General features: G+C 44.0%; 3 pseudogenes; 2 read left to right on the top strand and 1 right to left on the bottom strand.

Moving 5' to 3' along the window:
* Positions 1-1,713: 1,713 nt before the first annotated feature.
* LOC140596508 (dnaJ homolog subfamily A member 1 pseudogene) lies at positions 1,714-15,054 on the top strand (annotated as a pseudogene).
* A 989-nt stretch (positions 15,055-16,043) lies between these two features.
* LOC140596515 (microtubule-associated protein RP/EB family member 1 pseudogene) lies at positions 16,044-17,079 on the top strand (annotated as a pseudogene).
* Positions 17,080-27,866: 10,787 nt separating this feature from the next.
* LOC140596507 (transmembrane protein 19 pseudogene) lies at positions 27,867-59,966 on the bottom strand (annotated as a pseudogene).
* Positions 59,967-72,089: the final 12,123 nt, after the last annotated feature.

Here is a 72,089-nt window from a genome sequence, read left to right as displayed (position 1 = left end):
AGCATCAGGAATTTTATACTTTGTTTTACTGGAAGCATCTTGCCTTTTTCAGTCCCTGGAAAAATCTGTCCAATATGGGTTTATTTGAATCAAGTGATACACTGAAGCTTTACATAGAGCTCTACTAGTTAATGAAGAGAGCATCTCTACCCATCACCGTTTAATCCTCAGAGACCACAAGAACTATTGATTTAACATTCTAGGACAGAGCCTGGCTCTCTATGGGCACTGCAAGGGCAGCTATTTTCCCCTCACTTTGAGGAGGAAATAGAGTTGCTAATTAAAGACCATACTGTATTTCCCCATTTAGGGATCCACAGGACTGCTCATAATCAATGGAGAACTACACAAGGCTCGGCTGTCTAACAATTGCCAGGTTAAAGTAGAAATTAGGGAGTTCAACAAGGAGTATGAAGAGTTTCACTGCTTGGCTCTCCCACATGTGCACAAGGCTCCACCCCTCCAGTATTTAGCAGCCCTCCACTGCTTCCCCAAGCTCCCTACCAGGCACTGGTTTCCATGGTGAGGTCAAATCCCTCTGTCCCTCTGCTGCTGCTCTTCCTTGCCCTATCTTTTTTAATCTGTAACCCAATTCTCTCCCTGGCTTCCTGAATTGGAGATACTCCATTCTCAAGATCCCTTTCTGAAGGACATAGGAAGCTTCCAGAAGAAAATAAGGCTCTTCAAAGGGGCAAAGCTCTGGCAGGCCCCTTATTTAGTCTCCGGATCCCCTGAGAGGCTCGCATTCCAGCAGCCCTGCCTGTCATCCCCTTAGGATGAGCAAGTAGCAGCAGTAAGGGCAGGAGAGCTGTTAGGGAGACAGCCAGAGAGCTTGGAGGACCAGTTTCCTAAGAAAACAGCCCTTGCTTTTGTGCCCTGCCCTGTATTGTTGCTCAACATTAGAAACATGACAAATATAAGGCAATTAAGTGGAATATAGGTAAGACTATGTAGAATTAAGTGTTGGAAGGAGGTAAGCTTAAAAAGGAGGATTAAGTTAGAATGCTGCTGTAGTGAACAGGGAGAAAGAGATGAAGACTAATTCAAACCAATCTTTCACCTGTTGCTTAAATCCAAACTCTAGAGGATTAGAATCCAGACTCGGATTAGATTTAGGTGCATGGCTAGGTAGAGAGACGAATCCAGCAGTGTGGTTCCGACCTGGCCATCTAGGTGCAGAATGCTATCAGAAAGGGAAGATAGGTTTGGAGAGAATGCACACAAGATCCATTTTGTGATGGGAGAGATCATGAAACAGGTAGATGAATATACCTGGGTCTGAAGCTCTGTTCAGGCTGGTCATTTGCAAGGTGGAAAAGAGATCTAGAGGTATTAGGTCACCGGGGCTTTCGTTTGTCATCCTGGAGAGAATTCTCAGGATAAACAGTTTAGAGTCCCATGGAACAGAACTGTTAAGGAGAACATGGTAGAAAAAGGAGCCAGCAAAGGAGATGAAGCAGCAGCACAGAGGGTGAGGGTACAGATCAGGGGAGTGTATCTAAAGGAGAGCAGAACCCGGGCAAGGAAGAAGCAGGAGGATCAGACTCAAACTTGAAGTACAGGAAAACAAGTGGCACCTCAGCCCTTCGTGGAGAAGTCCACGATGACCTGGTAGGAACTTGGATATTCCACAACCCACAGAAGGTTCTCCTTGAAGTCCTGTGGTGCTCTGGCCTCCGGATTTAAGAGGAGTCAAAAGACTCACCTAGAGCCATGAGGAACAGAAGTTCCAACCCAGGGGTTGTCAAGAAAACTGACAAGAACATTAAGGTGAAAGACCAGGAGAGTCTATATTCTAAAAACATCCAGAAGCATTGGTGAGGGGATAGCCCCCGAAAGACTTTTCTGGAATGCTGTATTCGACATAGAATTCAATGTGCCTTCTAGTTTTAAAAAGCAAGCCTGCCTGGGCTCTGTCCTACAGGTGATGGATATTAAGAGACCTGGCTGGGGCTGCATGAAAATTCAGCCATGCACCCAACCAACCTCAGCAAAGAAACTCAATGTGGGCTTGACCCACAGTGCTAAGCCTGGAGCCAACACACCGAATTACACCATTGTTATAGTCCCAAGCCAAGGATTCCTCCCCAGTACCTGGTCTTGAATTAGGTTTCTTAGCAGTCAAGAAACCAATTGTTTCCAATAATACTCCCAGCGGAGCCCTGAGAACAGGTGTGGAGTCTCATCTAGGTCTTCCGGCTTTCTGAACCACCACTAGACTGGGCCCCAACTAGCTATTCACTGTGGCTCCCTGTCAGTTATACTGGAAGCTGGACCACCTCACTCCACAGCCCAACCCTGGAGTCCTGTGACATTTCCCCCCCCACCCCTTACATGATTGGGAAGGAAGTCATGGCATGCTAGGTAAAGATGCCCAGCCTAACTTCCTACAGAGGATCTCAAAATGTACAGTTCCACTTCTCTAGGGCCCAATAAAGTCTGAAAGCCTTTCTCCATGTTCCTGGGAAGTCACACCTCTTAAGGTCTGCTCTCTTCCTCCTGAGAGGGGAGGAATTTGAACTGAGAGGGTTTTGAGGTAGGAGGAGACATCCTCAAGCTTTGCCTTCCTGCCCCTCAAGCTTTGTTGGGAACTGGGGAGATGACAAGGGGTGAAGTGAAGTGCCAATGATGCAGTAGGAAGCAAGATCTATCCTTTGGCTGGGCACTCCGTGCTTCCAGACTGGTCCATATTCTGGTAGCTCATGGAGCACTGAGCACTGGGAACATCTTAATATATTCAGGTTCTGTTTTTATTAGTAGCATTGTATACTGGAAATAGGAGTTATAGCCTATAATATACAGTTGCATCAGAAACTTCAGACACATTAAGAAAACATTGATTTTGAGTAAATGAGAGATCACTTAGTCTTTTGTTACAAAGGATAAGCTCCTCTCCTACATCTCCATCAGCACAAAGGAACCCATCAGAAACTGAAAGCAGGTGGGATGGTTTGAAGAAAAACCATTAGTCACAAAAGACTGAATCATTTTCTTCAACTCCTATCAAACATGGTTAGTGTCAAATCCAGGGCCTCTAGAAGAGCGGGCCAGGCTCACAAAGGGTCAGAAACATCCTGGGGTCCCCTTCTTACTGGTTATGTAAGGCAGAAAAGGGAGAGGGGGGCCTCACAGCACAACTGGGTCAAGCCTGTACCTCAGGAGCCTAAGTGTCCAGTTTCAAATGTGTGTGGGGGAACCTTTCCCCTCCAGACAGGTTGCCCCTCTACTTCACCCTCACAGCAGTGGTCAGATTCAAGGTACTTCAAGCAATCCCAGAGCTCTAGTGCTGGTGAGGACTGCAGAGGAGCATCAGTTAAGGATACTGCCCCTGTGCAGGGAGCAGCTCTCAGAAGAGCCCCATCAGGTTTCATCCTTGGCAGCATTTTTCCATTACTTCAAGACCTAGAAGCATTTGTTCCACCAGATGGTTTACTTCATTTGAGATAGGGCCCTTTGCACCATTTGATTTGGAGGGGGATATGGTCTATAAGTTCAAGCAGCAGTTAGAGGCTGTGGCCAAGACGCACTGGTAGAGAAGTCAGTTTGGGAAGCTATCAGAACCATTCCCAGGATAGTCCTTCTCATCCTGGAACCAGTACTCCTGGGCTTTTAATTCTTCATGCACATGAACTTGCCCCTATCCATGGCAGCTTTAGTCACCAGTGTGGCCTGGTAGCCTTTCCCTCATGACCTCCTTACTATCAACCAGGTTAGTATTGCTATATCCTATGAAGGAATCTCTCGCCCAGGCTTAGTTGGAAGTAGAGGAGCTACTTCTAGCCTCCTAGAACCATCTTGTGATTACAAGACCAAGGACTTTCAGAGCTGATGACACCATCAGGCCCCTCTCCTACTGTTCCCAAATCAGATGCCCATCAACATAACAATTGGATCCGTCCAAATCAGAATCCACTGGGGACATCATGTAAAAAAAAAAAAAAAAAAAAAAAAAAAAAAAAAAAAAAAAAAAAAAAACAGCCTGGGAACACAACACCCTTTGGGATCTAAGATAATTTCCTTTGGCCTGCAGTACAAAGGTCTTTCATTCAAAGCTCTAAAAACTTGTGCTTTCCCATCCCTCGATGTTACTTGGCAATGGGAAGATGTGTCACTATTTTTATAAAAAAAATCAAATCAAGGGTCAAGGACAGACAAGGACATTTTGTCCTTGAAGGATACCCAAAGTTGGCCAAGGTCATACTCACTTGGATATATTTGCAGAGTAGGTCTGCAGCTGAGCAAGGAGCTAGCTGTGAACCTTTGGGATTTTTGTCACAGGACATGGGGGAAAAGTACCTCTTGCTTAAGAGCCACCAAACACAGATTGGAGCATGTGGTGGGGGCAGAGGTGAGGGTATATGTGGCAAGACCTCGGGTTCAGGCTAACAGAGGCCAAACAAGGAGTTCTGGTGACAACATGGTGACATGTCAGAGACCCTGATACCAGGAGAGACGGTGGGATTCAGGACCACCAATGATAGAGCTCTACCACTTTCTAGCAGTCTTCAGGTTCTCCAGTCCAAGAAGCTGTGCCATGGCCTTTCTGGAATCCATTTATAACTCAGCCCTAGGACACTGGACACAGTTAACAAAAGTTAGAAGGGACCACGGCCTGGCAGAATGGTTCCTTAGAAAAAGGGTCACTATCTTATGCACAATATTGAGATATTGTGAGCTACCTTGGGGGGTTGGCTCTAAGGTTTCCTCTCTGGTGGAAGATGCTGAGGAGACAATCCTGGAATCTAGTGGCTGAAGCTTATGCTAGGCCTTTCAGGGGGTGCTGGTCTGATAGAGCATTGGAACAGCTTCCTGAAGACATAGCTATAGCACTAGCTCAGAGGCAACCCTCTGCAAGGACAGGTATCCTCCTGGATGCATGCAAACAGAGGTCTCTAAGGGGCTAGGTCCCTAGGGGAAGGGACACATGGGTATAGAAACCAAGAGGTTGAAATAGCAGAGCACCTCCCCCCTTTGCCATAACTGACTCGCTGGGGACTTCGTGCTTCCTGTCCCTGCAACTCTTGCTTCTTCTATAATAGATTCTGTTCAAGAATAGCACACTCTTGCCATAGGATCCTGTTGACCTTCCAATCTTAACTGTTACTGGGGATCTTGGGTTCCTTGTGTCCGAAACCAGCAGACAAAAAGGGCCACTATTCTGGTAGGAGCATTGGCCCTGATCATCAAAATGCAATAGGGCTTCTTTGATATCAGGCAGCAGGAGGGGATCTAGGGCATGGAGTAGTCCTCTTGGACATGTTGTCCCACTTGAGTGAAAGAATGACTAGTACAGCAACACCAGCCTGAGAAGGGAGGAGTATCAGGCACTCAGACCCCTCAGGAATGAGAGTTTGAGTCATATCATCAAGTTAGTCACTGAGACCAGGGAAGGTGTGGGTTGGTAAAGAGAATTTAGGATGGATAGTGGAGGAGTAAAAGTGAGTGCCAGTAGCCCCCGGAGACTGCCTGCAGTGATGGGCACTAGTTCTTTCTTCCAGTCTCCCACTTCTAAGTTTGCCCACTAGGGACTGGGAAGCTGTTCCTCTACACATGTGAGGTGGACTTCAGTAGGACAGGTGAGGGCTAGGGCAGCTATGAAGTATAGGCCTTGCATCCTTAAGGTTTACCTTAAAGGGGAATACTTGTCTGACAGGCTCCAGTGGTCAGTGATTTCAGGAGTCATCCCACCATTTGATTGGACGGTGTATTCTTCATAGGCAGCCCTTGCCAGTGATTTTGCAGCTCTACCCCACACTGGACCTCCAGTGGCCGTGCCCTGGAAGTCCCCCATTTGGTTGAAGTGGCCAGATCTGTACTGTGACTGGGCCCTGCTAGGGGGAGGAAGTGGAGGAGGAAATGAAGTGATGGGAGGCCATACACTCCTCTGGCTATCTGGTCAGGAACTACAAGCTGACCTAGGTGATGCTTAGCAGGTCTGTTCACTGGGACCAGAAGTGTTACAAAGATTATACTTTTAGTCCATTGAACAGAGACCTGTTCCGCCTGTGTCTCTGCCTTTCTCTCGTGAATAGAAATATTAAAAAATATTTTATTCATGAGAGAGATACAGGCAGAGGGAGAAGTAGGCTCCATGTAGGGAACCTGATGCGGGACTCGATCCTGGGTCTCCAGGATTCCACCTCGGGCCAAAGGTGGCACTAAATGGCCGAGCCACAGGGGCTGCCCAAATAAAATCTTAAAAAAAAAAAAAAAAGGAAAAAAGGAGAACCCAAATACTACACCACATGTCATAGGGTTTCAACTAGCTGTGAAAGTAGGTCAACCTTCAACTGGCCAGCTTGGGGGTGGGGGGGTGGGAGGAACTTAACAGGCCAGCTTGGCACTTGAGGGCCAAAAAAAATTCTGAAGTGTGTACAAGATTATCACCAACACACTCTGTATCCTTAGAATAAGCTGTTCCATTAAAGTAGAAGTGTTCACACTGGGAATTGCCCATGAAACAGCTTTCTTTTCGAAAGGGAGTTAACCCTGCTTCCTAAAGTGAGCAACTGATGTGCTGGCAGTACACTCACAGACATGGGTCTAGCTTTGGAAGACTTGACACTCCCTGGCATGGGATTCTGGAGAACTTAGGGGGTGGTCATGAAAGATGCCATGTGGAGACTTGAACTGCAAGGAGAGATGCCCCAGTCAGAGGTAGTGGGAGTGAGACAGGGCCCTGGATCCAAAGAGGAATGTGGGATTTCAAGACCTAGAACAAAACAGAGGAAGGTAGAGATTTTTCCATATACCTCCTGCCCCACAGGTGCATAGGTACCTCCATTATCAGCATCCTCCAATAGGGCTGTAATATCCACATCCAATAAAGTTGTAATATCTTATTTACAATATTGTAATATCTGGGGATGTTTTAGGTTCATTAAGAGTTCATAGTTTACTTCAGGGGTCTACTCTTGGTGGAATAGCATTTTTAGGGTAGTGAAGACCCTCTATGACCTAAGTACATGCTGTTGTGTATTTGACACATAGGATGTACAATGTCAAGTCTCCATTTTAATTTCCTTCAAGAAGCCTCCTGCCAACATCCTAGTATTAACTTCCACTGGTCCTTTTCTCTCTGAAGGGCTTGGACCCTGAGAATCACTTGTTCCCAATGATCTTGATATATGGATTATTTTAGGACAAGGAGATCTGGCAATGCAAGTGTCGGGAAATTCCACCCTCCACTAGAGGCAGGGGAGTTCTTGAACACCTGCTCCCACGAAGTGTCTAATGATCAGAGGGGACATTCCTCTCCCATTGTAAGGGCTACCCATATTGAGGCATGTGCTATTTTCTTTGGGCTCATGTTTAATACCAGTAAAAATTCAGGTAAGAAAGGATTTAGGAGGTTTTCCTTGGACTACGGTCCTGAGAAAGAACAAGTCTACTTACAAGTCTACTTACTGGTAGCTTCCATAATTGATTCCTATTATGGCTGTGCCTGTGATCAGATGCACAGATGCCACAGGAAAACAGCTTTTCAAGTTCTGGGATGTCTGAGAAAAGCAACTCTAAGTCTGGTAAGCTGACCTATTTGACTTTTGCTTTGAGTATACAATCCTTCAAAATTCCAATCTACTTCATTTCCAAGGCCACTGAATCATCTTTCAGCGCAAGCACCTCTGAGCCTCTCCAAGAAACATTGGCCTACATCCTACTAAATACTGTGTTAAGACTCCATTTGTGAGCAGGTTGGCATGTTTTCTGTGATCAGGCGGGGGATAGACCCCTTGCTGTGAGGGGAGTTAGAGCCTCCAGGTTTTTTTTTTTTTTAATATTTATTAATGAGAGAGAGATACAGAGGGAAAGGGAGAAGCAGGCTCCATGCAGGGAGCCTGAGGTGGGACTCGATTCCAGGTCTCCATGATCAGGCCCTGGGCTGAAGGCGTCGCTAAACCGCTGAGCCACCCGGGCTGCCCTGAGCTTCCAGATTTCTTAGAGTGGATCAATGCCCTTCCAAGGAAGAAAGGAGCATTTCTGGAGAACTTGCGGACGGTCAGGAATTGGAGTCACGTTGGCCATTGTCTGAAACCTATCAAGCAGAGGGCAGAGTGACACCTCTTTGGTCTGAGTTTTGGGGGAACAGCTCTTCCTAGGCCCTGGTAGGCCCCTTCTTCCTGAGCTCAGGAAAGGGAGGAAAGGGCTAGCAATATGATGCATAGCCAGTGTCACTGCATTTGGTCCCAGGACCTTGTCTTCTCCCATCTCCAAAGATTCCCCTGACCCTCAGTCACCACCTTTGCTACCCTCACTGGTTTAGGGGAGAATTAATCCTCATTCCTGAGGAGGAGTCCCCAGTAGACTTCTTCTTCTCAGGTTGGGTTGCAAAACTTGTCCATTCATAGTCACACCTGGGAAAGGGAATACAGTTGTCCAAGTAGATCACTGGGCTACCATACTTTGCCCATTGCCCTCCTCGTATACTGGCAGCTCCACACCTTCACCTGATCAGCCAGAGTCAGCCACCCCTGCTGCAGTCATGACTTTTCCTGCCTGTGGGTCCTGGATACCAGGAATCCAAGTTGTCTGGGCTGCAGTCATATCCTAGGATTCAATGGGACCCTTGCTGTGTCCCCTGGCAAGAATGAGCCCTCCCTCCTATCCTTTCCCCCAAGCTCTTCTCTTGGAACTAGGCCTCTAACCCTGCAGAGCCAAGTTTGAGATAGTAAACACAAAGTCCCCCATGGGTCAGTGGCAATGGTAGTATTATCACCACACCTACTTCTACACTTTGGTTTCTAGACCCATGTTCTCTTTATTGGGATAGACCACCACAGAAGAGTTCTGTTCAGGGTTCTCAATCCTCAAGGATGGCACCCATCCTCACAGATCATTGCTAAACTATTGCTTCAACTGCTTAAACAGCAGGCTAATGTTTTGCTTCATTAGGACCATTCTCTGTGGGGCTATATGCACATGGCATACCTTTAGGTAGGATCTTGGGAACCCACAATCTGATTTTCTCTGGACGGTGTGCTATGAGTGCCACTGTGCACCTTTTTCCTCATCGAGCTCTCTACCAGCCCTGAGGTTTGCTGGATTATGCAGCTCAAGTTTCATGTCAAGGCCATTTGCTCCACAGCCTGGACGTGTTGTAGAGCCCTTTTCAGCTCTCAACCGCAAACAAAGCTGACAGCTTCTTCCAGGTCATTGAGTATGTGGGTTAGAACAGTACATGCCTAGATCTAGAGTATAGCCTCTAGAACCCTCATGGCACCTGTCAGGCACTGGGATTCTTTGCAGTTGTAGATGCAAGATGCCACAATTTCTTTTCCTACAAAGGGATGCCCCAGTGTACCTTAAGCTCTTGAATTCTACAAGATTTTGGGAACTTATTTCCAGAAGAATTGGAGTTTGTCTCCTACCCTCTGAGATACATGTGTTTTACCAAGGCCTCCTATATACTAGCCTCTTCTTACTCCGCATGGTCAACATGACACTGAACTGGCTGGGCATCCTGAAGGGAAAAAAAAAACAATTATGTTGACAGTCCTTCTGTAGTATGGACAGAACAAGTTTAGACAGTCTTGGAAAACTGAATGCATATGGTGATCAGGCTCAGGAGTTAGGCTTGAGTATTATGTCCCTTACCCTTTAATCTTTTGATCCTAATATTCAGCCAAACGTGCTGCTTAATATCGGACATGTTCTCAATCATTTCTACAGTTCTTTGAAAGTCATGGTTCCTTGACTACAATAGTCAACTGCTCTGACCACTTTGCTTGGGTCACTATAAGGGTGTGGAATAATCCCCATTGCTAATTAGGGAGCCAAATTCCATGAACACTTCCCCTGCCTTTAACCTAGTCCTGTAGGAAGTGAACTTAGGGTTGCCATGTCCCACTCACTAGTGGGTCCCCAATAGCCTTCACAAGTGCAGGATCTCCCATTCAATTTCTGGACTCCTGTAATAGATTCTCCCCAGCATGCCCACTTCACTGGGCCCCATCGCCCCTTTCTGTGCTGCCAAGGTAACTCCAGTATTTCATTTAGAACCTCTAGGAAATTTGTGGAGTAAGGTTCTGCCTGGTGAGTTTCTACTGTCCTGGAGGTCTTAGAGTATATTCCAAGAAAGGGACTCCACGTTGACAAGCTCCTTCATTCCATCTTAATTTAAGCCCCTTTAGATCAAGCAGCTTCACTATCCGGTCCTATGTGAACTATCCTGGCTCCTAGAGCCACATGTTTAGACGGCTAGCTGTTTTTGGTAGAGACCAGTTCTGGTTCCCCTGCTTTATCTTCTCCTGGACCATACCATAGAAACCTGATAACTCTTATGAGAAGAGTGGCCCAGTTTCTCGGCTGTGAAGGCACCACCAAGGAAGCCAAGATGGTCCCACCCAAGGAATCTGGGACAGGTGAGATTCAGTACTATGCTCCAGGAAAGCCTGCTGCAACTTCTACAGGAGATGCTGCCTTTGAGCTCAGCTGCACATCAAGGCCAGAGGATTCCCAGGAGTAGGAATTAAGGATCCTGGGGCCTGCTCCACCACGGAGAATTCGAACTCCTGGGAGGAGCCCAGTTTTTATGATGTTTGGTGCTTCATAACCATGTGGCGGGCTTCCTTGCCAGGATGAGGCACTTGGGTTTTGGTAACCATAGGTAGAGGTGCTTCATGTGGACATAGAGCCTCAGGAATGGTGTTCCTGCAGCCAGACTGGCCATTCACATGTTCCTTCTCCCTCCCTGTCCCAGGGGCTAACACTGCCTAATCAGTGCAAGGTTTAGGCTCAGTCTAATCCTGGCTGTGTCAGGAGCCTCTTAGACCCTAGCCTGAGAGCAAGAGCCAGGCTTTGGGGGGGGGAGGGTAGTTGAATATTTAGCCCCTGAATATTTCATTGAACCAGAGAATGCCTAGATCTTCTGTTTCTCAGCCTCAAGCCCTAGCAGGACTATGGAGGATGTACAGGCATTTCAGAAGCCCTAGAAATATCACCATTTATTTAGGAATGAACATGAATTATGGAGATGAACACTCAGGTCTCCTACTGGCTCTGAGGTTTTCTCATATTGGAGACTTCTTGGAGGTTTCTCCAAGCTGTGAGGAAACCAGGACCCCCAGGTTCATCCAGAACCACACATGAAGGGTCTATTTTTATATGTGAACTGATTTCTTTCAACACTAGTCAGAACTCAGGCAAAAAGCCTCCAAGATACAGGAGACCCAGTTAACGTTAGAAAGATAGGAGCATCATGGTAGACCACCACCTCAGCCATGCTGGTGGAGCCCTTATTTTGGGCCCTGTACCCAAGGGCCTGCCTGGCCGCATACCCCCACTAGCCCACTCACCCCTGATTTTTTACTTCCGGTCTCTTTAGCATTCTCCAGCATTTCTCTTTCGGCAATCTGGACTTTCAGTTCACCGTTTCACAATACCAAATTCTACCGGGACATATACGAGTCAGTTATTTTGTTTAGCACTATACCAAGTTTTCCTTTTTGCTACAAATTAGCAGCATAATCACATCTGAGAGGTTTACAGAAAAAAAAAAAAAGCCAGAACATAGAATTATAGGAACTTTCTGCATCCTGGGCATAATGAGCCTATGATAGTTCTGTTTCATGATGTTATACTAAATTTGGAATTTTGAGTTTCTGAAGAGTATTATGATCAGTTGAGAGGCTCTGAGAAAACACTTTAGAAGTTTGGGGGGAAAAAATGATCTGTTCCCAAGACAAAGTTATACTTAAGTCCAGATCAACTAAGTGAATCCTACAGATGGATTTTCAGTTGGAGTGGTTAGTCTTAATTTAGGTTTAATTTGAGACTTAACCTACAATGTCCATGTGAGTAAGGTGCTGTTTGGGAGTAACTGCCTATAGGTCTGAGAGTTGAGACACAAGGTCTTAAAGTACTTACCAAATGGCTCTTTTATCTAGAAGTTCCTATGATGATTGAGGATTAGGGTTTTCTTGTACACAAATGAATTCCCTGTTTTCAGTAGGATAGCAAAGTATGGCTTAATACAATCAGTTGGAAAAGAACTATGGGATGGCCCGTGAGATCTTGTTTTTCTGTAAGTGAATAAACGCTAATGTGTGAGGAGTTAAGCTATCAGCTTTTGACTTTCAGGCTTCCAGGTACGTTTTTACCTACTCCCCTACCCCACATTAGGAAAAAACTTAAGCGTATTGAAAAGTTGAAGTTTTATAGTGCTGCACCACTTAGTCACTACAGTTACCATTTTGGTATTTGCTTTGTTTTTGATGTATTTGTTACAGGCGTCAGCTGCGTTTGCCCTAAGTACATAGAGTAGTTAATATGCATGTTCTAGTTCGATATTGGTTTACAGCTTCTTCCCTTTGAAAGAAAAGGCACTTAAGATCTGTGCATCTCATCACAAGGGTGCCATTTAAGCCATGTTGGAAGTGCCTGTGCCAATAACCCAAATCCTGATCACAAAGTCCTCACTACCCCAGAGATCTCCCTTCAAGTCTGCTCTCTTCCCTTTTCTGTCCTGTGTACAGCTCAGGACATTGAAGACCAAGAGTAGAATTTACATTCTTTCTGGATCATTTATTATTTCATACAACCTCTCGCTTTCATTTTGACTAAATCTATTGGCAGAAGGGTCTTGACCTTCACCAATATTTCTATCCCTTTAACCTTGTAAATTTAACAGGAGCTATTACTCCAAGGCCTGGCCATTCCTGAGGGTGTCTGGGTCTAACAGAGGACCTGCACCTCGGACCTTCCCTGGTCTCGGCCCATCATACTACTTCAGCATGTCCTAATGTATCTTACTAGTTCAGCTAAGTCCTCTTGTACAAATTTAATCTTGAGACCATAAACTGAGACAACACAAAATAAAGCTGGGTATTTGGGTTGGCTGGTTTTGGAGAAAGATGGAGTAGGTATCGCCAGTCATCCTGGATTTTCTCAAGCTAAAAACTCCTAAGAATCTGTTCCCTAGCCAGTACAGACTGGTCAGCTCCATGAACTCAAGTATCACCATGGATATAGAGGTCCTTTTACATAGCCTCATTTGCTACAGGTGAGCAGCAAGACCCTAAGTCATTTCAGCTACCAGCTCTTGCAGAATTTGCTTCATTTGAGCCACTTTCCCCCCACAATCCTCCCTTTAGTATTCAACAGTCAGTGGCCAAACAGATGCGAGTGTAGAATACCTGCATGCTTTGACCTAAGGCATTTTTGGGCTTGGATCCAAGTTCGATGGCTCTTTTGCCCTCGTCTTAGGCTTAATACCCATCCATCCTGTCCGACTATTTCTCAATATCTTCTGGAAAAATTGAAACAGGAGAGAACTACAAGATTCAGGGGGAAAATCATGCTGCTTACTGATACTCGGTCATTGGAAGTTTATCTGCATGTAGGCAACAGAGATCTTAGTGCCCTCATTCCATCGTTGTGGGGTGACAAGTTTGCCGGTATTCAATAGAACTGCTAGGAAGACCGGCACTATAAGTCTTCTTTCCATCCCTGTCCCCCTTGTTGGCCTCTTGGTCAACGGAAGAAATAAGACCATCCAGATCTTAACTATTGTAGCAATTCCAATTAGAGAGCTTTCCTGGGAATGTAGCCTGTAGTTAGACTGAAGTCACTCCTACTCCTTAATTGCCAAAGATGTAGAATCATCTGACTTAACAGATGTACAGTTGAATCCTAACCAGAATCTTTAAAGCATCATCCAACTCTAATACAAAGTTATTGGAAACAGAGCTTGTTAGTTCTTAGAGACCTAGTAGCCAGGGACCTAGGTTACTAAGTGCTATTCATGTTGAATACTGGTCCAAAAATACAGCTGGGTCAGTTCTAGAAAGCCAGGTGGTTTTTGTTTTTGACCTATTGACTTGTTCTTGACCATATTCTAGTTCCAGCAAGAAGCATTTGTACTAGCTCCAATTCCTCTTTACCCAACTAAGAACTAAGTATAATTGCTCAACTATAGCTAGTGAATTTATATTTTTGGGCCTCTAGACAAGAGCAGGTGTCACAAGTAGCTTTTTTTTTTTTGGAGGAGAGGAGTTACTGACCACCTTCCATTTGTATTATTCTTATCATGGGAATCCACGCTTGTGTATCATGCAGGAGGGAAGTATCGGTCTTAGAAGTTTTCCAGTAGCCCGTACTTGCCTTAATTTGGGGGCTTCTGGATATCCTTAGGGAAGGACAGTCTACTGGAGGGGAGAGCATTTTAAATATCTGGAAGTCTAACAATCAGCCCCAATAGAGGATTAGTAGGGAGCAGGGGGGCAGGCAGATTTAAGCCTGGTATCTGCATAGCAGTAGTACCCGATTTGGATACATCCTGTTTTGAGAGTACAAGTATTGTTTATCACAGACTTAGCCTCAATCTTGACCTCTGCTTCCATGGTGAGGGAGACCAAGAACCAGGACTTGAACCAGGAGATATTATCATTGTTTTAGATCAGAAGGACCATGCTGTTTTTACTCGACGAGGAGAAGATCTTTTCATGTGTATGGATATACAGCTGGTTGAAGCCCTGTGTGGCTTTCAAAAGCCAATATCTACTCTTGACAACCGAACCATCGTCATCACCTCTCATCCAGGTCAGATTGTCAAGCATGGGGATATCAAGTGTGTGTTAAATGAAGGCATGCCAATTTATCATAGACCATATGAGAAGGGTCGCCTAATCATCGAATTTAAGGTAAACTTCCCCGAGAACGGCTTTCTCTCTCCTGATAAACTTTCTTTGCTGGAAAAACTCCTACCTGAGAGGAAGGAAGTAGAAGAGACTGATGAAATGGACCAGGTAGAACTTGTGGACTTTGATCCCAATCAGGAAAGACGGCACCATTACAATGGGGAAGCATATGAGGATGATGAACATCATCCTAGGGGTGGTGTTCAGTGTCAGACTTCTTAATGGGGCTGGTGAATAACACTGCTGCTGGCATTTTATATGCAGTAGTGGATGAGTGAAGGACTATAATCATAGCTCACTACTTGCTATTGTTTTTGTTTTAATATTCAACTATAGTAGTGTTTTAAAAGTTAAATGAAGAATAAACTCAAATATAAAAGCTCTGACTTTGCCCTGTATGTATGATGACTTCAGTGTGCAAGATTCTGAGTGGATTAGAGCATGTTGGAAAAAAAAATTCTTCCATTTCTGCAATGGTCTATTTGATTCCTTCGAACCTAGCCCACCACTAGCATATATTCCTGATGAACTGGCTTTGGCTGATAGGGTTGGAATGAAGTCAGCAGCAGTCCTGATTATTGCAAGAGGCTTAAAACTGGAGGTAGTATTAATGATAGGAGGGGAATTGGGGAATTGAAGTATTAGAGGAAATCTGTAGAAGGAAGTCTGCCTTCTGAAGTGTTTAGAGGTGGTACTAATTGGTCTGAAGCATAAGGGTAAAGACCATGGTTCTTCCAGAGTGGCTTAGGCCTAAAATAGAGACCCTGTGTTAAGAACTGTCTTGTTCCCTGGGGAAGATCAGAGGGCCTTGAATGGCCTTACAAGTTCCCCACTAGACTCTGCTCCTGTGGAGGAGGCCCCCCAGCTAGACAACCCTTCTTGTTAAGGGACTAGGCACAGCTTCTGCTTATCCCTAGGTGTCTGGTTTCCATTCCCTGCTAGCTTATAGAATTAGACAAAACTTAAGACATCTTCCATGGGAACCAGAGGACACCCACATCCTTGTCACTACAGAGCCAGCCTTTTACAACTCCTGGTTGTCCCTGTTCCATATGGCCCACATGGCATGTGTCCTCACCTAGGCTGTATGTAGGACAAGTTTCTGATATCTCATTATATCCCCGTACAGTGGTAATTGTTTACTTGCTCATCCATGGGTGAATAGGAGATTAAAACTGTTATATTCACAGCAGTAGTCATGGTCTGAGACAACATTCAGGATAGCTTTGTTTTTGCTTAAGTGTCAGAAGATGGGAATGGGGGCCAGAAGGATGAAGATAAGCAAACCAAAAGGTTTTTGTACTTTGATAATACTTAGCTGCCAACTATAGTTAGGAGTAAGGAGAGATTCTGGGAAGTATATATTAAAAAAACAAATTCAGGGGTCGGGCGGTTTGAACAAGACGAAGACGGAATCGAAGCCGGGCACAGGCAGTGGACGCGGTCCCGCCGAGAGCCGAAGATGGCAGTGAACGTATACTCAACGTCCGTCACCAGTGATAACCTAAGTCGACATGATATGCTGGCCTGCATCAATGAGTCTCTGCAGCTTAATCTGACAAAGATTGAATAGTTGTGCTCAGGGGCTGCCTATTGTCGGTTTATGGACATGCTATTCCCTGGCTCCATTGCCTTGAAGAAAGTGAAATTCCAGGCTACACTAGAGCATGAATACATCCAGAACTTCAAAATACTACAAGCAGGTTTTAAGAGAATGGGTGTTGACAAAATAATTCCTGTGGACAAATTATTAAAAGGAAAGTTTCAGGACAATTTTGAATTTGTTCAGTGGTTCAAGAAGTTTTTTGATGCAAACTATGATGGAAAAGACTATGACCCTGTAGCTGCCAGACAAGGTCAAGAAACTGCAGTGGCTCCCTCCCTTGTTGCTCCAGTTCTGAACAAACTGAAGAAACCTCTCAGCTCTAGCAGTGCAGCTCCACAGAGGCCCATTGCAACACACAGAACTAATGCAACCCCTAAGGCTGGCCCGGGTGTGGTGCGAAAGAATCCTGGTGTGGGCAACGGGGATGATGAAGCAGCTGAATTGATGCAGCAGGTCAATGTATTGAAACTTACCGTCGAAGACTTGGAGAAAGAGAGAGATTTCTACTTTGGAAAGCTAAGAAACATTGAATTGATTTGCCAGGAGAACGAAGGGGAAAACAACCCTGTATTGCAGAGGATCGTGGACATTCTCTATGCCACAGATGAAGGCTTTGTGATACCTGATGAAGGGGGCCCACAGGAGGAACAAGAAGAGTATTAACAGCCTGGACCAGCAAAGCAACATCCGAATTCTTCACTCCAAAACATGTGCTTAACTGTAAAATATCCCATTTTATTATTCTTAGAGGACTCACTGGTTTCTTTTCATGAGCAAACAGTACTTCTTCTTAAAGTGCACTTTGCAGAAGTTTCACCCCTTTTCCAATGAGTTTGAGTTGGGAGCTTTTACCCTGTAGCAGAGCAGTATTAACACCTAGTTGGGTCACCTGGAGAACAGAGAGGCTGACCATGGGGCTCACTGTGTGGATGCTGGTAACACTCACTGCTGGAGAAGGTGCTTTTTATGTTATACACTCAGGTGGAGTCCTCAGTAGAGAAATGTAAAGACTGATTTGAATTTTAAGCTAACGTGAAATCTTGGCAGAGAACGTTTTAATAAATAAATGCCTTAAGAGTATTTAAAATATGCTTCCATATTTCAAAATATAAAATGTACCATGACAGGAGATGTTACATGTTTGACAAGGTGTCTGGGAAGGAAGGGCCAGACCTCTGGACCTTTGGAATCTGCTGTTCACAGGCCTTGCAGGGCTGCTTGAATCCTCAAAGACCTAGACATTGGCTCAAAAGGGAAGTTTAAAACGTTGCTCTGTAAAGCCATTTGGTGTCCTTGACCAATCGTATCCCTCCTCTAAGAAGCAAGAGGCATTGTTGCCTGGATGAATAGAGGGCACGCTTCAGCCCTGAGATGTTGAAGAGCTTGAATTTCATTGAACATTTCTCTGACGATTTTTCCAGTTATCCCTGAAATTTCTATGTATTGTGTTTTTGGGAAAGGAGGTGTGTCCAGTTTCTAAATCTAACAACTACTTTTGGGGACTTGCCCACATGTCTGGGATTTGAATGGAGCTCATGTCCCATTTTACTGTCTTTTAAGTTTACATTGAACATGTTTCTCTTCTCGGCTCCCTGTGCCCACTGGGGACTCCTCTTTGGCTCCTTAAAGTTTGCTGCTTAGAGTGTAAGTTCAGCAGGCAGGTGGTCACGCTGCAAGTCTTTCTGGACCTCTGGCAAAGGGAGTGACTAGTGAAGGCCATTGCTACCTTAGGATCTGCAAGGCTGGGTGTTCTCGGTACCTGCTGTCCACCACCCTCCACTGTTATCGGAATACTTTGCCAGTGCACTAATCTCTTTGGAGATAAAATTCGTTAGCGTGTTGCTAAATGTTCATTTTCTTTTGCAGAAGATACAGTACCGTGTCTGAATTAATTATTAATATTTAAAATATTTCATTCCTTAACTCTTCCTCATTGCTTTGCCCCTAGCCTATTCAGTTCCTTTGTTTGGCAGAATTCTGCAAAATGTGTGTCACCCACTACTGAGATTGTTCAGCCCCCAATGTATTTGTGTTGATTTGTTCCTGGTGGTAGCTTGTCCTAAAATGTGTGTAGAAAGCAGATATTTTATGATAAAATTGTTGTGTAGTGCATGCTCTGTGTGGAATTCAGAGGACAACCCAGATTCAGTGATTAACAATGCCAAAAAAATGCAAGTAACTAGCCATTGTTCAAATAACAGTGGTGCTATTTCTCTTTTGTGGCCTTTTAGACTTTTGTTGCCCTAAAATACCATTTTATTGGGAACCCATTTTCCACCTGGTCTTTCTTGACAGGGTTTTTTTCTACTTTAAACAGTTTCTAGATAAAATTCTGTATTTCAAAAAAAAAAAAAAACAAAATTCACTCTTCTTTCATGGTCTTGAGTAGTCCCTGTTGTCAGCAGCTTAATTTTAGAGTGGTGGCTGGAAGTGACCTATTCCCTGAAGAAGTCCCCTGCCAGAAGATTCTAGAATAGAGAAGTCAGCATACTTGCTAGGGATCTTGAGACATGAGCAACAAACCAGCAAAAAAAATTTCCTGGGTGATCTTCTAAGCTCCTAGATGCCCTTGCCTGGGCGCTGCAGATGTCTGCAGCCAGGAGATGCCAACAGGCACAGATAAGAAATAGCCCCAAGGAATAACTCCAGCCAGAAGCCTGAGGCAAGGACACCCAATGGGACAAGAGTGCTTTACTGGCACCTGCCCATTCTTGGTGAGAGGAAAACAACCCAAGCTCCTTTCTGACCATAATGAGCACTACCACAGCAGAGTTCACAGAAGAAGCTGTTCCCTTTACAGTTATTAGGAGAGGGACACCTCCTGGAGTCTGGGGCAGCAGCACACTTCCCCCTCCAGCTAACATGGAGGGAATGACTGGAGTCTTGCCATCTGGGCAACACACCTGGAGACCGACCAGGAGAGCTCTGCAGGTGCTTAACTGAATGGACATTTGTTTTTGTTTTTTTTTTGTTTGTTTGTTTGTTTGTTTGTTTTTTTTGAATGGACATTTGATCCACAGCTCGTGAAAGTGATGTACATTCTGGGCTGATTAACTACCTGCTCAAATGGGGACATAGGCCTGTTTTATAAGAACAGGATTTTAAGCCTGATTTCTCAATACAGCCGAAAATTACTCCTACTGAGAGCCAGGAAAATTTCAGCTTGAAGGGGGAAGACAGACAAGAAGTGAACACTGAGAACAGATTAGAACGATCAGAGAAGGGTTGTCAGATGCTCCAATGAACAGTTATGAACACTTGAAACAAATGGAAAATAGAAAATCTCGAAATAGAAGACGTGCATTTCAGTTGGAGAACTATTGGACTTTCCCAAGTTCTAACTCACTGGCTGGACTCGAATAGAGAGGACAGAAGAGAATTCATGAACTTGAGGTAGAGCAGAAGTAATCTGTTCAGATTGGGTCAATAGAACCAAGTGGTCTGCAGAACCAGGGCTCGCCTTGATATCATTGAGGTACCCCTAACTCTAGCAACATGCAGGAAATTGGGTCAGCCTTAAACTTCTAGGTCTATTCTCTAGTTCTACAGAGAATTTCATCTCCCAGGACGATTGTAGAACAGGCAGGTTAAGAAAGTCCCTTCAGGAGAGTTTGTCCTAGGAATACTGTAGTCAGAGCAGGATCATTGGAAAGATCATCTTCCCCAAGCTCCTGGCATCCTGTATCCCAGGATATCTTTGGTTACAGACCCAAAGACAAGCAGATGGACTTAGTACTGTATACCTCCTCTACTCAAGGACAGAACAGTGACAGACAGAAATAGCCACATCCTTAGAGGCCAGGGGTAGGCAGTAGGGAAGGAGTCCCAGAGGCAGCCCTGACCACTAAGCCCAGCTCTAGGCAAGGGCTTTCCCAAGCTGACCTAGTTCATGGAGCTAGCACCTCTGGCTGGTGAGAGGTCAGAGCTCTACTTGGTCCATGTCAAAAAGCCAAGGGACCTCTGATTTTTGGGATGGGGTGGTGGTGCTAAGAATCTGGCTGTGCTTCAAGCACATGCAAGGAGAATGCTCTAGGGAGAGATGTGCCTCAGGGTCACTACGGTGGTCAGGGATCTGGAACTGGTCAGGAGATACTTTCCAAGACAAGGGCAAGTTGCTGTCTCTGCACTAATGTGAAGAATTGGAAGACCCAGCACATTGGGTCTTGGAGGGCTCAGACCTGTGGAACAGTTCACCCTTACAGCTGCTATTTTGGAGTAGGATGCAGAGCCAAGGCGGCTTGGCTTCATGCAGGCCAGTATAGGGGTGGCCATGCCACGTAGTATACAACTTAACAGATAATATGGAAGGATCTAGGGCAGAGAGAATACAATATAGAGCTAACAAAAAGCCTCAGTTGATTGATCACAGATTCCTAGAGAAGCAGCATGCCTAGTCCTGCTAGTTTGATAGTCAATTCCTCTCATGCCAGGGTCCTGGGAGTGATACATGCCTAGAGAGGGGTCACTAAATGCCTGCAACTTTCCAGTGACTGAACTATCAAACTGGATGTCATCTGACACAAGTAATCACAAGCTCATACTGCATAGAAGGTCAGTACAACAAATTTGAGACCAAGCTAACTCCGAGGTCAAAAGACTCCAGTTTCACCAGGTTACCATCTTGCGTCTGAGGGTTATTCCCATTCAATCTCTGGTCCTGGTTTGAACCTTGATCCTAAGGCTCATGCTGACTTGACTTAGTTTGTGCATGAGGGTCAGGCCTGACTTGAAGTCAAGCTCAGCCTGACTTGAAGGCGTTTGAAGAACTTTGGCCAGACTCCATCCTCTGTACGTGTTGTGCTGAGGTCTATCACCTGGGGAGACCCATCACTGTCCTTCAAACCTCGGGGAGGTGGGAGTAAAGCGGTATTTGAGAGGATTCGGTCATTTGACCTAGGCCTGATGCATTCTTTAGAAGAACACAAGTTTGGCCTTGTGTGGCCCTGGAATCTCCTGTGTTCGATGCCTGTCTAGAGGCCCACGGAGAATCTGGTTTCACTGGACATCACCAGGGGTACCAGTGTCCTAGAAGTGGAGTCTATCCTGGTGGTAACTCTAGAGGAGGTGGGTGGTTTCAGACTAGAAGCCCCCCCGCCTTTTTTTTTTTTTTAAACACCATACTTGGTTTGCAGACATGAACTTCCCAGCTTCTCTGGGCTTCTGGTTAAGATTTTTTTTTTTTAAATGGTATCAGCCAGCTTCCTTTCCTTCACTCCAGGGCTACAGGCTCTCCCTGAACAGAAGACTTCAGGTCACCTTTTTCTATTTCGCATTGGCTCAGCCTTCTTTGACTCTTCTTGCTACGGTCACTTGTCACCACAGATTGTTCTCTGGTTAACTTTCCCTTGTCTTGGTTCCCTGTAGGAACCTGTCAATGGTTTCTGGTGTGTGTGAATTTGTAAGAATATTCTTGTATAAACTACTAGTACCATGATCAAAACATGTGCCCAAACTCAAGGTATAACAAGCATGTGTAGTTTTTACATAAGATACACCTGAGGAAAAAAGCCCTCTTTATCCCTGACCCCTAAGACCCAACTATCTTGAATTCCAAGGTACTTCTCACCTTGTTAGCCAGTTAAAGACAGCATAGAGCTTAAGAAGCACACTTCTTGACCTTGCCAAGGAAACCAAGTGTTCTTGCAGAACACAAGACGTTGCTAGGTAGGATGCTCCTACTTCATCTACAGAGGATTCAAGCCGTGTCCTGTCCTAGTGAGCACAGTTATGATGTATGAAGGTCAAGGCCCACACTGTAGACCCAGAAGGGTTATTGGTCAGGTTCCTGAGTGAAAGCTGGCTCTCCACTCCATCTCCTTGATCTTTGGAGTGCTGTCATATTTGATTGTACCAGGAAACTGGGCATTTGTGGCCAAAGTTCTTGTTCCCTGATGGTACGTTGGGAGGTCCTTTGTTTGGAGTTGTGGTCCATGCTGGTGTTCTAGAACAAGACCACCTAGCATGAGGCGCAAGGAAAGGAGAAGCTCTGAGCAGAATTTAATGAGAATTTAAGCTTCAAGCAGTTCACTGTCAAAGCTATTTGCTCTTATTGATCAAGCTTGGTTCCTCACTCCACTTTCTTGAACTTTTTTCATACTGGCCTCCCTACCTCGAGTATCCAGCAATTGTTCATCCTTCCTGAAAAAAAGGTTTTTTGGGCCCATTCTCACTTCCACTGCCATGTACACCCTGGGCCAAACCACATCTTGATTTCTACATGGTGCTCTTAACTGGTCTCTTCCCTACCACCCGTCTTCTACAACAAGAACTTAAGGCTCTTAATGGCTATTTTTTCCGCATTGAGTGAAATGGGAATCTAGTGGTGAGCTTTAAGTAGAAGACCAAACACAAAGTCCTTGCAGGATCTATGACCTGAGACTTTCCTATACTCACTTGGCTATATGGTCTACACCACTGACTAGAGAAGGGGCTCCTTGCTGGTGGAGGCACATTTGCTCCCTTAGATTACCACTATACATTATAGGTACTCCATATTTGTTCATTTAAATTCGATTTGTCAACCTACTATAACAACCAGTGCTCATTCTATCAAATACCCTCCTCAGTGTCTGTCACAGCTACCCTATCCCCCCCACCTACCCCTCATTCTGCAACCCTTTGTTTCCCCAGAGTTAATCTCCCTCTAATTCCAACCCCCCTCAGATCCCCTCTTTTCAATCCCTTTCACTATTTCTTATATTCCATGTATGAGTGAAACCATAGGATTTGTCCTTCTGATGGACTTCACTCAGTATAATACCCTCCAGTTCCACCCACACTGAAGCAAATGGTGGTTGTCATTTTTAATGACTGAGTAATATTTCATTGCATATACAGACCACATCTTCATCCAGTCACCTGATGAAGTACATGGAGACTCCTTCCATAGTTCGGCTATTGTGGACATCACCGCTATCGTGGTGCAGGTGTCCTAGCATTTCACTACATATCTTTGGGGTAAGTGCTCAGTAGTGCAATTGTCGGGTTTTGGGTATTTGACTTTGAGGAACCTCCAGTTTTCCAGAGTAGCGGTACCAGTTTGCATTCCCACCAACAGTGCAAGAGGGTTCCCCTTTCTCCCACAACCTCTCCAATATTTGTTGTTTCCGGTCTTGTTCATTTTCGCCATTCTCGCTGGTGTCAGGCGGTCTCATTGTGGTTTTTGACTTGTGTTTCCCTGATGGCAAGTGATAGAGCATTTTTTCACATGCCCGTTGGCCATATGTAGGTCTTTGGAGACACTTCAGGTCTTCTGCCCCTTTAGTGACTGGATGGTTTACTTGGGTGTTGAGTTTGATAAGCTCTTTATAGATCTTGGATACTAGCCCTGTATCTGATAGGTCATTTGCAAGTATCTTCCCCCATTCTGTAGGTTGTCTTTTAGTTGGTTTCTTTTGCTGTTCAGAAGCTTTTAATCTCGAAGTTCCAAGTTCATTTTTGCTTTGGTTTCCCTCACCTTTATTAGATTGGTCTTGCAAGAGGCTGTGGACAAATTCAAGGTTTTTGTCCGTTCTCTAGGATGTTGTATTCTTGTCTCACATTTAGATACTTCAGCCATTTGGAGTTTATCTTTGTGTATGGTGTAAGAATGGTCCAGTAGCATTCTTCTGCATGTGGTGGTCCAATTCTCCCAGCACCATTTTTTTTTTGAAGAGTGTCATTTTTCCAGTGGATATTCTTTCCTGCTGTATCCAGTATTAGTTGACCAGAGTTGAGGGTCCATTTCTGGGTTCTGTTCCATTGATCTAGTGTCTGTGCCAGTGCTATAATGGTCTTAATGATCAGCTTTGTGATACAGCCTGAAATCAGGCATCATGATTCCCAAGCATTGGTTTTCTTCTAGATTGACTGATTTGTTGACATATGGTTGCTCATACTTTAAGAGTCTTGTATTTTTTCAGTATTGGTGATCTTTCATTCATGATTCAGTGTTTTTAAATAAGGCCAGACAAGAAAAAGGACCATTAAAGTGAAAATTTTTAAAATAGTAAAAGGGAAAAAAAAAAGGTGGAGTAGATAATAGAGTCTCCCAAAGGGGACCCTAGAGGGTGATCCTCCTGGTTTAGAATGGATTTCATTCTCTATGTTAGAAGATGCTCAAATCCAAATTTAAGTAAACCAGCAATACTCATCAACTACAAAAATGTAAAGATAGAAGAGGGGGGCAGACTGGGAAGAGACTGTAGTCTCACAGAATGAGCCAACATGGTGTTCCAATTGGTTTTGGGTGTATCTTGATCCAGGCGTTAGAAGGCATTAACTTTTATCATTGGAAAACAAAATGAGACAACCCGCCCCCCCATATCCCATGGGTCTACCAGAATTAAGCTGACTACATTGAAGGGAATCCAGAAGAGATCTATCTAAAACATGTAATTGTAGCAATATGAAAGTCCAAAAGGAAAAAGCTTAGAAACAAGTTGGTAAAATGTAGCTAAGGTGGGAAGAAAAAAATCTTGGGAATTTTTAACTTTATACAAAAAAAAGTTGTGATTAACGAAAGAGGGTGGGTTTTTTGTTCAAAATTTATTCGTGAGAGACACAAAGACACAGGCAGAGGGAGAAGCGGACTCCCTGCAAGGAGCCCAGTGTGGGACTTGATCCCAAATCCTGGGATCATGACCTGAGGTAAAGGCAGATGCTCAACTGCTGAGCCATCCAGGCATCTCCAACCCTCTTCTTTATGCTGTTTTCCCCTTCAGCCCTGGAGCTTTCCAGCGCTGCTTGTCCAGTGAGCTTGCTTTTCCTTTATTCTACTGGTAGTTCTGGGGAGGGGCCTGTTGCACGGATTCTCAGGTGTCTGTGCCTGAGAGGAGATGCCCTGCCTCTTGCCAGGTGCAGGACTCAGTATGAGCTGTTTGTCCTGTGAGGCCTTTGTTCCCTAGGTCTTGCCCCTTCCTTATGAAAGTCGAGGAGAAAAAAAAAAAATGGAGGCAGCCAGATCTCCAGAGCCAAGAGCTCCGTGTGAGTACTGAACCGGGGCCTCCTCGTCCACACTGGTCCAGATGCTCCCGGGGACAGGTGAGGATGCACCAATCTGTACAACTCGCAGGGTGCCCAGTGGCAGGAAAGCTCTTGTTTTCCTGTGCCCTCCGCATTTCCACCAGTCTCCCTGGGGGAACAGGATAGCCAGCTTTGTCCGCTTAGGTGTCCTCGGATCCAGGGCCTGTGCTCCTGGACCTACGCTCCCAGGGACCCCCTTCTCCTGAAGGGAATAGAGGACAGCCACCTCCATTGCTGGGCTCTAGGGCAAAGAGCTCTGGAGCAGGCCCATGTAACTGGCAGGCTTCTCCCAAATGTCCAGGAGGGTTGTGGTGCTCTGGCAGTATTAGAGATCAGGCCACGATTTGCTATGAGCTTTACCGAGATCAGGCCACGATTTGCTATGAGCTTTTCCTCCGGGTGCTCCTCTACTAGGGTCTTCAGGAATCTTGAAGCTTCACTGCCCCCTCCCCGAGTCTGCACTACTTCCCTGCTAAGCACTTTTCAGTCAGGGAAAGCTCAGGCATGGATTTTTTTTTTTAAGTTCCCATTTGCCCATGGCTGGGTTTTCATGCCTGGAAGCTTGTGGGGGCTTCACTTTCACCTAGGCTTGTCATGGTTCCCCCCCTTCCACTCCTTGTCAGGAGCAAAAACTGTAGCATTCCAGCTGTTCTCTTTACATCTCAGGTTGTATTCATAGGTGTTCAGGATGTTTTGAAAGTTATTTAGGGAAGTTTGTGGGAGCAGGAGTTGAGGACCCCTACACTTCCCCCATCTTGCCTTGACCACTCTAGGTACTCCATATTTGAATGGACTAGCATCCATTAGTTATAGGCCACATTGTTTCCCCCCCCCCCACTAATGTTCTATAGGATACGAATGGGTTTTTCCCTTCTACTGAAAATACAAGCAGAAAAGTAGGTCAGTGGGAAACCCTGGTGGCTTTAGCTTTGCTGGTTTAGTGGTTTTACACTGGTAAATAAGTCTTAAGTTACCTGCCCAAACATGGTTAGGGCACCAAGCTGGGTTTAGACTTAAGAACCACATACAGAAACCCACTTGTATAGGTAGGAACAGCCATATTACTAGTTGAACTGGTTGGAAGCCCCACCTGGCCAGGCTTCCTAGAGCTCCAACATCAACCAAATAGGCAAGGACTTGAATGGAGACCTAGGAATTGCTTATTGGGCAATTCTTGAGTAGGTACCAGCCTCCAAGGGATTCTTTGAACCAGTGTAGGCCTAGGAGCCAGAGTCTGGGGAATGAGGTCTAGAGGAAAACAAGCTGAGTGAGTTGTACTGGCTGTGGCTTTCTCTGAACATTTTCAGCCTATTTCCTAGTGTCCTTGGAGGCCCAAGTCCCCTTCAGCTCTATACTTGTATAGACTTCTACAGAAGTCTAGAGACTTCTATAGTCTCTACCATGGTTGTCTTAAACTACACATAGTTCCGAGGATCCAGAGAGCCACTTGTGTTTTTACTACCCACGATGTGCCACACGGACAAGAGTCCTGCTCAGAAGACAGGAGAAAGCAGGATTCCATTTGCTGTTTCTGCAGCTGTAACAGAAGGTCACACGGCCTACTTTAGGACATCACCAGTGAAGCCTTTTCTTTCAGCCTCTCAACACCCGGGTCTTACCAGGCTGCAGACAAGATGAGAGAACACTTGCCATTATCTTGTTCTAGAGGCAGCAGGGATAATCATTAAGGAGTGAGGTGGTTAGGATAGTTGCCTTAGGCTCTTTGATCTTCACCTCCATCTTCAGAGGTGGGGACATGTTGAGGTGGAAGGAAAGGTGACCTCGTTTCCCTTGGAGTATCCCAGGAATCCCCCACTCCCACACCTATTTCTTAGCACGAAACACCTCCAATGCGTTTCCATCTTGAAAGATTGTACCAAGTCAACAGCAAGGCAGGGTTATAGATTTTACTAAGCCTCGGCAAATACATAGGAGTGTTCCAGTTGCTCTGTCAAAGTGAATTACTTTTTGGAAGGCCATTCCGATGTGTTCCCCTCACCACTTCACACTCTGAAGCCAGGCATGAAGCCTAGAACACGGGTTTTACTGCAGAGTGCATAGAGCGCATTTCTGTACACCAGTTGCCATATTCGACATGACAGCTTGGGGACGGTTACAGTTAGTGCAGCCCACTGAGTGTATGACACTAGAATGGATAAGCCATAGTAGGTTTATAATGAAATACCATACAGCGGTGGAGAACTGCTACAAATAATATGCAGAAGTTTCAGACAAGGGTGAAGAACTATATAGAAATGGAGTCCTGTGGTATATGAAGTTCAAAACCGTTTGTGTTTTCACTTTTTTTTTCATTTTAGTTGAGTCTGTATTGTACAGGAGAGCATAACTTAAGCTCAGAATAGAAGTCATAGCATCTTCCAATGAATTCTAGGTAGCAAACGAAAAAACTAATTACAATAGTTTTCCAGTGACTAACTATTCAGGATGCCAAAGTAAAACAGATTCCTATACAAATTTCAAAGAAAGCTAGAAAATACATTAACAAATATTGAATTCAGAATAATTTCTGCTCAGAAATCAACTAAAATGTAAGGTGCACTTTTTTAGATAGAAGATAAATCTCTTTCACTTAAAAATAATTTTTTCGTGCATTCCAATGGTCATATGAAAAAGACATATACTTTATTTTCATTCTAACCCTGAGGAAGGAAAAACAAATGTGGAGTAGCATACTAAGAACTTAAACTCCACACTTTTCACAACTGGAAATAGCAAGTAATGGAAGAAGTCCAGGACTACATTTATTCAGGCTTCCACACACATCAGTTTAAATTCCCCAAAACTAAAATTTGGGCAACTGGTACTAGTGGCATTATATTTTTAGTCCCTACACTGGTTTAAACAAAACAAAATTTGTATTTACCACGTAGGAACTTTCAGCTCAGCAATATATAGGGACATTATAGTTTCATTGCTTAAGAAGCTCTATTCAGAAGAAAAATATGAATAAGGTCTATGCACACATCTCTTTCACTACAAAGAGGTCAGCTGTTACAGGGGAGTTAATGAGAGGAAAAATGTGGAATTTCATCACAATGGAATATGGGAAGAGCTGGTATTTCCTCTTTGCCATTACAATTATTCTTCTTAGGATGAAACTTGGAATTGCAAATTTAGCTGACTTTGCCACAGTTTTCAACCTTTGTAAAGGAAAAAAAAAGTTCACTCCATGGGCCAGAAACCCCAAGCAGCAGTTGGGAGTAAGAGGGCAATAACAATGCAGTGAACCTGTTTTCTTCAGTTGTTATCAAGAATGGGTTTCCCCGCTATGTACTTCACCTCATTCGCTGGGCTGTTGACCACCATGCCTGTGCTTTCGTCTAAACCAGTAAATTGCATTGTAGCTCCTAAATATGAGTCCACAACTGATCCTAGTAATCCAGCCAGACCCCCAAATGCAATAATTGGCCACTGGGGAGCAGAAATGCCTAAATCATTAATGAAGACCAACTGTGTGAGGAAGTAGGTGATGCACACAAAGGTACCGCCAAGTAGACTGGAGACAAGGCCCACCACTGTGACCCCTCCATTGGTCCCAACTGGAACTTTTTCCCAGGTTGTTATTAGCCTCGGCGGGCTTTTACTCAGAACCGGGCCCACTTCTGAAGCCCAGGTGTCTCCAGCAGAGCAGGCCAGTGCAGCCAAGAGAGACAGACACATCCAGGAAGCGGTGTACTGCTTGGAAAAATCTATTGGGATCTCCCCGGGGCCATTTTCTATCATGTACAGCAGGGCCAGCTCTGTGGGCACAGCCCCATTGCAGAACACCTGAACCCAATTCCTCTGCCCACCTTCTTTGTATTCTGAATCTAGAGGCTTCTTTATTTCTCCCTTCCATTTAGTGAGTTTTGAAGAAGAAAGGAAAAACATCAGCAAAGAGGTAAAAGAGCTGAAATTTGCAATGCTTAGGATAAATCCAACCACAAGCCCTCCCAAGGCCCCACTGTGGTCTAGACTTTTCTTTTTAAAGCCATTGGAGACGATCAAATCAGGAACGACGACAGAGAACAGCCAACGCCAAGGAGAAATAGGGTGTAAGTTGCCGTAGTAGGTGCTGGCGGTCAGAGACACCACCCAGAAGGCCAGGGAGATGCAGAGCGCGAGGCTCAGCAGCTCAGCAGCGCGACGTGGGCATCATCCTCAGGCACCGCGTGCACGCGCGGCCGGCGGCGTCCGACATGGGCTCGGGCCCAGGGGCCCACTCACCGGGCGGGGTCGCCGGCCTGGGGCTCGCAGGGGCGCCAAGGCCAGGCCCGCATCGCCCGCGCCGCTCCCCTCCCTGTGTTTTCACTTCTATCACTTGATAAATCTTGCCTTTGATAAGGATCAGGGGCAGCGCAAGGAATGTGTCTGGGCTTGTCAGTAATGACTTCATCTTCCTGGATCAGTTATATGCAGGGGATTCACTTTAACACTTCACCAATGCAGTAGAGTAAGGTTAGAGGAACACCACTGGAAAGTACATAGAAGTTCAGGCTCAGTCCAAGCTTTGCAAATTTGCCTCTCAAGGTTTTTGCCCAGTTCCCGGTAATTGGGTCTTTGCAATGGGGCCCTGGAGATCCGGACTTCCCCCAGGAACCTGCTGGTTACAACGGAAAACACCCTTGGCTGGGCTGACCTCAGGGAAGTGGGGTGGAATTCCTAAGGCTGCCAGAACCATTTTGCAGTTGACTTCTTCAAGTTGTTGAAACCTGTAGTGCTAAGGAAGACTTGGCCTGTCTTCCGGGAAGAGAGGTCTTGTCTACTAGTTTGCTGAAATCTAGTATTTTTCAGCAGTATTAGGAGCTTGAAAAATTGCTACTAGTTGAAAGGACAGACATCCTGTGTGACCACACAGCCAGTCATTGACGTGGTGGGACTTTCCTGGACTCTTGTCTGCTTTGGACACTGGTGATGCACCAAGGAGCAACAGTGAGGACTTGTGTTATACCCACCTCCTCAGGCCTTGTGAGCCTGCTTTCTATGGTCCAGAAGGCCCTGCAGGAGGGGACTCCAAGTTGTTGGAACTCCAAGGTCTATTGGAGCTTGGAGTATAGAGAATGCTACCTCCATGGCCCCCATCCCGGTATAGCCAGCAAGTTGCACTCCCCTCTGCTCCTAGTCTGTGCAACACTAGCTCCTATCCACCATGCTCTTCAATTCTGCTACCTTCACACCTCCATCCTCTAGCGCAGATTCAAAGATCAGTTTTATGTCTGGAACACCCTTCCTTACCTCCTCAGCCCCTTGTTTTGTGTGCTTTTGGGTCTTTGAGCTTCTGCTCCTTGCATGGATCACGGTAACAGTGTGAAGGCAGGTCTGTGTGGACCAAAGCCTGGTCACATACAAAGGAGCTCAAGAGGTTCTCCAACCAAGGCCCCCTCAACATATTAGGTTTGAATTTGAAAAAACTACTCCATATTCTTAGGGCAGAATATTCAGGGAGATACCATAATAGTGGTTAGGTCATTTGTCTAAGCTCATTAGCCATGTACACGAAGAATTAACCCCAATATTAGCTATGGGCTTTGTGGGAGAGGTTTGGTCCATGTAGGTCCATTGGTGGACAGATGTACCATCTGGTGGTATATATTCACAGCAAGGGAGGGACACTGCATGTGAGGGAGGCAGAGGGCATGTATGGAAGTCTATAGTTCTGCTCAAGTCCTGTGAACTAAAACTGCTTAAGGTTTAAAAAAAAAAAAAAAAGAAAAAAAAAGCAATGCCTAAACTACATTCACAGAATCAGGTGTCTAGAAGACTGATCAAACTTTGACAGGCCTCACAGCATTTTCTAGGTTAGTCACATTCAACCATCATTGGTCATTTCAGTAGAGGGTTCTCCGGAGACCATGTTGGAGAAGTGTCTTGAGCCAGGATTGCCTTGAAGTCTAGTAATAAAGATCGTCAACATCTCCAGTTTTGATCAAGGGTAGTGCCTATCCTCTCCACTATTCAGTCATTCAACCAGGTGAAGTCCAGAACTGAAGGCTCCTGCCCTATGTGCTGGGACAACTTCCTCCTCGATTAGACCCCAGTCCTGTGGCAGGTAGCCACCAAGCCATCCCCTAGTCTCTCCTATGTACTGGGTACATGAGTATGAGACTCTAAGGCATCCAGATATCTAAGGTGGGAGCCCTTTTGCTGACAAGAGTTGGCTCTTTCTAAAGCCACGTGGCAGTAGTTCTACAGAGACTTTTACCAAGACAGCATTAAGTTTGGTTATCTGATAGTCCCTTGCTAAAGTTAGAAACATGGAGAACGTTTTGTAGGGAGGATGACTGGAAATGTTAAGTTTCAGTAGCAAAGTTGGTACTCAGGAAAGCCCCCTGGGGAACATCTAGGTACCACTGAATGGCTGCTGGCAGTGCCCTTTGACATGTGGAGCTTCAGTCAGGATGCCAAGGTAATTCTTTCCTAGCACCAAAAAACCCTGGTTTCTACTCCAATCTTGGGTTTCACATTTTAAGTGCTTTGGGGCATCCAGATTTTAAGTAAAATGTAATAGCCAAGAAGCTAGCATATCTCAAAGATGGTCCTCCTTACAGGTCAGTATCAGGAGTACCATTTGCCAGGCTTGTTCATCTGATACAAGTCACCATGGGCTTAATTTCACACATGGGCCTAGCTTTCAACCCCCTAAGCTCCTTCCCAGGATTCCCCATCAGACATGGATTTTGGAGGATTTGTGGAAGGGGTGGGGGGCCTGCTAGGAGATGCCACTGTATTTAGAAACCATGGCGGCAGCACCATTGCCCAATTTATAACCCAACAGGAAGGGGACACCAGCTCTCCCTCAGCCCCTTCTAAACTTCCGAATAGCTCCTAAACACCAAGATACCAAGAAAACCATCAGTGCAAGGACAGCAGGAACCTGAAGCAGCATCAGTTTTAGGCTTTCTAAAAATAAGTGTGGGATGGGGAATTGTGGAGATCTAGCTGGTTTAAGGAAGATGGTGAATCACAGAATCCTCCATGTTTGGAGCACCTAGGAAATTCTAGTAGGGACCAGTAGTAGGCATTACAACACACTGAATGGCAGCTCAGAAGAGTGCTACTGGAGGAGAGCGGGGGGCGGAGGGCAGGGAGAGCAAGCACCTAGCTGCTAGTTGAAGCTATGACGTCCTGAGACCAAACCTAGAGCAGGATAGGGACCAGCTAAAGAACAGCTTGCAAAGGAGACCTGAACAAAATAGCTGGAGACTTGTCAGTCCCTGGGCCAGGTGTCAGCTGGGCCAGAAGCGCTTTAGACCTAGATCTGTCAGGGAGATTTGAAGAGGTTGAAGTCTGTTTGGGAACATTCAGACCCCAGACATTTAGGAAGGTCTTGCAAACGTGGTAAGGCACTAGTGTTAGTGGGGAAATGGTTTTCAGGATAGAGATCCTGGTTTTGTGATAAGCTCAAGGTCTAGAAGGAGTTGAAATCCCTCCAGAAGATGGTGGGGGTGAGGGGTTAGAGAGAATCCTAGAAAATAGATACATTTTTCCAGGGCAGATAACCCCCAGGGAGTGACAGATCCCTTACAGGCTTTCTACAACCGAGAAGCCCCCCCTTGAGGGACCAGGAGGACCACCAAGGTATTGGCAGAACAGATATGGCGTCCTGGCAGGACTCCCTGAACTCCCAGGTAGGCAACCAAGGGATAGTTATTCATCCAACCCAGAAAACTACCGTTTGGAGCACCAGGCACAAGATGGTTTCCAGGTTCACCATGACCTGTACAATCAGAAGCCCTGTCAGCAACATTGGACACGTTTCTCTAGGCACACTAGTATGTGAAGTCCCCAGCGAGCCGCTGGTTTCCTGACCTAGTTCTCTGGAGGCAGAGAAGAGAGAACCCAAGAAGATACTAATAAGGAAAGAAGATCCAAGATTTGTCTGGGTCCCTAAGGTAGAAACTACGGCTCCCCCAGAGCCCTGAAGACCCCAGCCTTGATAGAGACTATAGCACAGATTCACCTGGATTTCACCTCTGGAGAACAGGGAGGCCCCGGCATAGAGTGGTGTCCGGTCCTCCATTCACAGGAAACGGCACAGAATTTAGGGTAGGAGGCAGCCAGCCCTGTTCTTCGGCAGTTGTGCTCCAAACCCTTACTTCAGGCATGTTGCCTAGGAGGATAATCCCTCCATGCTTTTGATCCCCTGAAAGGGATTGCAGATAGGATCTGCTTCTCGATCCTGGAAGAGGGAAAGTTACAAATGGAATGTATTAGGAAGACGAGGGCTTGACCTTTGCAGACTGATCTACAAGGTTAGGGCAATAAGTTTAGACTTTTTGCTTCTCACCACCAGGATTTTTTTTTTTTCTTTGAGCTCAAGTGACTGATGGAGATACTGCTTTTGACTCATTCAGGTTGAGCAATTCCCCTAATACTTTTCATCCCTTCATTCCTTAAGACCTTAAAGCCACCTGTGGCTCGTAAAAGCCAAGAAGGCTACTTCACCAGCTGTGCTAAGAATGGAGGAATCCGTTAGAATAGGGAGTCGGCTTTGTAGGTTTTTCCTGTCCCCCCCCCCCATTTGTAGCTTTAATACAGTCCATGCTGCACAACTTCAGCGGCAGTACTTCCAGCCCATGTTAGTGGGACCACCTCCCCTCGGAGGTCCCTAGTGTTGGGGTCTACTCTTGGACTCCATTCTCAGTACAAGCAGATCTTGTGAAGCTATTTTTTCCCCCTGACTGCTTGGCCATAGGCAGTTTGGGTTTTGTAGTTTCAAGAAGCAGGTACTTAAAACTCATCCCAAGAATGGAACAGCAGTCCATCTGTACGTTCCTGATCAGCACTTGTGAGGTAACCTGGTTGATGAAAACCTTGCTGCTCACTCCCTCACCCCCTAGAAGAGCTCCTGGCCTAAAATCTTTTATTCTGATTTCCTCACCCCACCTTCCTGCCTAGAAGACCATCCCAATTTTGTACAGATCCTCGGAGCAGCTCTCTACTTGTGTGGAATAGCTGCCTATTCATGAATGGGTTAGTAAAGCCAGTTAGAGCAAACAAAAAGTGTGGTCTGTGTATACTGCAGAATATTTCTCAGTCACTAGAGACGACAAATACCATTTGCTTCGATGTGGTTGGAACTGGAGGGTATTATGCCGAGTGAAATAAGTCAATCGGAGAAGGACAGACATTACATGGTATCATTCATTTGGGGGAATAGTGAAAGGGAATAAAGGGGAAAGGAGGGGGAAAAAAAAAGGAAATATCAGAAAGGGAGACAACATGAGACTCCTAACTCTGGGAAACAAACTAGGGGTTGTAGAAAGGGAGGTGGGCAGGGAGTGGGGTGACTGGATGACGGGCACTGAGGGGGCAACTTGATGGGACGAGCACTGGGTGTTATGCTAGATGTTGGCAAGTTGAACTCCAATAGAAGACAAACAAAAACAAAAACCCACCAGAAGCTGGGTGAGTCACTCTCAACTAAAGCCCTCATTTGAGGAAGAGCCACAGCTGGGCTCCGGAAGTTAGCTATCAGGATAGAGGGTTGAACAAGATCCTTTCATTTTAAAGCCTGGTCCTGATAACCCTCCATCACAAAAGGTACGCTCCTAGTACTATACAGGAGGATACTATGCTCACAAAGAGCCTCATTTTCAGAGCTGTCCTGGGATGGCACTGGAGATCTCTTGGGCTCAAGTTCTTGAAAGGAACTTGCTGCCTTGAAAGGAAGCTTCAAGGGAAGGCATAGTCACCTCCAAAATCCAGTCACAGGGCTAGGCTTTGATGGATGCCAGGTCATCTGGGACCCAAGCTAAATGCCTGTAGGGATCTTCTATCCATTTAAGTAGATCTTAATTCAAAAGTATCCTCCAAAGCACAGCTGGTACAAATATGGCCACATGCAGTATTTGTCAGACTGTCCCCTAATTGACATTAGGCCTTAGGGCTATAGTAGAAAGGCCAGCTAGACGTCAGCGCTCTGGACCCTGATATTAGGGAAAATGCTCTGAATGTGGTTACTCCGTGAAAGCACCCAGGATTCAGAGCTGTTATTTTTAAGCAGGCAGTTGCCTACTGGGCACACACGCTGGTCACATTTAACTCCATGTTCAATTTAGTCAACACCTAGAGCTTCATACCAGTGTCCTGTCCTGTTGTGCATGTTATGGGAATACTACATTTTTCAGGTCAGGAATCTGGGAGAGCTCCCCACCGCTCCTCTTCACAAGTAGCAGAGGTAGGGGGCAAGTGTAGTGTCTTGATATAGATGACAGAACCTGTTTCCTTAGCTCGGGTCTTTAAGTCTGGTCAAGTTCATTAGGCATGGACCAAGACCGACCGCAGGATTTGGTAGTGTACAGCTGATAGCCACCCCAACTTCCACAGCTCACCAGGGGACTTTAGGATTGGCTAGGACGAACCCCGTAAGACCTGGAAGTTCAGTGGTCCTTACTTGGCTTTAAACTTCATTGCCAATCTCCAACCACACCTGTCAGGAAGAACATGGATGCTCTTATCTGGAGGCTTTTCAATAGGCCCTTGCCTTCTTAGGAAGGCTTAAATAGGCTTATTCATGAGAAGGAGGCAGAGACAAGCAGAGGGAGAAGCAGGCTCCTTGCAAGGAGCCTGATGCAGGGCTCAATCCCTGGATCTGGGACACAGGATCACACCCAGAGCTGAAGGCAGATGCCCAACTACTGAGCCACCCAGTCACCCCCTAACGGAGCCCTCTGTCTCGCTGAAAGTAGACTAGAAGTTGCTAACCTTTTCTGCAATCAGCTGTTCATTTTATTGCTGCAGTATAGTCCGAGCCCAGGGTCCAACACTGGGTATTTGGGCCAACCTTTGCTAGTTTTTACCACTTGAATTCAGTAAAGACTTTCCCTTTACAAAGCGAATTCTTATTAGATACTAGGCTACACTCAAGCCCAGAACTGTAGAGCCAGAGGAACAGTTCTTGGGAGTCCCTGAAGGTCTTCAAACAGCAGTTAAAGAAAACTCAAGACCAGACAAACCACGGGTAAGGAAAGCAGAAACAAGGGAGCCTGAAACTTCAGGCAAACCCAATCCGTGGAGATCTGAGAACATCTAAGGGGGTACCCTGAGTGCAAACTTGAGTGCAAACTTGCTCAGTCCAGTATTCTGCTCCTGTTTGGAGGCCTTCTAAACTTTGCCAGGAGTATAGTCTAGCTGTGACTCATTCATCTGGAGCCCGACCAGATGGATTCATCTTAGAAGCAACCACTATTCTGAAACTGAACATAGTTCAGGGCAGATCCCCATGTCAGAGGCCCTCAACAAAACCCTGTGCTTAGGAGATCTGGTTTTGTACTCCAGGATCTGGAAAAGCACTCAGTTGAGTTTCAGAGTATTCTTATGGACCTAATACTCAAGTATTTTGAGAAGCTCCCCACACCCCCGCTTGGGAGGAGACGGCACAAGCTGCTCTACATCTGAGCCTGTACAAGCGTACCTTGGGTCCTTACACGCTTAAGAAAAAGTTTGTGGCAACCCTGCACGGAGTGCATTTCCACGTGCCATTTCCACGGGAAGCACGGAGACTGCTCAAGCCATTCCAGTTTTCAACTCCGTGATATTATACAGGATTCCAAAAAGTGTATGTTTGTCCAGCCAGGTAGCCTCTCCTGTATGAATGCAAAAAAAAAAAAAAAAAAAAAAGAAAGAAAAAGAAAAAAAAGCTTAATTCTTTGCAAAAACATAAAACAAAAGAAAACAAAACAAAAAACCCACAAACCAGTCTCTCACAAATATTTTTATTATTGAATTTATTGCTTCTTTGAAAACCTAGAGGGGGAAAAAAAAAAAAAACCCTTACCTTCCAGGCACGCTTCCTGCTTTTGCTATTAGTCAAGTATAGATGCTGCAGTGTTATTAATTTTAACAATATTTCAGCCTGGCTTAATTTGGCTGCCTTTTTGGTTCAAGGTGAGACCCCGGAGGGGGCGGGGGTTGGGAATCATCAAGCCAGTCCCAAAGCCTGTTTCTGGAGGCCGGCATTTGATCTGTTACAAGCCTCTCCTACCCTCCTGTGGCTTTGCTTTATACTCTCTCAGAACAATGCCTTCTCTGTGGCCCACTTTTGCTGCCCATTCTCAGGTCTGGGTCATTTGGCGCCTCCGATGGGTCAGGGTGTTGGGGTCCTGAGAGTCCCTGGTGACTCGCAAAAGTAAGACCTCATCCGAGCCTTTCCTCAGAACGAGAGTCCCAAATGGCCTAAGTTTTGTCAGCACACAGGAAGCTTCTGTTCTTTTAGGATTTGTGCCCAGATCAGGTCTACCATCTTGAATACTGTGCCTTCAGGGAGATTCTTAACCTCCAGGCAGGTTACCCCCAAGGAGGGTGTAATTGAGCCTTGTTCCATGAGGCGGACAGTGTGGAGCCACAACAAAGCGGCTCTCCTCCAGGCCGCTGCCCCTCGGTGCCTTAGGCCTGCTCCTCAGACCTCTCTACTGTGGTGTGGCTAACTGGTGACTGGAAGCAATTCGGCTCCGCTTCTCACTTGTTCTTAGATCTTAGTGCCCCTGACTGCTGCAAGGCCATATTATCAGTGTTTACTTTTTTGGGGTAGTATAGAAGCTTTTTGCCACCCCCAAGCTCGAGGGAGCAACAGGTGCTAATGAGCAGTGCCCCCACCTCACCCCCTGCCCTCCAACAACACACACCCACACAGAGTCATATACACAAGACATTTAAAGGATTCTGAAACAAAACCAGAGGAGCAGTGTGAGTTCGAGGAGCCCTAACAGAGTATATACAATTTTCATGAAAACCTGCCAGAGGCTAAGAAGCAGCAGAGCATTGTGAACCAACACTAGACTGTCGTAGCCAGCTTTCAAAGGAATTGCAATGCTTCACCCTGGATCTGTTCCTCGGCAGCAGGTTCGAGAACCCAAAATGTGGCCTCCTCTAGCATGTAATCAGTATTTCTGCTGCATCTGAATACAAAGTGGTTGGCTTTGTCTCAGACCGAACTTAATGTAGCCTCACATGATTCTCCCCCACCTGGCTCCGGGAAGACTGCTCCTGGCTTAATAGAAAATGAAGATAAAATAATGCTCCAGATGTCTCCAAATAAAAATGTTCCATTTAAAAAAAACAAAACAAAACGGGAGTCTATCTGTGCCATTTCCACTCCCTCCTATACCATTCGTCTCTGCAGCACATTTTGATAGTTCATGAGATTTCATAATTATGATCTGTGATCAGTGACCTTTGAGATTATAATTATGGTTTCAGGTCACCATGAACCACAACATAGGATCGGAAACGGACAGGAGTGTTCTGACTGGTCCACCCACCTGGTACTCTTGTCTCGTCTGTTCAAGCCTCCCTGAGACAAGAGTAAGCCAGTTAATATACAGTGATCTCCGTGTGAGAGATGGAACTCTTCCTTTGCATTCACAACTTGTATAACTATCACAAGGCCCAGATTTGGGCCTATCAGCATTCAGTGTACCTTCTCTGCTAAGCTTGTTTTTTGACTTGAAGCGTTCAAGTGGAAGGAAAAGTTCTTGAAGTTGGTACTTCACCAGGGACCACAGGAAGGTTAAAGCCAGCAGCCTTAATGCAGACATGGATATAAAGTTCGAGTGATGGAGCTAGAGGGTCAAGTCTGGCTCAAAATTCCCTCAAACTAAAGCTTAATCCAGAGCAAGGCCAACTCTCCAATTTTGTGTGAGTGGAGGGACCCGGGGATGCTCAAGTTTGAGGCCGGCAGAGGTCCGTTCTTGAGGTTCAAGAAGTGGTCTCCATAATAGAAGCACAAGTGGATACAGCAAGTTCTCTAGAAGATCTAGCTAAGATAGTGAAGATTTCCACTATAGTGAGAACAGCTTTGTATCGTAGGACGCCATCTAGGGACTTCTAGTAGACTGGGGCAGGAGTTCTGAGAAACAAGCTGCCACTCTTGTCAGGGGCAAATGCAGCTGGTGACTAAATTGAAGCCTGTGTTCCTTGGCCATTCCAAAAATCCTAGGGCCCTTAGGAATTATGCTAAATTGACCCTGCCTGTGCTCCAAAAATGGAGCAACAAAGCCTGGATAGCCGATAACATGGCTTAGAGTATTTCAAGCTTACTGCTGAGACCTGCTACTCAAAAGATCCTTTTCTAGTTAACTGCTCATTGACAATGCATCTGGTCACCCAAGAGCTGAGGGGGGCCTACAGAGCGATTGAGGTGTTCACGCTAACCACCTCTATTCTGCAGCCCACAGTTGGAGTATTTCTGACTTAAGTCCTCTTAGGAGACAGTTTGTAAGGATATAGCTTCTGTAGACAGGGAGCCTGCAGGTGGATCTGGGCAGAGGAAGTTCAAAACCTGGGAAAGGATTCACTGTTCCAGAGGCCATTAACATTCATGATTCCTGGAAAGAGGTCAAAATGTCAACAGGAACAAGAGTTCAGAAGTGGATCCAACCCCCATGGATGATTGAGGGGCTCAGGACATCCGTGGAGGAAGCCCCCTCAGATGTGGTAGAGACAGAATTAGAAGTGGAGCCTGAACGTGGGACCACACAGCCATGATCTCATGCTAGAGCTAGTGGGAGAATAGATGCGGCTCGGGGAGGAGTAAAGAACATGGTTTTTGAGATGGAATCTACTCCTGGCGAGGATGCTGTGAAGCCTGTTGAAATGGCAGTTTGAACTCTTCCATAAGCCTACTTGATAAGGTAATAGCAGGGTTCAAGAGGACCGACTCCAGTTTTGGAAGCTCCGTGGGTAAAATGCTGTGGAACAGCAGCACATAGCCACAGAGCAATCGTGTGGGAGGAGAGTCCGTTCATGCGGCTAAGTTCATTGTCGTCCCAAGAACTCAATCAGTCGGCAGCTGTCAGCACTGGGGCAGACACTGCACCAGCAGAAAGACCAGCTGAAGGTTCAGGGGACAGCATTTTGGGGAGATTTAGTTCAGGCATTTTAGGACTATTGTACACTTAGTAGGCTATGGTGTAGTATAAACGTAGCTCTTACGTGCTCCAGGCAACCAAGAAGTTCATTTAGCCGCTTTATGGTGGTGTGCAAGAAACCGTGGTATCTGAGGCCTGCCTGTCTGAACAGACTTTTCATCTAGGATAAGTCGTACCTCACCGGAGACTAAGGGGGCTGTACGGCAGGCACCTAGAGCCTCTCAAGGCCCACCAGAGGCCACCTGCCCTTTATAGGGTGGCATCTAGAGCCCCAGCACAGATCTCAGGGGACAGCGTGCAAGTTGCCAGAGAAGCTCACCTCCCAGCTGCACATGACTTCAGAGAGCAGCCTCAACACCTATACTTTACATGCACTTAATTGTTGTATGAGTGGAGGGTGTAGTATGGCTGAGAAGATCCTTAGGATTGGATCTTAAGGATCCATCTAAGATGGATATATAGCGAATAGAACCAAGCACCTTCTACTCCACATTTCCGAAGGCAAGGTTAAGGCCAAACCACAAAGGCACTTAGGGGCTTAGCTTTGTAGTAGGATCCTCCCTAGAGGAACACCATGAAGACTAAGTGGTCACCCACCCACCCACCTCCTACTGTTTGGGAAGGATTACTTCAGCATGAAGCTAAGGACCACTTTTCTGCACAATGATGGATGGGGGAAATGGCAGCTTGGACACACTATAGGAGGACACCGGGCTGGGAGCAAGGCAAGAGAATCCATAGTGGCTTCCTCTAAGCTCATGAGCAGGACTGCGGCGTTCTGTGCACCATAAGGGGGACCTAAAGACCCCTTATGGTAGGACGGCTAAGCCAGACTATGCTCCATGCAATTTCACTCCCTGAGCTGCAGGCTTACAAAGGCTTCTGCATCCTCTGCATTTCCCCCTTTCCCACAAGGAACGCCAACATCACCTGCATTTAGAACGAGCCTCATCTGCTGGCCGCCTGTGGCGGTGTTGGCTGCTGCCTCACACAATCCAGCTAGCACGCCACTTCCAGCCGGAGGCCCACGCCAGTACCCACAGAAGTGTTGCAGCTAGCGCCCGGACACTTTGGGCACACTCCATGTTGAAGTGGGGTCTGTGAAGACCTCAAGAGCTAGCTAGTCCCTAACTCCTTGTTTTACAGGGGAGGGCAGCAGCACCAAAGCAGACAAGAAAGCTCAGCTTCACAGGCATAGGAAGGAGTCAGGCTACAACTAGATTCAGGTAGTTCCCAGCATCATGAAGCAAGATCTAATGAGTTGATTAGAACCGGGCCCAAATGCCTTTTCAAACAGGGACTTGTGCTTTGAGAAAGCCCCAGCTGATAAGACTTTCCCTCCCTCCCGAGGTGAGGATTAGGGGTTCTGTAGGAGAGAGTAAGTGTACAAACAGATCCTAGTTCCTCTCTTTTCTAGTGATCAGGTCACTTCATCCTTGGGGAATGAAACCTGACTAGAGAAGCAGAACTAGCAAGGAATGTTGAACCCTTGCCAGGTTAGAGGGGCTGGGGGAGAGCTTTGGTTTATTTAGTTCTAATGAACTAGTAGCCAGATAACCCTTCAGGGAGAGGAGCGGAGGTCCCTATCCCTCACGAGTTAGAGATGGCCTTAAGGTTTTCTGGAGGACAGCTACACCCCCCCCCATCACTGCAGGACTAATCCCTCTGACAGCGTTGACAAGATTTGAGGAAGAAAGCCTATTTTAGTCACAGCCCAGAAAAGGAACCAGCTTCCTGAACCTCAAAGATCTTTGCCCGTCTCCATTCTGCTGAGCACCTCCTTAATCTGGTGCCGTGCGGAGCCAGCCCGCAAAAGGGTTGAGGGGTCCCTATCATCACAAATTCAGATCTAAGAAGCCACCTAGACCTCCAGGACCACAGAAGTAAATGAAGAAGCATCTAGAAGACCATGTCTAGTGCCCAGGGCAGCCAGTCCTGGTGCTGGGGAGGGAAGATGCCTGCTGCTCGTGGGTTGGGAGCTCAGGTTCACCTGCTCCACCATCACTAGCGCTTTGTTCTGACCTAGTTAATAATTCCGCTCATGAACGACAGGCACGGAGAGCTGCAGACTGCTGTACCGCAGACTCCAGGCTTCCCAACTTCTGAGTCAGAGGCTTTGTGAGGCCCTGCCTATGGTTCCCCCACCAACATCGGCTTCCGCGTACCAGGGGGCTGCTCTTGAAAGGCTGCTTTAGCATTCCCTCCCAGGCTGGGCCCTTAGGGACCCAGCAGGCTCCTTCCCACCCTGTTCTGCTGGATGAAAGAGAACTTCGCCTTAGCCCAGGAGCCAAGGAATTGCTCCTACGATCCTCTTTAGAAAAGGAAAGAAAGGTCTTAGAGCAAAGGAGGCCTCAGACATGCCGGTGGAGGTGCGTTCGAACAGGCTTATTGCGGGCTGGAACCTCCTTAGGCTTCAGCAGAGTGAAAGAGAGCAAGAGAAAACAGGAGCTTTCTCAGGAGGAAGGAACCCAGAGGAAGAGCCAACCTTGCCAGCTTGAAAACAAAGGCCCAGCAACCCCCACCCCCCTCCCTCGTATCAGAGAGCTCCGGCAGCCCCGCTGGGACCACCAGGATCTGACCGCCCAGGGCTGGACCAACAGCTCACACCAGCCAAGATACCCACGGGAGGGAGGAGGCCGCAACCTGCCTCTTTATAGGCCTGCCTTCTCCCCACCCCCTCTATTAGCTGGAAGGACAGCCACCTGCGCCAGCAGCCTCTCACCTGCCCTGCCCCCGCCAACCTCCTGTTGGGTTTTGGGGGCTACTGAGGGGCAGCTGGGGTCTTCAGGGTCAGAGACGTGAACACTGTTAAAGCAGTCGGAGAGACTTGGCAACAGTTCTCTGCAGCTCAGCAGCTTACTGTGAACGAGGAAACCACTTTTGGGAGGTCCTCCCTGGCCCTGGGGACAGCCACGGTGGGGCAGGGGTGGGGTGGATTTTCCTTGGAGAGCTGAGGGTTCAGGTAGGGCAACCAACGCATCCCTGTCTGCCTGTGACTGTCCCACTTTTACCACTGGAAGTTCTGTGTGTCCTGGGACATCTCCTAACCTGGGCAAATTGGGGGTTGGTCATCCTTTTTTTTTTTTTAATATGTATATTTATATTTTTTATTGAAGCTCAATTTGCCAACATACAGTCTAATGCCCAGTGCTCATCTTGTCAAGTGGTCATCCCTGCAGAGGAAGGTACAGTGACTTTCCAGGGTCTGGACTCCCGTGGCTGGTAGGGCTTGGGCTGGGAGCTGTAAGGGAGGGAACACTTTGCTTTATTTAAATGCCCTTGAGTGTTTCTAAACCACTTAGATTTACAAATCACCCTAGACATATTCCAACTCTGCCTATTTAAAGACCCGAAGCATTTCCTATTACTCTTAATTCACATTGTTTTAATTTGGGGGTAGAAAGGCTAAGAGTTTTGTGAGATTTGTTAAATGTGTACCTCTGTGTCTTAATTATGAACAAGCTCACCAGCTAGGCCCGCGGAAACTTTTTTTAGAAGTCTGATTACCTCCTATTTAAGGAGTTAAATGTCAGGTTTTTACTGTTAGGACCCCTTAAAAGATGGCAGGTAGTTCCAAAGGTGAAAACTGTAATCATACATTGTTTGTAGGGTTAAGAATTTGGAATCCAATCACTCTATGGTGGTGGTAGGTTTATCTCATTGTATTTATCCTCAGGACTGGCCAACGCAATGAGTTCAGTGGATTACACGGTTTGGGGTTCGGTTGCCAGTTTTGATGGGAGATCGAAGCTTCTTGAAATTATTTCATTTGTGATGCCTTAATTGATACATGTGCTGATGATTTTCGCTAACACGTTTTAAAGTTAATATGTAGACATGTGGTAAATTGTCTATATGTAGTTTAAATAAAAATATTTCAGTATAAATAGCATAAGGTGTTTGTATACCTCTAGTCTACACCCTTGGGGCCTCTAGGTAACTGCAGTCACTTTAACGAGATTCTACTCTCTAGAGAGGACCACCAAGCTCTTTAAATGCCTTCATCTGTTTCTAAGGGACGTTAGAAGTGACTTCAGCACCGTGAGCAATGGCTAAGCCACGTGGCCGGCTTGAAATACTATGTGGATGCCACTGCTGTTGGAGGAACAGGGTCTGAGGACCTCAGGACCGAGTGGCCCATCAGCCCAGCATCTTCCCTGCCCGCTGTGTGGAGAGCAGATTGCGGGGCTAGGTTCTCCTTCCTCAGCCTCTCTGCTTTTAAGGAGGTCTCAAATCCCCTGAAGAGATGAAAGGCTTGGCTCATCCTGCCTTCAAGATACTGCATTTACTCAGTGAAAATTACACGCCGTTTCTGCAATGCTCGGGGACAAAGTGTAGGGAACTCTCTGAACTTGCAAAAATAGAGTATAGGGCTGCTTGGTGCTGATTGCTAATGCACGCGTGTGTGCTTTGTCAGAATGGGCTCTGAGCCTCATCTTTGCGACACTATTGGGTGCGGGTTGTGGGGGATGGGACGTACCTCCCACCTGTCGCTATTGCCTGATTATTCATTCAGAAACAACAATAAGTAGCTGGCCATCGTGGACTAATCGGATTGCTTAGAGTCATTTCGCAGCAGCATTTTCAAAGTCCTGTTCCCCTTCCCCACACACGTGGACGCTCTACACATTTGCAAAAGAGATGCTTTCTGCAGATGGTTCCTTGTGCCTAGGGCTCAGGGCGATTTAATTCCAGCATTTGCAGAATGAACGAATGGTGCTGCGCCCGGTGGGTGGTGTCTGGTTAGGGCAGCTCCCTGTCTGTAAACTCCTATCCCACACATTGGTTGAGCACCTCTTGAGTGCTGGCAGAGGATAGTCCCACTGTGAATAGAAGTGGGTCTGATCAACGCCAATCTCCGTGCTCATGGAACTGCCAGTTCAGTGGTAGGAGGTAGACAATAAGCGATGATTTATTTTCTTGCTTGTCTGATGGAGACGGTGCTGCAGAGCAGGTCAGCGGGGATGTGGGGGGGGGTGCATGGTGCAATTTAAAATCGGGTCAAATGTAGAATTATGCGATGGTGGAAGGAGGGGTGTCTCGGCCCTGCATCTATTTAGGGGATAATCATTTAACGGAGGAGGAACTATTGGTGCAAAGGTCCTGGGCTTGGACCCTGCCTGGTTCAAGAAAGAGCCCTGCAGCCAGTTTCTGTACAGAGCTCAAGGGAAGCAATTAGGAGGCGTGGCAAGAGAGGTTATTGCCAGGGGGCCTGGGCCCTTGCAAGCCTTTGTCAGGACTTTGGGTTTTCCTTAACGGTGATGGAGAGCCCTAGAAGTGTTTGAGCAACACTTACATTCTTAGACGACAAAAGGCATTTTGAGCATGTTTGAGGTCCCCCAATCAGCAGAATCAGCTAAACCTGGGAGGTTCATAGAAGGGCATATGCACAGACCTCATCCCTGATCTCCGGAATCTGGGACAACCTGCTTTCACTGAGCCCCTCCAAGGGAGAGACAAAATACAGCATGCCCAGGTAAATTTGAATATGTTTGACAAACAATGAATAATTTTTTATGTAACTATGTCCTCTGCAATGTTGCACACTTATACGAAGAAAGTACTTAATTATCTGAAATTCAAATTTACCTGAGTGGCCTCTATTTTTATTTGCTAAACCTGGCAACCCTCCCTCAGATGATTCTGATGCATGCTGATGTCTGAAAAGCGCTGTTCTATTAGCTGTAGCTGACCCACCCAGGTGCCCTCCGCCTGGGAGGCAGGGTGTCTCCCACCCAGTGAGTGCTGATGGCTGAGGGCCCTCGGCTGCCACCTTCTTTGGGGTATCGCCCCATGGTTGACCAGATCTACGCTTGGTCCCTAGCACATGACCGAGACCGCTCTTGTGTCGAGGGCTGATGGCTCTGTTCATGGCTTATTCTTCAGTCCTCCCTGCTGTGGGTCAAGCTAAGGCCAGACTTCACTGAGACCCCATCCTGGCTCTGCTCTGTCTCCTTGTTATTCTGTGTCCCCTACTTCCCTACGGATTTCTTTTCCCCCCTGAGAGAACTCCTTCAGTATTTTGTGAACATCCAAATCTCTTTTGTAGGCTCTACTTATGGGGGCCATGTCTGAGCTCAAGGGTCACTCTGTCTGCTACTTTGAGGATAGCCTCTTGAAGCAAGCGTGAAGCAGGGAGACGTTAACATATTATTGCACAATCCAGTGGTCTAGAAGGGTGCTGGCAGCAGAGGAGTCAGTTTGGGTTAAGTTTGCAGGTACAGTCAACTGGACCTGCTGGTGAGTTGGAGGGAGGATGAGAGAAAGAAGCCAAGGTTGACTCCAGGGATTTTTTCCACTTACCACTTCCCCAAGGTGGGTAAGATCAGGAGTGGGGATTTCTGGGAAGAAAGATCCTGATTTTAGCTTTTTTTTTTTTTTTTCTTTTATATGGCAAGTTTCAAATACCTTCAGCTCAGGCGAGCAGGTGTATTGAGTCAGATGGGATCACCGGGTTGAGGCCAGGAGAATTTGAGCATTTTCAGTGGGCAAACAGCCATGAATGCCAGCCATATTGTGGGTCAAGGTCACCCATGGCGAAGGGAGGAGGTGTGGTTAGGGAAGTCCAAATCGAGAAGGTGATAACAGATGAAAGGACACGGAGGAGGAGCTGAGAAGGAGGCAGGAGGACAAACCAGGGAAGTGCGCGCTCGTGCTGGATGGCAGGTGAAGCAGCTTTGTCTGGCGGAGAGAAGAGTCTGGGTAGGTGGCTTCTTACTGTGTGGAGACCACACGTGCTGAAGTCGGCTCGCTCCACCATGTGCACTAGGATGCACTGCCCACCTGCAGGCTTGCACCACCCTCACTCTCACACACTACTCATGTACTCACATGCTCTCACATCCACATACCACACTACACACGCCGTTTACACACTCATGCCCCCATGCCACTTACTCATGCTCTCACATATGGTATATCCTTACACTCACATGCTCTCACACACCATAATTACACATTCTCGCCACTTACTCATGCTTTCACTCACCCACATACCACACTACACACTCACACCCTCACATGCCACACACTCATGTTCTCACCACAGTTACCCGTGCTTTCACATTTGGCCACATTACACACACTGCTTACATGCTCACACATTATACTATACACATTGTCTCACACGCACACTCACACATTTCTCACACTCTCAATGCTGATGCCCATGCCATGCCCAAGAGCACCTCCTCAGGTGGCAGTGGCAGAAGAGGAGCAGTAACAGGACATCTGGGGGAGAGAGGAGAAAAGAGGTGGGGGGCTGGAAGGGGAGAGAGATTTGGAGACGCTCTGCTGCTGCCTTGAAGGCCAAGGAAGGAGCCACAAGCTGAGAAATGCCAATGGCTTCCCAAATCTGAAAGAGACAAGGACATGGACTTGACCCTAAAGCCTCCCAAGGGAGGACAGCAGGTGGATCAGTCCGAGAAGAAATTTGCTGTCAGAAGTGCAGATTAGAGTGTTGGGGCCAGGAGCCAAGGAAGGCAGGTGCCTTGGAAAGCTGATAAAGGCAAGGGAGCCCCCAGAAGGAAGGCAGCCTGGCCACACCACAATTCCTGCCCCCAGAGGGTGCTAATGGGATTTCTGCCCTCCCCCCCCCCCAGAACTGTAGGAGCATAATTTTGTTTTGTCTTAAGGAACTAAATTTGGAGTTGTTACAATAACAAAAGGAAGCTGATCCAGGAGGAACAAGATGCATCTCAGAATGTCTTTTCCATCTGAGGGGACAATGGAACAGGAACCCAGAGTCGGGGCGTGAGGCCCATCTCCTGCTCTGCTCCACTGGCTCTGTTCAGAGGTGAGGGCCTCTCCACCGTCTCTAACTGGAGGTACTGCTCCTCCGTGTGTGGACGGGTTGGCAATCTGCCTGAGCCAGGAGCTGTCCTGGACTTTCCCTCCGGAGAGGGCATGAGCGTGGTTTGCTTTGTTGTCTTACAAGGTTGGGCCCCAGCTTCTAAGTGGATGCCCTTTGGTGGCTGTTTGATGATTCCCTGTGCTCATAACATAAATTATTTCTGCTTCAGGTATTGCAAAGTTGCACTGCTTCACCTCTGAGGAATTCAGCCTTGGAAAAATAGCCAGAATGCTAATTATCGCCAATTTCTGAGGAGGATTGTCTGTAAAATAACCCAAGAAGACTTTGCCTTCATTAACACATTGTTTCCTCAAGTTTCCAGAGCTCCACAGCATGCAGAGGAATGTGTTTAGGGGCAGACCCGTTTCCTCACTGGTACATGTCTACAGTGATAAAGGGCCTGACTTGGAGCCCACGAGGATTCAGGACACCATGGATATCCTGCAGATGGCAAGGAAGTCAAGATGGGACCCAAGAGGATCTAGGCTGGAATTCTGCATCCATAAGACCCACCAGTTTGGGGCCTGTGTGTGTTTCCCTTGTCTCTAAGTCAGACTTTTCTCCTCTACAAGGGAGGGATACTGAGTCTCCAAGCACCTCTGCACACTTGTGCAAGGGCAGCACTGCGCCCAGTGGTGTCTGGTAAGGGCAGCTCCCTGTCTGTGTGTGGGAGCTTGCGACGCGGTATTCGGGTGGTAGGTAATTAGTGGCTGAGAGCAAAGCTGCTTTCCCTTTTCACCGACCTTGCTCTTATTCTGGTGTGTGATGCGTTTGCATCGATTGCTGCTCAGCTGGTTGGAGCCGCTACGTTCAGAATCAAGTCACTAGAGAGGTGATGCAGCTTCCCAAGTCGTGTGGTAGGGAAGCAGTCTTAGGGATTTGGGGTGTGTGTGTGTGTGTGTGTATGTGTGTGTGTGTGTTTCCAACAAAGATCAGCTACTTCCAGAATGCCTAAAGTTGTGCTGAGATGTACACGGAGGGAAGTGAAGGGTGTGGAAACACAGAAAAAAAGGAGCAGGTTGTGATTCCAAGCTGTTTTGTTCCCCTTGTGTGCTTGGGTTGATCTGATCTGATTTGCTTTGGCCCTGAAAGGTGCTGTTAACATGCATGCCTAATGTCATCAAGCAAAGATGTTGGTGGAGAAAAGGGACATGTTACAAGCATACTGTGGGGCCTGACATGCGTAGATTTTCACTTTTCGGAGCTATATGACCAATATTTAAGGTGCTTGCAATTTTCTGCACCGACTTCGATGAAAATAGGGAGCTGGTCACACTACCCAGGAGTTGTCTCATTGTGCATCTTTCCATCAGCTCGGCTGCGTCCGGTGGTAGACCAGTTCCTCTCTTGGCAGTTAGTAATTCACCTCCAGGATTAAAAGGCATTCTGGCTGCACCGCTTCTAAAATCCCACGGAGGAGTGTTTGATAAGACTTAGGTTGAATTACAAGGATGAACCTGGGCATGACATGGGGAGCTCGGTCCCTGAGAAGTATGACATGTAGGGGCGGGCATCCTCCAGTGTGGACTGGATGCTTTAAACTGCCCTAAATTCTCTTTGCCACATGCAGAATCCATTTTCAATGTTTTGGGGAAAATGTTAAGTGGCGTCCTCACTGCCCTGTGGGTCACAGGATCTCAGGACTTGGATGAAGATGCTTGCGTTTGGAGTTAGATGGTGAGATTTGGGAGGCCTGTAATTACACAGCTAGCAAGTCTCAGTGTTGCAGGAAGGCTAGCAAGCTCCATACGGCTTGAGTTAACTGAACAGTGCGATTGATTAGCTCTACCTATATTGTGTTAGTTTCAGCTTGTTCACATCTAGAAAACTTTACAAGAGCACTTTGAACACACTGTTGTACTTGCTGCCTTGTTTTAATATAAAATTTCTTTCAAAAAGAAGCAATAAATGGGGTAGACGTTCATTTTTCTTTATTCCTTTTGAGTCTACTGTTGAGTTTTAAACACGATACTTAAAGGACTAGTAGACACTGTTCTGTGCTTATGTGTGTATGCAGAGAGCAGCTGATGAGCATGAGCAGCACTATACGTGTTGTATATGTGAGTTTTATGTCATGTTGTGGATTGAAAATGATAGTACCTGATTGAATGGCAATTGTAGTAAGTACATGAGGTTGTTGCCCTAATAAAATTGTCATAGTCTTGCAGAAAGGAGTTATTTAATTTGGTGAATGTTTGTGTAGTTGTACAACCTAATCATTATAGATGTCACTAATGTTTTCATTGTTTGTAATAAAAGTCATGCACTGTCAAATTATAATATTTCCGGGATCCCTGGGTGGCGCAGTGGTTTGGCGCTTGCCTTTGGCCCAGGGCACGATCCTGGAGGCCCGGGATCGAATCCCACGTCGGGCTCCCAGTGCATGGAGCCTGCTTCTCCCTCTGCCTGTGTCTCTGCCTCTCTCTCTCTCTCTCTCTCTCTGTGACTATCATAAATAAATAAAAATTAAAAAAAAAATAATACCCTATTAAAAAAAAAAATATTTCCATCAACTTCACATCCTCCACAGTAGAATACAAGCCAAGTCTTTCTCCCAGTGAAATGGTTCATCAGGGAGAAAATGAAATTCAAATGAAATTAGTTGGAAAATGCAATTTATAGTTTTGTTAAATAATTTCTAAGGATAATGTCACTTTCATAATGACCTTTAAAATTAAAAATGAAGTTACCATATTCTCAAATATAACATTACTTTTGACATATAATTATAAAGGTGGTGCTCTCCTGAACATAAGCTTTGTCAAAAGTGTTATGTGAATGTAGGTGAAAAGTTAATTTGAGTGGGAACAGTTCATGATACTTGTTGCTGGCTTCAAGTTTATCTGATTATATGCCAGAGCAACAGCTTTTTGTATTAATGTAAAATATTAAATGTGTCATAGATAAATAGTTTCTATCCCATTGTCTGCCAATCTAGCCTACTGATTAATAAGCTGCCTGGTTGGGTTTAATGAATCTAATTATGTTCAAAAACAGTACCTCAATTGAACACCAATAAAAAATAAATTTATTATTAAAAAAAACAGTACCTCTTAACACAGGAAAGTCACAGAAGTATTTTATCCTACTGTGCTTTTAGTCCATTAAAAATGTGAAGACTCGTAACAAAAATGTGTAGTTATGACACTTCCAGTTGTTTATCTTTTGATCACTGAGCTGTTAAGTATGATCTCAAGCTCCATATCTCGGATAACTGTTTTGTAGGAAATGTCTTAGCTATATTAGGATATTGAAGTTATATTCTGTATCAATTAGTTTTTGATAAATTACAAACAGTGCTTCCTAGAAGCTTTTCATCTTAGAGACATATTCACATGTATCCCTTGGTGAGGTTCCTGAAAGTGATCTGTAAAATGAATTACATCTATTGAAACTTATTATTCCATTAATTGTCATTTCCTGTCACAAATATATTTCTAGAGAAAAAAGTTGGGTTCTGACCCACAATGAATATATATATATATTCAAAGCCAGAGTGCTGGCTTTGGGTGGATCCCAGCTCTGTCTCTTCTTTAGCTGTGACGTTGGCCATTTATGTGTTACTTAGACCTTAGTTTTTTGTTGGTTGGTTTTCAGCAGTAAAATGGGTACAAAAGGATAGAATATCTGAGGAGATTTATTTCAGGATTAATTGAAAGTGTAAGTGGCTTGTAAATTATAAACATTTGCGTAGACACAAGAGATCTGTATCTGCATGTTAAGATGGGTACTTATTTATTTATTTATTTATTTTTATAAATTTATTTTTATTGGTGTTCAATTTGCCAACATTTAGAATAACACCTGGTGCTCATCCCATCAAGTGTCCCCCTCAGTGTCCGTCACCCGGTCACCCCCCCCAGAGTCCCCACCTCCCCTTCCACCACCCCTAGTTCGTTTCTCACAGTTAGGAGTCTCTCATGTTCTGCCTTCCTTTCTGATATTTCCCACTCATTTTTTCTCCTTTCCCCTTTATTCCCTTTCACTATTTTTTATATTCCCCAAATGAATGAGACCATATAATGTTTGTCCTTCTCTGATTGACTTATTTCCCTCAGCATAATATCCTCCAGTTCCACATCGAAGCAAATGGTGGGTATTTGTTATTTCTAATGGCTGAGTAATATTCCATTGTATACATAAACCACACCTTCTTTATCCATTCTTCATCTTTCGATGGACACCGAGGCTCCTTCCACAGTTTGGCTATTGTGGACACTGCTGCTATAAACATCAGGGTGCAGGTGTCCCGGCGTTTCATTGCAAGATGGATACTTATGCTTCATTTGTGTATTATTAAATATGTTATATAGGCCTCTCTCTAACAAAGGCTATTAAATGTATATATTCTCTCCCTACTCCTATTGTAATGTTACTTTATTGTGCAGATTTTCATATGAGGTATATTAAGTTCTCTAATCTACAACATACCAGTCCTTTACATATTAAAATATATATTAGTTAAGCTAAAAGAGAAGTAAATTATATCTCCCAGCACCATTATTTTTAAAAAAGATGCCAATCAAAGAGTCAGAAATTATAAAATTTTGATATTCTCTATTAGTGTTGTGTACTATTCATCTGGTTAATATCAAGTTTTCTACAAGATTCATACAAAAAATATTATAGATAGTTGAAGAAACACGGCCTCCCTTTCTGTGAGGTCACATATTAAATCTGTCCTCTGTTTGGAACCACAGGGCATGAATCCCAGCATAATAGCAATGTAACAAAAAGGAAAGAAACCTTAAAAGGTTGAATTTATTCTTTAAAGAGAAGACCCACTCCCCCCATTAAAAATCAACTTTTTGAAGTGAAAGTGTGTGTACTGGTACCTTTTTTGACAATAAATAGTAATTTTCACTTGTTTTCTTACTCTGGGTACCTTTAGTAAAGAGCTTAGCTCCTGTGGGTTTGATTATGCCCAGCTCCTTCAAAGAAAAAACATGATCTTTAGCAGCATAATTTTTATAATAATGTTTAGATATACCTTAAAATTTGTTAATGGAATGTGACCTGTGTAACAAGAGACTAATTTATCTTAAGTCAAAAAAAAACATTTTGACAATAAATACGGTTATTTATATTCAAATTTATGTGTTGTTGTGGGAACTCTAATTGTAAGTTACCAGAGTAAAATACGTGTTATAATAAGACCTTCCTGTTTTTTGGCTCAACGTAAGCAGTGATCCAAGTATGTTTGGTTAAATATAAGTGTCAAAATTTCCACAAATTTTGTATCATACAGATATATTACTAAGTGAGATGCTTAATTTCTAGCATTAGATGATGAAGAATAGATATAATTTAATTCTGTCATCACAGGACCTTGGCCTTCCTCTCTTCCTGCAGGACAGAGCTGATCTGAGCCCTAGAGCCTAGCCTTGTCTCTCTGTAGGCAGAAAGATCTCTAGAGGAAGAAGCAAGGAACTAGCCAAGGTGCTTCCTTTATTTTTCAGAAACAGAGAAAGTGAAGGGTTGGAGGGAGGCCAGAATATCACATGAATTAAGTTCCCTTTACCTGGAAAAAATATCAGAAGTAGGCAAGAAGTGTGCCTCACTGACATGGTTTATAAAGAATTCTGGTTGTAGAATTCTTAATATAATAGCTTCCATAGTATTTTGCTTAGAAGTTGAGCTCTTTAAATATTTTATGGTATTTTGACACTGTATCAGAAATTATCAGGGGAGTGTCCAATGCCTTGGCTGATTTATAGAGAGTACGGTCCATGAAATTCAGCTGATTTATGTATTGCCAACTTTAAAATAACTCATTCTCGGTGTTTCCTCCCTACTCTCCATGTTAGACTTTTGACTACCAATAATTGGATGGCCTTGTAAGTGGTAGGAATTGGGTATAAAAGGGACAATGTCAAAATCTGACTTCCCAAACTATATATAAATAATGATCTCATGCGAACTGTTATCTATAAGGTACTTTCTATCCCAGTGTAGATAATTTGAGTTTGGTTGGCATTTAATGTTTTAACTTTTAATAGGAGCAATAACAGACTCTGTCAAGAAAGAAGAAAAAAGTGAATTTCTAAGTTTTATTTGAATCCGAGCATGACTACTCAACCTTATAAAAGCTTACTTCTTAAAATAAATGTTATTCTTCTTTCTCAAATATTTTGTTTGGACTTTCAAACATTAGAGTAACCTAGCAGTCATTACTTTCAGTAATGCAATAATTTAATTTCCAAGAATAGCAACGTTTTTGGCAGCAAACCAACTCTCCCAAATACAAAAAAGCCAAAATTCAGTGTCTTGTCTCTAACACCGCCCTCATTGGTGCTGATTCTGGTGTGGATTTTTTCTTTTGTTTTGAGTCACTGTATAAGGAGGTAGAGATTTCCAGAAAAGCAGAAAGGTGAAATGGGCATCATCTGAAAAGTCTCAGAGACAGTAGAAATCATGTCATGTTTACCCAGGTCATGGAAGGTGTCACAGGAAGCCTGGGGCTGGTAGTGTGTGGATCAGACTGTTTGGCTTGAGTTGGGTTCCAAAAGAGTAATAATGTTACATCCACCATAAATGCATAAATATATTATGACACCTCTATCCAAAGGAACATGATAACAGTTAGGAATTATCTCTTCCAAGAAACTGGGGAGTGTTTTTAACACTAAGGGTTAAGAAGAAAAGCAAGGCAGTGAATTATATTGAATATGATACCCAGCACACATACCCGTATATACACCTATACAAACACAACATAGCGCTTATGACAGGGTTTCAAGTGTTTTGCTCTTTGTATATTATCTGCCCACCAAATATATAATAGTTGTTATGTATTACATCATTACACAGAAAAAAAAGAAAAGCATGCCTTTAAATTTGAGAAGAATACTATATTTTTGCTTTGGGATAAATTTCATTAATTAGTTGAATGCTTGACTGAAATCAACAACATGCGTTCTTTATTGAGTGTCTATTACATGTATCCTCTTCAGTGCTACAGCTAGATTTTCTCCATTCTTAAATTCAAGAGATGTATTGAGTAGTTTTAGCAAGTTGGTGTCTTCTTGAGAATGTGCAGCATATTAATGAAATATTTTTCTCTTTTTTGAATATTGTTTTCTTCTTTTATTGTTTTCAAAAGTAATGCATGATCATAAAAAATTGAAAATGCAGGAGTGATGAAAGGAAGCTAAAGTTCATACATGATGTGAAGCCACAGAAATGACTGTTTTTAGTAGAAATGCTGATCCATATACATTTTTAAATTTAGAAGAGTCCTCATATTCTGTCTTGTTACTGTTTAACATGTAAAGCAGCCTTTTTCATATAATTTGTATTCATTTTTAGTGTCTGTTTTCCATACCTTTATGTAACATCATTTACTTAAATAACTTCCTATTTTGCGACATTGGTGGCATTTTCATTTTTTGGTAGTATATATGATACCGTGATTAAAGCTAAATAGTTTTCATCAGGCTATTTTCTGTAGATTACTTCATAGAACTGAGTGTTTTCAAGGCTGTTGATACATGTTGTCAATGTGTCCTGCAGAAAGGTTATATAATTTACATTTCCTTTGGCAAGACAGAAGTGTGCCAGTTTTCCCATGATTTTAACAACTGAGTATTATAATTAAAGACAAAACAAACAAACAAACAAAAACAACCCCCCAAAACAACAAAACAAAAACCCAGGCGGCACATTCCAATTAGGGGGAAAATTGTGTTTTCCTGAGATTTAATTTTCTTTGCTGTGACTATGGCTGAGGTTAAATATTACATAAGTTTATGATGCATTTGTAATTCTACTGTAAATTTTCTTTTTGTATCTTTTGCATATTTCTCAACTGGTTTATGCTCCATTTCATATTAATTTATATTATTTTTCTAAAGTAGTTATATTACGCTTTGCTGTATTTTATCAGTTTATTCCTCATTTTATTCTTACTTTTGAAGAATAATTCTAAAACTTAATAGTTAAATCTGTTCCCTTTTCCTCTTTAAGGGAGCATTCTCTTGGTCGCTGATTTTGTGGGTTTCAGTAGTAACTATGGCAATGGAGCAAATGGTGGAGGGAGCATTTAATAGTCGTATCCTGACTTGACTGAGTTCATATCTCAACTTTTCCTTTTTTTTTTTTTTTTTTTTTTTTAGCAAGTGGTTACGTTACTGTTGAGTGCCAATGTTGATAGAGGGGAGATAATCCCTGTGTTTTCAGGTTGTTTTGAAGGCAGATTAAGAGACTGTGGACCCTGGGGTGTCCAGGTAGCTCAGTCAGTTAAGCCTCCAACTCTTGGTTTCAGCTCAGATCGTGATCTCAGGATCGTGAGACTGAGCCCTGTGTCAGGCTCCATGCTTCATGCAGCGTCAGCTTGATATTCTTTCCCTCTCCCTCCACTTCCACCCCTTCCCCCACTTGCTTGGGTGTGCGCTTGCTCTCTCTCGCATAAATAAAACCTTAAAAAAAAAAAGAAACTATGGACCTCATATACATAGCAGAGAACCTAGTATATTTGTGAACCTCCAACATCTTAGCAATCTCTACTGTTAAATAATAAAGATAACATATTTTTTCTCTAATTCTGGCCTTTGCTTTCTCCCCATGAAGCATAATTACTCTCCTGTACTGTCTCAGGACCTGTGTGCGACAGGTCAGGTGTTTGCCGCAGCTGGGGCTCACAGGTGGAAGCTCTGCATATGTGCCATAGTCATCCTCTGTGTGGCTGCTGAAGCAGTGTTTCAGGATGTTTGGGAAAAGCAAGTTAGGATGTCATTCTTAAGCAAATATATGATTTTCTACCTCACAGATCTGATATAGATACATATATATATTTCTTTTTTCTAAAGATTTATTTTAAAGAGAGAGCAAGTGGGGGGGGTGTGGTCAGAGGGAGAGGAGAGACGATTCTCAGGCAGACTCTGCGCTGAGCATGGAGCTCCATGGGGACTGGATCCCAGGACCCTGAGATCACAACCTGAGTCAAAGTCAAGTCAGAGGGCTAACCGACTGAGCCCCCCAGCTGTCCCCATACATGTATTACACCTATCATATTCTGTGTGTACCCACTGGGTACATGTACCTTTCTCTCTGGTCACCTAGGACTATGTATCTCTCCACCCCCATTCCATACTGATCATCTGTCTTTTTATCATTGATTCTCAAATCCTAGGACCAATAACTGGCACATAGTAAATACTCCATTAATCATGATGGGCTATGTGTAGTCTTGTTCTCATTGTCAAAAGTGGTTCATGAACTAGGATTGGTTTGGTTGCTTTTTGTGGATTTTGGGAACTGGGCACTTCTGAAGGGAATACTGAATTAGGGTTCTGGATTCTGGGATCCACATAATGAAATTGTTTGCTTTCTCCTGTGACCTTGCATGTGTCCCTATTTGGTCACTTGCTCATTAGGATCAACATTTACAGTGTTTTCATGATTGTGATATGATAATAAATGTAAAAATGCTTTGGGAAGCATTATCATGACAAGCAGTTCAGTATAAAATGTATTCCCTGAAATTTGTGATGTGCTTCAAAAGCAGGGTTTTGGCTTTCTTTTTTTGATGAGCTGGAGTCAAAAGATTTTCTTGTCTGTAAAACTTTCTTGTCTGACCTCCATTATTAATATGATTATGAAATGCTCATTCCCCTACTGGTTGTAAAGATACTGCTATATTCCATGCCATTGGGTATCACTTAGAGGATACCATCACTGGAAGTAATTCCTGTTATTTCTTTATATCACTTCAAAAATTGTTTCATATCAAATTGGCTCCCAAAAAAGTTCTATTTTTTTCTTTTTGCAAAGATATGTGCTGCTTAAAAGAGTAGTAAAAACGAAGCCCTATTGTTCCTCACGGATTGAAGTCTATAGAAATGTCCCCAGAATATTATTTTTTCTCATAGTGGGCTGCTGAGTCTGGCGCCTGGAAGGCTTTATCAGAACAGTTTTAGAAGTGTGAACTGTAGCTGGCTTCTGTTTTTTGAACATATTTCCTTAAATATTTGAAGAAGTTTTCAGAGAATTCTTATCACTCTAACTGTAGGCTTCCAATAGGATGAAGTCGTGTGTAAAGTTATGAAAAAAACTTTAATTTGTCCCCTATTCTCAAAACTTTTGAAGGAAGTTCAGAAGGCAAGTTCATATCCTCTCAGTGGGTATGTTATTTAGTCAGTAGTGAAGTTTTAGGTACTCGAGTGGATATGCTAATCATGGTTTTGCTTATGCTTGTAGCACTTTCAGAGACAGCCCCCCCCCCCTTTTTTAAATTTAGCTGGAAGATTGTGTGATGAATTATATAGTGATTCTGTGTTTCTCATTGCAACAGTTGAGCGGTTCCTGGGGTGCTGGTAGCTTGTACATGTGAATCCCCCAAACCAAAGAGAGTGTAAGAGGTTATGGGGCAAAGGGAAACTGATCTTTGGGGAAACTGACATCCCTCCTCCCTCCACGAATATGGATGGTAGAGACAGAAGACTGTGTTCTGGTGACCTCTGATAGAGAGCTGAGGGGCTTGTAACACCCGAGAAGTGTGGAAATTTTAAGAAGTGAGAGGGAACAGGAAGCTTAAACTAGTTTGGCAACACAATTTTTTGATGTGCTGGTCAATTTTTCATTGATCAGTCCATTCAGTCAACAAACTAGGCTGAGGATGAATTTTGAAGAAGCAATATAAAGAGTAGCAAATGACAGGATATTCCAGGCCCAGATCATCTGCCCCCCTCTGAGTGTTTGAGCCATTTTCTCTAGTTGAAGAGTAGCTGTATCTATCCTGTCCAAACTTGGATTTCAAGCTCAGGGTGCCATGCTACCTTACTTCAAGTCACTTATATGAAATCCTTCCTTTCCTTCCATGTGCCAACTCTGTTAAAATGCATTCTATGATTGCGACTAAGACTCAAGATCTTCCAGTACTAAACGTAAATACTTTACAGTTACACAGTTAAATCATATGAGTTTATGTGGTTTCCTAGTGGCTTGTCAGAATATGCATTTTTTGAGATTTGTTTATTCTTGAGACACACAGAGAGAGGCAGAGACACAGGCAGAGGGAGAAGCAGGCTCCCTGCGGAGAGCCCAATGCAGGACTTGATCCCGGGACCCCGGGGTCATGCCCTGAGCTGAAGGCAGGCGCTCAACCACTGAGCCACCCAGGCGTCCCAGAATATGTATTTTCTACCAGGATGGCGGGTGATAGAGCTGCAGGTGGGAGAGAGAAGGGTGACAGCCTGATGAAGTTCTGTCTTGAGTTGAACAGGGTGTAGGAGGAGATACAAGCAAAGCTATTCCTTTGAGCTTTATAGCATCTTAGTCATTACAAACGCTTCCCCATATTTTATCTTTTGAAAGTGAGGATGAGAGTTTTGAAAACAATTGAACAGATTTTTGAACCAATAGTAGATGTCATTTTTGCTTGTTCTCTGAAGCTCCTTAGCAGATATTCATCTGAATTTGAATATACATGTTGTTCCTTGTAGGTATTCATCATCTGAGCTAAATGAATGTGTGGCGGATACAGTATTTGTTGACTATAGAAATTTTAAAAATTATTTATTTATTTATCTTTTAGCTCTGACCCAAAGAAGATGCTTTTGAACTCAGAGTTATTTTCAGTTTCTCTCTCTGTCCTTTGTGCTTACACAGCTTGTGTTTTGTGCCCTTGTTTTTTCCTCTTACTTTCTAGAAGGAATCGCTTTGTGGACTGGGAGGGATTATTCTGTTTCCTGTTTGTTGTACCTTATTAGTTTGCAATATGCATGCCCACGATTTACATTAAAAAGCTGCCCGTGTACCGTAGGAGTAATGTCAGATTTTCTGCTTCGTAGTTTTCCTGTAGACAGAGCATTGTTACCTGTGTGTTTAACGCTCATGTATCTCTGAAGATGGATATCATTAGGCATTTGGGAAAAGGTAGAACTGCTTGTACCCCCGTTATAAGGCAGGACGGTGCAGGCAGGTGGGTTGTCCTGCTGTATGCCTGTGGTGCCCAACACTTTGCAGTGATCCTGGCAGCACGTGGAAAAGTTTGCCATCATCGTGTGAAGAAGCTAAGCTGCACGTGCATATTAAGCTAAAAAATACAGATACAGTGTGAGGTTTCAGGTGTTGAGATATGCAGACGTACTGTAGTGTGATGTCGGAATTTGCAGAGCTGTTTGTGCTTCACCAGGGGAAGATGGTAGAACATTTTGACAGCTAGTCTTGTAGGATGCTGTGAGGCACTGAGTAGGTAATCGGGTGCCGTGCTCAGTGGCACAAATATTCCTAAATCCAAATGTAAGAACATGCCATGATCCCCTCAGTCACGGAAATGAGGGAATGCCTGGTGGCTTGTGTGTTGTGCTGGTGGAAGTACTTCACTAAGTGAAAACACTGCATGGGAGTCTTAGCTCAGGCTTCCATAACAAAATACCAGGGACATTTATTTGTTTCTCACAGTTCTGGGGGCCGGGGTATCCAAGATCAAGATGCCTGCTGATTCAGTTCCTGCGAGAGCTCTCTTCCTGGCTTGCAGATGACCGCGGTCTTTCTGTGTTTTCACATGGCATTTCCTTGTGCATGTATCTTTCTCTCTTCCTCTTCTTTTTTATTTTATTTTCAAATATTGTATTTATTTATTTGAGAGAGTGAGCACATGAGCAGAGGGGAGAGACAGAGAGAGAAGCAAAATCCCTGCTGAGCAGGGAGCCCAACCCAGGGGCTCTATCCAAGGACGCTGAGATCATGACCTCAGTCAAAGGCAGATGCTTGACTACCTGAGTAACCCAGTGTCCTCTCTCTTCCTCTTCTTATAAGATCTCTAATCCCCTCATGAGGACTTCATCTCATGACCTAATCTAACCCTAATTACCTCCAAAGCCCCCACTCCAAATATCATCATGTTAAAGGAAGTAGGGCTTCAACACATGCAACTTGTGGGGATCCAAACTTTACATCCATAACAGAGACCACAGGTTAAAACCAGCAAGGTCCCAATGCCCAGGAAGGCCCACTCTGGTGGCAGATTTGGGGTGTTTGGTATTGTCGTGGTCCTTAAGGGAATGGGAATCACTGATTATAATCTGGGTCATTATTTAAGGTATTTTAAATTACTTTTTAGTTTACTTTAAACGATTTGCTTTGATTTATAAAAGAGAATGTGACACACAAAGCAATATGATAGAATACCTAGGTACAGATTTCCGTATTTATTAACATCTCGTATTCCAAAATTCTTTTTTATAATAGTTAAAAAAAATTACATGGATGCTCCTCATCTTGATTGAACCTTTCACATCTTATAACCCTCACTCTTAAAAATACTGATCCCAGCCCCCATCACCTCTCACCAAGATTTCTGTAGCAGGCTCCTAGCCAGCCAGCCTGCCTTTCCTGAGCTTCTTTGAAGTTTATCTCCACAGCAGCCAGAGAGCTCTCTCTGTATCCACTCATATCTTTCCTTTATTTAGGACCCTGACAATGACACAAAGAAATAAATTCAACTCCTCCCTGTCTTATCTCACCTGCACCCTCTCCCACCGATTTATTAGGTGGCAGCCACTTTGGCCATCTTGTCTCTTGTACACATCTCCCTGAAGTTGATCCTCTCTTGGTTTTTCACCTAATAATTACTCCCTGTTCTATTTTCCTTACAACATGTGAAAGAACTGGAAATCATCTAATTTATTTATTGGTTTGCAAGCTTATTTTCCTGTCTTCCCACAGTAGAATGCAACCCCTTTGAAGGCTGGTCATTAAAAAGACTTTAAAATACCTGTTCTGATGTAGAAAAAGTAGGAATGCACAAGGATGAATGCCTACCTGGCTTCAAGTAAATATCTTATATAGGATAATTTTTAAATGTACTAACCATTGAATCATATCACAGATATATGTTGAAATGGGAAGATAGAAGACAGATCATCTATCACTGAATGAATGTCAGAGACCAGTATGATGATTAGTTAGGAAGAGCTGATGCGTTGCCACATGCAGATCTAATATAATGCTTTTACCTACCAGGTCAGCTCTCTTGTATTTCCTGGCATTCTCAAGTATTGCAGGCTGTTTTTCAAGGGGAGATTATCTTATAGTAAATAGAATATAAATATGCCAGGAATTTTGTGGCAGGAGGACATTAAACTTACTTTTAGAACAATAAATTAGAACTGTACAAAGTTTACTTTTTCATGGAACAATATTCATCATCTTAAAGAAAGCAGGGAATATGAAACACTGGGAGATATTGATTTAGAGAACTTTCAGGATATTCATTTGTCAAGACATTATCTTAAGAGAAAGTATTGAATGTTGGCAAATATAGGAAATATGATCATATGTGATTTTCAGAAGTAGGTTTGTTTTGTCAAAGTGAATTTATATTATGTTCTCCGTTATATTTAAATTGAAGATACCATCTAAGTTTTGGAATATTGTCAACTGAAAGGAAAACAAATTATTTTAAATTAGAGCAGTATTATCTAGATGTTACTCTTGGCATAAGTCCTTGAATGATATATGTTGGAAATTTTGTGACTTGTTTATAAAGAATGCATGTTAATGTGTCAGGGATATGAATTTTTTTTTAAACAGCTACATATTAAAATATCAGAAGCCAATTTATGTGACTTCTAGGTGATATTTTCATAATGGCATATTTACTTTCATTTCATCTCATACAGGAAATATCTGTAACTTGGAATTAATATTAACAGAAAAATAAGTTTTTGCTTATAAACTTTTACATCTCACATTTGGATTCTGCTATCACAAAATCCCCTTTCTATTTAAATTAGCTGTGCCTTTAGTCAAATGACATCTTTGAAAAATATAAAGCCTCCGTGTAGAAAATTAGCTTAAAGCTATTAAACTAGGGGAGCCTGGGAGGCTCAGTTGGTTGGGTGTCTGCCTTCAGCTCATGTCATGATCTCGGGTTCTTGGGGTTCCAGCCCTGTATCCGGATCCCTGCTGAGCAGGGAGTCTGCTTCTCCCTCTGCCTCTGCCCCTCCCCTACTTGTGTTTTCTCTCTCTCTTTCTCTCTCAAATAAATAAATAAAATCTTTAAAAAAGTTATTTAGTGTTACTAGATTGAGGAGGTTTCCTTTTAACTATCAGGACTATTTTGAGTTGTTTTTTTTTTTTTTTTTTTTTTTTTTGATGCTTAACTTGTTGCTACACTTAAGCAAAAATGTGGATTAAAATGTTTCTCTCCTATTGTATTGGCTACATATATGTGCACCTTTAGCTTTTGAATCTGTCTGTAAATCGTGTCTGACAGTAAGTGACACAGTTTAGTTTTGGAGAGCAGTTTGGGAGTTTGTAGTAACGGAATAGGTGTCATCTGCCTTCTTGCCCAGATGCTGGTGTCCTCAGGAGCTGAGTGGAAGTGGCATTCTGGTTCCTTCTCACTGTTTAACTGTTGACATTCAGCATGCTAACAATTTCAGCTTTTGGTTTTGAGTCTTATTCAAGGATAGAAATGGTACCTTCGCCTAATTGTTTACCAAGGGCAGTACATGCCTTGGGAAGGTTTTTATTTATGAGTCATTCTGGGAAATCCAGGCCTCCATTGCTGTATCCTTGAGAGTGTTAGGTAGAACCATGTGAAATTGCTGACATGCAACTTCCTTTAACCTACAAAAATGTCAGTTTAAATCTAATCGTTAATCTCATTAATTGAGCTAATTAGTAATCACAAAATAACATGTATACTTTTTTCCAATGCAGTTCACCATTTAGTAGTTTAATAACAAATACGAGATTCAAATTCTCTTGTGCTTTCAAGTACAAAGGGAGATGTGCCAACTCTTGGGTCATGGGGGAAACCACTGATTGGATTAAGGTTGGCCAAGCTGGAAAGAATTAACTTAAATCCCTGAGAAACCTAGAGACCTGTCAGCTGGTGTGTTTGGCCCTCAGGAAGTGGGATGCAGGCTGTCACTTTCTGCCATAGACAGTTACTGTTATCTTCATCAATGATTCTATCTCCTTTGTTTTTTGTTGTTGCTGTTTTTTGTTGTTGTTTTGTTTTGTTTACCCTAGCTCTAAGCTTGTAATTTTGGTTTTTAAGCTATATAGGATTTATTTATTTATTATTTATTTATTTAAAGGACAATGTAAATTAATGTTCTAATGTTTTCATGAGACTCTTTTCTAAGTTTTAATTGATTTTTTGTTCTTGCACTTTAAAATGTCATATGATCATTCTAAATGATGTTAGAATTCATATAAAAATGCCATTGATTTATATAATTGAAACTCCTGAGTCTTGTCCAAATGTTTACTTCAAACTGGATAGGCTGGTAATACTAAATTGAGGGCATTAAAATATAATTTAGTTTCCAAGAATGTAAGTAAGCAATTTATAAAAAATTGTCAATTAAAAAAATCCATCTTATATGATAGGTTGAAAATGGCACTTGACTTTTGTGACTTCTTCCCTAAAACCTCTAGTCGCAGTCTAATCCTAGGAAAAATATCAGGGAAATCCCATGTGAGGGACATTGTACAAAATATCTAGTTCAGTATTCCTTAGAACTTTCAAGGTCATCAAAAACAGGAAAAATCTGAGATCTAGTCGGAGCCAAGAGGAGCCCAAGGAGACATTAAGACTACATTTGGTATGATGTCTTAGATAGGATCTTGGAATAGTAAAAGGACATTAGGGAAAAATTAGGTAAATCTGAATAAAGTATGGGCTTTAGTTAATGATAATATATCAGTACTGGTTCATTAGTTGTAACAAATATACTAATGTAAGATGTTCATAAAAGGGGAAACCAGGTATGAGATATATGATAATTCTCTCTACCATCTTTGCAATCTTTCTGTAAACCTAAAATGATCCTAAAACATAATGGTTGCTTTTCAAACTTTTTTTTTTAATTTTTATTTATTTATGATAGTCATCAAAGAGAGAGAGAGAGAGAGAGAGAGAGAGGCAGAGACAGAGGGAGAAGCAGGCTCCATGCACCGGGAGCCTGACGTGGGATTCGATCCCGGGTCTCCAGAATCACGCCCTGGGCCAAAGGCAGGCGCTAAACCGCTGCACCACCCAGGGATCCCAATGGTTGCTTTTCAAATTTTATTTTTAACACTGTAAGTTTTTAAAATGCCTGCTCAAAGATTCCAGTAAGGAATTCAGTAAAGGAAACGATGTTTTTATTTGATTTTAATAGGCTTGGATGATGTCCTAATATTTTGAAATTGTTCTTCAAATTGACTTATTAATTATTCACTAGCAAATCAGCATAAAATATTTTTTATCATCTATGTTGTGGATTTATGGTAAGGTGAGGGAAGAGAGGGAATTTCTCAAAATTACATAAACAATAAAAAAGAAAACTAATGACTTATAAGATACAGATAATGCAAAATTGGCAAAACTTGCTTAAACTATTTTGTTTAGTTTATGTCTTTTATAGAAGCAAAGGGCATTGTTATCATTTGTTTAGAAAATAATTTAACAAATGAAGATATTTTAACAAGTATTTTAGTATGGAATGTTTGCTTCTTTCCTTTACAAAACCCAGAAACAAATGTAATTAGTATTCATTTTGTGAATTGTCTTACTGATAACTTTAATGCCTTGTCCCTGGCCCTCTTATACAACCTATATAATACCCGGGAAATACCTATGAATCCAGAGTTAGAGTTGCCAGATTAGCAAGTAAAAATACAGGATGCCTAGTAAAATATGAATTGCAGATAATCAATAGTTTTACTTTTTTTTTTTTTTTTTAGTATAAGCATCTAAATATTGCGTGGTACACACTTATACTAAAAAAAAAAAATAGTTTTTTCTACAATTCAGATTCTACTAGACCTCCACATGCAGAATCTGCTAGGTATGATAAAATTTGCAATTCTCTTTAATAATATTAACAATAAGAATTCTAATAGTTGAGCCTTTAGTATATGTTTCAGACTCTAACCCTTTCCTTGTGATAGAAGACCTTCTTTTGGGTTTACTAATTCTTCAAAGTCACTGTCTTTTTTTTTTTTTTGAGAGAGCAAGAGAGAGAGAGAGAGAGAGAGAGAGAGAGTTTGTACCCACAAGTTGAGTGGAGGGGCATAGGGAGAGGGAGAGAGAGAGAACCCTAAGCAGGCTCCATGCTCAGCGTAGAGCCTGACATGGGACTGGATCTCCAGATCTTCAATCATGACCTGAGCTGAACTCAAGAGTTGGATGCTTAACTGACTGAGCCACCCAGGCATCCCTCTATGTTACTATCTTAAATCCACTTTCTAGTGCTAAGACTTTTAGTTTTAACCTCAACCCAAAGTGAATTCTTACAGAATTTTTGCTTTTCATTTACTATGGAATGTTTCATATTTTGTTTTTTACGGTAATCACCAGCTATGGTCTTGTCACATCATAATCTTGAAGAGAGACTCTCTCGTAATCTTCTGCACACCTCATACAAATGAGCATAATGTGTTGAAATTTTTACGATTGAATAAGAAGTTTGTGTATTCGTTGGGGTAGATTCAGTTATGCTTAAACAAACAGCACCCCCATTTCAGCAGCTTAAAAAGAGTGAGAGTTGGCACATCTTTAGCATGGGGTTGGCAAAAGGTGGGAACAGAGGCTCGGGCAATTCTAGGCGTTTGGGGAGCCAGGCCAATGGACCTGGCACCGTAGTGAATTCCTCATGGTCATTGAGGTGGGGAAAAAAGAGTGAAAAGTTGAGTCATGTGTCACTCAGGCCTGCATCATCAGGCACGGTGAGTTACGTGGACATGCTCAACTTTAAATGCTGAAGGAAGCCAGTCTTACCACATGTCTTGGGGTCAGGGAGAGCCAAGATACTGGTGAGCAGCCTTAAATACAGAATAGAAAAAGAATATTGGTGGAGTCTTTGAAGGAGAGTTGGACAGCTTAGAAATATTTTAACTCTAGGAGGTATTTGTGAGCCTATAGCTTTTATTAGTAAAACAAAATTTTCTTTGGAATTCTTGTAAATAAAACAAAAATTGAGGAATTTGAATAAAAGTAAGAAAAAAATAAATGTCAAAGCCTCATGAAGGGCCCAGAACAGGGCATGATCCATGATCGGGAGTCAATATTATGATAATGTGCTCCAGTGAAATGGTAGCACACTCCAGAGTGGCCTTGCTGTTTTTCAAGATTTCCATGAAAATGAACTTTTCTGGAAATGCTATTCCCAGGTGTTAAGAGAAGGCAGATCAAACTTTTCCTGTATATACGGACATGCACATGCGTGTATGTGTGCACATATGTACCTATATGTGTATGTATGCATATATAGTTTTTAAAAAATAAACTCACAGACCTGATTTTTACGTTTCATTTTGGTGGGAACGTCCGAGACACTTGGCGGTTCTAATGCCTCTCATTCTCATCTCAGGTTGTTTTCTGCTTTGCCCCCGCCCTGTCTTCTCCGGGCCCTCTTGTCCTGGCTGGCGCGTCTGTGTGTCCCGGGGACCCCAGGGACCCAGGAGCGGGCGGCGCTGCTTCCCTGTGGTGCCCCCTCTGCGCGCCCCGTCGCCATCGAAACTGCAGGCTGCAGGCGCCTGTGACTGGGGGGCGGCTGGGGGGGTGCAGGGCGCGGCTGCGGGGGGGGGAATGCTGGGGGGATGCTGCGGGACTGCTGTGGGGGGGCTGCTGCGGGGGTACGGGGCGGGTGTGGGCTGCTGCGGGGGGGCATGCGGGGCTGCTGCGGGGGGGCGTGCGGGACTGCTGCGGGGGGGATGCAGAGCTGCTGCTTGGGGGGCGCGGGGTGTGGGGCTGTCTCTGGCAGGACGCTGTGGGGGTTGCGGGCTGCTGCGGGGGCGGGGCGGCTGCGGGGGTTGCGGGGTTGCTGCAGGGGGAGGGGATGTGGGGCTGCTGTGGGGGGGCTCGGGGCTGCTGGGGGGGCCGCTGGGGGTGCAGGGCAGCAGGAGCTGGCAGAGACAATCAAAGAGCGAGACGGCCTTGAGCTCTGCAAAAAGCTTCCAGTGCAGTTGCGGAGACAGGCCCGACAAGTCATTAATTTGAGCAGCCAGGCTCGTGGCGAAGCGCCCAGGCCCGTCTGTGCTCCCACCTCGTGGAAGGGCGCTGCCACGGCCCCCGCTGCCCTGTGCTGGGGCCCAGGGAGATTGGAGGGGGACTGAGGAGGGCTCCAGGGCAGGGCAGCAGCTCCCGCGGAGCACCCCGTGGTTCGGGAGGATGTGGCCCCCGACCCTCCTGGGCAGCGCTGGCCAGGCTGCGGCTCAGGGCCCTGGGTCCGTGTGGCCCCGCCTGCAGGTGTCTACGCGGCGGCGCGCCGGGGTGGGGTTCCGGGCCCACAGTACTGCGGGAGCTGTGGGCGGTAGAACAGAGCCAACGTTGGCTGCTTCTGTCTTCTCTGAGCATCGCTCTGCCCTGAAGATGGGAGGTAAACGGAGGCACTAATACCGTCTGTGTCTTGGGTGGCAATGAATCCTGCCTTCCTTGGACCTGACCTTTTCTCAGGTAGCTCATCCCAGAGACAAATGGGCGACCTTTTACAAGAAACACACGTAGTGGTGAGGAGACAGAACACAGAAGCCAGAGAGGGAATTCTTGATGGAAGAGAACTGAGGGAAATATGTAATATTGATGATGATTTTTATGACGCTCTTACACCATGTTTATTAATAGACGCTGATGTAGTTTTTCAAGTATAAAATGCAAAACAATTCAGAAAAAATATAATTGCATTTTCAAGTGTCTCTTATTACTTCCAAAATTTGTTCCTCTGTGTGTGCCTCTGTGTGTGTATAAAATCGTTAAGCTATTCTGTAAGGCACTCTTAAAAGAAGAAAGCTTGGATAGAAGTTAATTTTCTTTTCTTATATGCAAGATTCATTTATTTGATTCCACCACTCAGAAAGACTCAAGTTTACGTGCTGCTCTTTGGTGCTTACATATTTTTAGTTATTAGGTGGATTTATATGTAGTTTTACTCGAATTTGATGTTTGTAATTGTATATTTTTTCTTGCCTTTGGTCATAGCATTTTCCCCCCAAATGCATTAGTCTTTCTCATTTGATTCTCTTGTCTTTGTCTTAAAGATCAGTGATACTCTTTCATTTTTTTTTAAATTAACTTTTATTGGTGTTCAATTTACCTCTTAAGAGAATATAATGATAATAATAATGATCAAGATCATTATTATTGAAAGTGAGAATTTTTTCCCAAACCTTTTATTTTCCAGCTATGGATTGAGAAGTAATGTGAAATAAAAGCTTCTCAATAATAGATACTTTAAATATTGGAGATTAGCTACAAACGTATTCAAATATTGGTGATACAGTTTAAAAGCTATTTCTTCCTCTTTTGAAATCTGCTTCTTATACAAATTAAATATGGTTTATTTCTTATATGCATGATTTATAATGATAATTCAACATTACTTTCAAATGTTAACATTGAGACATCATAATAAATTGCAGAAAATGTAACTGGATGCCAATTAAAACAGCAAATAGCGAAATTCAAAGTGTGTAGCTAGTGTAGTACATGCATTTAATGCATTTATTAGAAAAGAAGAGTAATTGATAATGAGCTAAATGTTCGTCTTAAAGGCAACAGAGTAAAATGAAAGAAAGCAGATAAAAGCCAGCTATTGTAGAAGTTTGTACTACAGTCATTCCTAAGTATGCTTTAATGTTAAGAATTTGTTTTATCAGTTACGCACCACTTCTGTATTTACAGCAGAGGGGATTTAATATAGGAGCATAGTTACAAATTTGAAAGAAAAGCTAAGAGTCAAGCAAGGAGGCAGAGAAGTAACTCAGAGATTAGCTTCAAGGAGATGACTTCCATTAGCCCAGATCAGTGGTTCTCAACCAGGGCCTGTGTGGTCCCTCTCACCCCTACCAGAAGACAAGTAGCAGTCTTTGGAGACTGGGTGGGAGGTGCTAGTGGAATCTAGTATAGAGAGGCCAGGGACGCTGCTAAACATTCTCTGATGCACAAGCCAGCCCACATAACAAAGCACAATCTATCTGGTCCCAAAAAGTCAGTAGTACTCAGATGGAGAACCAGTGGTCTTGAGAGAGAGGAGAAGGCAGTGCCACCGGAATCCAAGGCCTGGATTTCCCAGGGGGAGAGGATGATCCAGCAGGATGTAGAGCCATGTGGGTGGGGAGAGGGGGAAACGCAGTCACTTTCAGAAAGGCTACTGGAGGCCAAGAGGAAGGAAGAGTGATATTCTGTATCTTCCCTCCTTCCTTCCATCCAGCCTCTTGGCAGGGACTCCCTGTTGTGAAACTTAGCTGGAAGCCTTCTGTTACAGGTGTACAGAACACGGGCTGCAGGGCAGCCCGGTGATGCTGAGTGGAATCAGGAAGGTAGAGGGGTAATTCTGAGGGGAGGCACCAGCCAGGAATTATTGTAATCCCCAATATCAACAGATGGAGGAGAGGTTTGGGATTATTTTAATCAATCTTAAAGAAGTACCACATTCCAAAACTAGGTTGCAATTAATAATTGCAGTACGCTAAGAATTTGTGAATATTCTTAATCTAACTAATACTGAAATCCTAGATTGATGCTATCCTTCTAATCACAAAAACCAAAAGAATATTTGCTCTCACCATTTCTTAGACCTCAGATATCACAATAAGACAAGAAAAGACAAAAAAAAAAAAAAAAGACAAGAAAAGACAAAAGCATGGGAAAAGAAGAGGAAACATTTAAAAGTTATTTGCAGATAAAACAAATGTTTACATACAAAATCCAAAGGAATCTGAGAATTAACTAACAAAACTACGAAGAGATTTCAGCAAGGTTTCTGGGTAAAATATCAGCATGTTAAATACAGCTTATTTCTTTCATGCTTGATATCTATATTGATGATTCAGATTACCTTTAAAAGCTAACATTGAGACATCATAATAAACCTTAGAAAATGTTTGTACCTCGGTGCCATTTAAAATGGCAGAAGTGCACGGTAAACCAGTGGAGCTTTGAACACTTGTTCAATCCATAGCATTATTAAATGCTCATTGAATGTATGGTGTGTTTTTAAGCTAACCTTTTAACCAAATCAGGCTTTTGGACTATTTCTCTTGGTTTTACTTTCTATGCAAAGTTATCTTTCTATTTTGTTTAAGTATTTATATGCATTTAAATATATATATGTGTGTATGTATGTACATACACATGCACACATGGTTTGTTGAAGGAGTATGATTATATTGATTTTAGCGCTATGACTAAATGTTAGCCTTTTAAATGGAATTCTTCCCTATGAAATGCATTTGTAATCCATGTTACCTTGTTGAAAGATTATGTATGCAATCTATAATTTCATAAATCCATATAATTATACATGTGACATAGTCTTCCTATTCTTTCAGGGGAAATGGAAAGAATGGAAATAGTAAACTCTTGTCTATCTTGTTTTCTATTTCTTTATATGTGAATAGTACCTGGTTAAATATTTTATATAATGTTATTCATGATATGGCTGTTATTAAAAATGGAGAGTTTATATACTTTAAGATTTGGTCTGTCTGGGGATCCCTGGGTGGCTCAGTGGTTTGGCGCCTGCCTTTGGCCCAGGGCCCAGGGCGATCCTGGAGCCCCGGACAGAGTCCCGCGTCTGGAGTCCCGCATCGGGCTCCCAGCATGGAGCCTGCTTCTCCCTCTGCCTGTGTCTCTGCCTCTCTCTCTCTCTGTGACTATCATAAATAAATAAAAATTTTAAAAAATGTGTTTAATCCGAAGTGCTGAGGTGCTTTTGCAGCAGTTTTTCTTTGCAAAGCTTTGAGGATTTTTGATTGAGTTATGTATTCCTAGAGTAACAGACAAAAGAAGCAGTGCCCTTGCACAAATTCAATAGTGAGTTAGGGGGTTAGGAAGTGAAAATTGAGGCTTCAGGGGAAAGGAGATATTTGTGAAGACTGAGAACTGGATACACAATAGGCTAATAGCTAGTCTCTATCGAATGTTTGAAACTCAGTAGAACATAATTTTCTATGAGAATGATTTAACAGTGTAGAAACTTGTTCCTTAATGGGTAAGGACTTAGCGGCTCTATAGGAAAATTATTTCCAAGTTATTGAAATGAAAGATAAAGTCATGGGTAGTGTAAGAGGTTAACAGTATTTTGTTTTCCACTTATGCAAACCTCTTTGGGATTGGATAATTTATAATTTTTTCAAATTTGTTTGAAAGTATCTACTTAAAACATCAATGCATATGTATT

This window comes from Vulpes vulpes, unplaced genomic scaffold (assembly GCF_048418805.1).
Source record: "Vulpes vulpes isolate BD-2025 unplaced genomic scaffold, VulVul3 Bu000000696, whole genome shotgun sequence".
NCBI lineage: Eukaryota > Metazoa > Chordata > Mammalia > Carnivora > Canidae > Vulpes > Vulpes vulpes.
Note: the sequence above shows the minus strand (reverse complement) of the source record. Positions and strands in the feature narration are given on the sequence as shown.